General features: G+C 34.9%; 3 protein-coding genes across 3 annotated transcripts; 1 reads left to right on the forward strand and 2 right to left on the reverse strand.

Moving 5' to 3' along the window:
* The first annotated feature begins 18,989 nt into the window (after positions 1–18,989).
* On the forward strand, positions 18,990–27,386 carry LOC145799738 (low affinity sulfate transporter 3-like). The gene is made up of 12 exons (XM_082889369.1): positions 18,990–19,661; positions 19,738–19,786; positions 20,141–20,348; positions 20,607–20,784; positions 20,871–20,936; positions 21,388–21,618; positions 21,933–22,059; positions 22,843–23,129; positions 25,977–26,170; positions 26,267–26,355; positions 26,764–26,840; positions 26,937–27,386. Exons 1-12 carry the CDS (start codon positions 19,212–19,214, stop codon positions 27,066–27,068), a joined length of 2,088 nt encoding a protein of 695 aa, XP_082745495.1. The 5' UTR covers positions 18,990–19,211; the 3' UTR covers positions 27,069–27,386.
* Positions 27,387–27,801: 415 nt separating this feature from the next.
* Positions 27,802–34,352, reverse strand: LOC114264149 (bifunctional aspartate aminotransferase and glutamate/aspartate-prephenate aminotransferase-like). Its single transcript, XM_082889376.1, has 11 exons — positions 34,271–34,352; positions 34,021–34,133; positions 32,205–32,442; positions 32,010–32,103; positions 31,797–31,900; positions 30,545–30,793; positions 30,331–30,444; positions 30,108–30,191; positions 29,500–29,670; positions 29,260–29,373; positions 27,802–28,154 (listed from the first exon to the last, which is right to left on the reverse strand). The coding sequence occupies exons 1-11, from the start codon at positions 34,307–34,309 to the stop codon at positions 28,014–28,016; spliced, it is 1,461 nt and encodes a 486-aa protein (XP_082745502.1). The 5' UTR covers positions 34,310–34,352; the 3' UTR covers positions 27,802–28,013.
* Positions 34,353–55,423: 21,071 nt separating this feature from the next.
* LOC145799748 (Tetratricopeptide repeat (TPR)-like superfamily protein) lies at positions 55,424–57,069 on the reverse strand. The gene has a single exon (XM_082889379.1). It carries the CDS (start codon positions 56,892–56,894, stop codon positions 55,749–55,751), a length of 1,146 nt encoding a protein of 381 aa, XP_082745505.1. The 5' UTR covers positions 56,895–57,069; the 3' UTR covers positions 55,424–55,748.
* Between the last annotated feature and the right edge of the window lie 15,020 nt (positions 57,070–72,089).

Raw genomic sequence — 72,089 nt, forward strand, 5'->3', positions numbered from 1 at the left:
GCAGTTAATCACAGAAGGTGTGATTACTATTAGTTATGTAAAGTCAAGTGAAAGCTTGGCTGACCCCTTCACAAAGGGACTTGCAAGGGATTTAGTGTGGAAAATATCAAAGGGGATGGGTCTCAAGCCCACTTAACATAATCACTCCTGGTGGAAACTCGACTCAACCCTTAAAAAAACATCAAGTCTTGAGTTCAATGAGCCCAAGTACACTATATGCCGTGATTGCAAGCACTTAGTTTATTTCATTTTCATCCCGAGGTTGAAGTGCTTGGTACCTATAATGTGAAAAGAAGAGGATGAGTTAGCAAACTCTTAATAATCTTACAATTGGGTTGTTAGGGTACTGTAAATTACAGGGGTACTCTCAGTAAGCTTACCTATATGAGTGTAGGAGGCGGTGCCGCTTCCTATGAGTCCAAGGGCTTGACTCTAGAGTGCTCATGAAACAGAATATAGACACAAGGCCAATCCACGTGTCGGTTTGTTTGAATACTTGAGGTAACCTGTACTGTGCGTGAGACATATCCGGTTAGTCGTATAAGATCGCTAGTTCAAAGACAAGTCTACTATGCCATCTTGACTAACTTTGAGATGTCTTCACTAAGTGAATGATTCAGATCATAATATCTTCACCTCTGCATAAGGCTGCCAATTGAACCAAGAGTCTTCATCTGTTATTTTGATAATGGTGAGGGAATGTTGGGAAATTTTCAAAATGGTTTTTTAAATTTGTAGTTTAATTTTTGGGTGTTTTCAAAACGTTCCTTGTTTTTCTTTGGAAAGCATTAATTAAGCTTAGGAACTTTGTCCCACATTGGAAAAAGAGCAAAACATGGAGCACTTAATAAAGTGCTACATGGAATATTCTTTTGAATATGAAATTATGGGATGAAAGCTACCACGTGCATGCGCGTGGCGTGAGTAGTGGGTCGTGTGGCGTTTGATGGCGCACTTTGCACTTAGCACGGACGCATCAGCGCAAGGCACCATGAGGGTGCTTTCCTATTTGCATCGGACAGGATGGAGCGATGACATGGATCCGACATGGCATGGGTGACGTGGAATACAGTCAGCTTCACGTGGCAATGACGTGTCATCCATTGGCGATGAGTCAACTAACCAATCAAACGGTTATGTGTCCGATCTTGAGCTAGTTGATCATAGCTGTTGATTAGAGATGCGCGCAATTGTACGGATGAGATGGCACCCGATCGTGATCAGGTGTGATTAGTCAAGGCATCTATTCGGTGTCAGAATGATCTGTGCCATAGATCGTCGATCCAACGGTCAGATCTGATCGGATACGATCAAGGGACATGACCATTCGATCAGATCCATTAAGGCCTATAAATAGGCTACGAAATCAGCCATTTCATTCCATCCAAAATCTTGAAAAGCATTCTTGCAATTCTCTCTCTCTTTCCCTCTCTCTCTTGATTTTGAATTTTTGATCAAAAGTTTCTTAAGCAAATTTCTGTTTTTCTTATTGATAATCAAGTTCTGCAAATTTGATTATCAGTGTCTTGGTTTCTTGATTATATCAAGAATATTCTGATCTATTGTCGTCAGTGCAGACACCGATAGACTAGATCTTTAGATCGGACTTCATTGTATCTTGGAGGCAAATTTGTTGTAACCCCCTGCATACCTTTTGGTGGGTACAAATATTGTCTTTAGGAAAGCGACTTAGTAACGCGACTTGAAGCACTAATTTTCTGTTCTATATAGACAAGGTCATTGCCAAATTTTGAAGAACCGAAAACCACCATTTGATGAATTCAAGACCCTTTGTTCCAACAATAGTTTTTTTTTTTTTTTTTTTGGGGGGGGGGGCGCGGGGGGGGGGAGGGAAATGATATTTACTCATATTTGTGAGAACTTACACTAAGTTGTGATTTATCAAATTTTTATATGTTAACTTACGTAAATTTTTTTTTCAATTACACAATTTTGTGAGGTGGCTTACATATGTTTGCGATAACTTACACTAAGTTATGATTTCTCAAATTTTTATGAGTTAATTTATGTAAATTTGTATTTAAGTTAAGTGATTTTGTAAGATGACTTATGTATATTTATACAAACTTACACCAAGTTACATACCCCAAACACTTCCCAGAGGCTCTGATTATATGTTGAATTATATTCCTAATCTTAATAGTTTAAGTTATTAAAATTGAGTCCACAATCTATATCAAACTAACAAATAAAAAGAAACATACACATATCTGCATTTTACATTTGGAATGAATCAAGTCCTCTTCTACCCTAATAATTAATTTAAGATTTTATTAAAATGCACTCTTAGGACTTGTTTGATTGAGCGGGTTAGCATACGATTGGTATTATTAATTCATGGGACTTGCATTCTATTGTTTAGTTGCAAATTGTATTATTCAAATTAGATTCCAATGATTACTCTATCTAACAAAATTAATTGATTTTTTAATCCTACTATTAATAACACAAAACATACATACAATTGAGATTAAATATTTCCATATCTATTACAAAACAAACGTGAACAAAAGAAAATTATGTATTTCATTAATCCAGCTGGATAGTCAATTCTATACTAATCTTATAGATTGTTAATTGCCTCGCTATTATTCCTACTAATTAGAATATACCCTTAAGACATATGTTAAAAAAGTTTAAACAAATTATATAATCTTTATTATACATATTTTTTTATGTAAAATGTATAATCTTTTCAAACTTTCTTAACATGTGTTCAATCCATTAATTTATGACAAACAGAGTAACCATTTTGAGTATGCACATGCTTGAGTTGTTTCACGGATCACTTTCACCACACTTGCATTAGTGCTTAATTAATTATTACGGTTTCTAACTAAGGCTTCATTAGTACTTAATTAATTTTTCCTTTTTGTAGTTGTTGGACCATTTTAATATCTTTTATTTTTTAATTTTTTTGTTACCTTTTGTCTTGTCCATGAATGAAGATTATTAGAAAATCATGAGCATTGGTGGTGAGTTAGTATTTGGAGATTTTGAGACTCTTTATTTTCTCTAGTTTAATTGTCATCATTTTTTAGTGTAATTTGTAAGGTCCTAGTGACCTATAAATTATTCCTCTCATCTACTCATTTTTAACCCCCCCTCCCTCCCCTCTCCAAAAAAAAAAACTCTTTTTACACTTGAGAAATTATTAGTCAAAGAATGGTGTTTTTCTTGGTAGAACTTTGGGTTCACCACCTTAAGCAGAAGTGGCCTAAACCATAAGATAAGTGGTCGGACTGTATTCTGCATGGGACAAGTCAGAATTTGGTGACTGTTGCATCGGTGTTTAGGTTTTTCCTACCGCAGTGGGTTGGATCTCCTTAAAGGAAACGTAATATATGTGTCTCAGCCTGATCTATTTGTATCTCATTTTCTTTGCATCATTTATCAATAAAATATAATTTTTCTGGTAGTTTCACCAACAGTAACTATGACTCCATTTGTTTTGACGTAAAATATTTTTATCAAAAATATTTTAGTCATTGTTGAACAAAAAGTAAATAAAATATTTTTTGAGGAAAATGTATTTACATCATTTTTCAAAAAATGACTTATCTTCAAAATTTTCATAAATCAATTTTGCAAAGCTGAATCTTCTCACTCATTACCTTTTCAACACATTTAGGGTCCGTTTGGGAAGATGATTTGGGGCTAAAATAGCTACAAAAGACAAAATAGGCTATTTTAGCCACAATAAACAAAATATCACATCCAATCCATAATCATTACCCTATTCTTTCACAAAAAAAGTCAAAAAAACCAAAAAGCTAAAAAACTCTTCCCAAACCAAGTATTTTAGCACAGGCTAAAATAGCCAAAAAAATCAAAAAACCTTAGCCTTTTGAAATAAGTTATTAACTCACTAAAAAGTCATAAATTATATTTTATTAAATAAAAATTTCTCTTTTAAGCAATAAAATATTTTTGTTTCAAATGTCAACTAAATGTTGAAAAATGAAAACAAAAATATATTTTTTTGTGTAAAATTAATTTACAAGAAAAATATTTTTTTTAATAAAATATTTTACATCAAAACAAACGGAACCTAAATTAACCTTTAAGTTTAGGAATAAATGTTTGTTGTAATCCTTTCTAAATTACTTTAGCTGGTGGTTTAAGCACTTGCGGTCATATTATATTGACAATTCATAGTGGGAGATAGTAAATATTATTTTCTGTACATAGACGCAATTGTAAACCTTGTGCACCAGGTCTCTGTACCTAGTCCTATATGATGCATTTAGTATTAATAATTAACAATTAAATCATTAAAATGATTCGAGGGACCAATATTAATACAAGGAGATACAAATTAAGCTTCCTTTTTGTGTTGGGAAAAAGTTGATGTACGCTAGATGTAGAATAGAATTTGAGTGGATGAGCAGTAAAACTCCTCTCAAATGTCTCTTTTCAATAGGCTCTCCTATTCTTAAGGCAATGATGCTTTCAAAATAATGAATGTTTCAACATAAAAACGTGGATTGTGAAGGGTGGAGGGTGGAGGGTGGAGGGTGGAGCGTGAAGTGTGTTACGCTTACCTCAGGGCGCTCCTTGTGTATGATTTTAATACTTTTTATTTATTTTATTTATTATTTTTATTTTTATTTTTTTTTTGGGTAATTCCAATACCTCTTTGGAGATGAATATTGTGTGGCATGCATTTTCTTTCCTAGTTGTAACAAATTTATCCTCTTAAGCAATTTTTCAATTCTATTAGGTCGGTTCCATCTTGTTAGGTAGTTGATACTCCCTTTCTTAATACTCACTTTATCCTTCAATTAAGATTTGACAACGGCGTTGCACATGATTTGGAGTCATGGAATGAGTTTGCACTACTTATCGAGCTAGCCCTATATTGCTCCCAAGCTAATTTTATCCCCCAAAGTGTGTTTTTTTTTTTTTTTTTTAATCCAATTATTGGGTCACAAACTGAGGATTTCCCTCCCTTCTAAATGTGTAAGCAATATAATTGCCTATCTTGAGGAGGACGTTTTGAACAATTTTCAACAGATATACTATTTTAAGATAAGTTGTTCTATCTGAGAACACAACAATTCAGCATATAAGGCATGTTCGATGCAACTTCAATTACAAAATAATTTTATGATAAGATTATGTAGTTATACCTTATTTCTCTTTCTCAGCGGATTAAACATCATCATCATCATTTCCATATGGAAATTGTTACATATAATTTCTTTTCTTGCCTGTTTTTCAAGAGCAATTTTATTGCAAATGAAAGAAGTACAAGAGGAAGTACATGGAGAAAAAACCTAGACCAAAAAATGCATCATTGCTGAAAGAGGTTCTTCCGAACTAGAGCTACCAACTCCTCAGCCTATCATGTGCAAAGGCTGGGCAAGTAGAGAAAAGATGGAACACAAGAAAAGAGAAAACGCAACAATCAGATGCCAATTGAAGGCCAAGGCGTCAAACTCAATCAAGGGGAAGAACTTACCCTATTTTTTCACTCTTGAAATCTCATGTGCATTTAATGTAAATCCCTTTATTGCAAGTCTTAAAAAAAAAAATTAAGATCTTGAGTTCGAGTTATCACGAAGGGTTATCGGAGGTTTGCCTAAGTGTTAAAGGTTAATCCAGACACATGATTATCAAAAAAGTGATAAAAGTAGATAAGAACTAAAATTATTTATACATTGCTCTTTTGTTATACATACCTCCGACTGGTTTATGTTGGACAATCTTCACTGTATTTAAAAGATTTAATTCTATTGTGTACAGAACAACAATTAGAATTTAAAGAAATAAAGAAAATGAGAGAATTTGTTTGATTACAAAAATCAAACTCGAAATAAAAATAAATAAATAAAAACAGATTTTATTTTGTTACAAAAACAAAATTTAAATCTGATTTTAATAAATAAAAACAACACTGAAAATAAATTAAATAACTTACTTGATTTAATTTGTTTGAATTATTTTCTGATCAAGTCCAGTGTTTGACACTGTGTCCTTAAGACAGATTCGTCCTCTCCACGATGCTTTCAGAATTTGGACGTCTATCTCGCAGGATGAAATGATCTTACCACAAACAATAGCAGCACTACAAATAGTTTGCCTTACGAACACACTAAGTGTTTACACTCTTTCTTTTAGAAATAAAATGCAGCAAGATGAAGAATATAATTAGCAGAGGTGAAATACAAAATTTCTGAATCAATAACATCAAATGAGGGTGGTCCTATTTATAGATGTAAAGGTGGCTCTTGGTTTTAAATTGAACAGGTATGATACCTGTTGGTTTTGAATTCAAACAGATTTGAATCTGTTAACAATTCAAACAAATAGCAAAAACGGGAAGGGCCCTGTTTGGGTGTGCACTAATTCCAAACTAGTTTATTTCTGTTTAAAAACGGGAAGGGCCCTGTTTGGATGTACAGAAAATTCAAACCAGTTTAATTTGAATTCTGGATTTTATTTTACCAAAAATAAAATTAAATTCAAATGTTTTTTGCCCAAAAAGATTAGAAGCTACACCACACACCTGCGCCCAAGCCCAGCACGCCCAGACGGCGGCGCGCATGTGGTGATTTTTTGGTCCAATGGGTCTAGTCCATTTTGCCCATAACCTCTCCCTCTAAAACACTTGGGTACCCCTTGGGGCACACCTTAAGTATCTCACCCAAGCCTTATAAACCCTTTCAAAACTTCCCACCAAATCAATGTGGGACAAGCCAATTTACAACCTTAAGGAATTTCCACAAAAACTCCATTTCCATGGAGCACACTTTGGCTTCAATTTCTCATTCACTTGGTAATGGTTTTGAGCAACCAAATATACCACGTGAATCACAACGCGGCATAGAACGCGTTACCACTTTGACCCGAGTAAATCGACACTCGGGGCCTACCTAAAAAATAAACCAAACTTGAGAAAAAATTCTGATTTTACCCAGAATTTTTCTACCATTTCCAACAGTTTATGGCCTTGGGACATAGTGGTATGAAAGTAGCAATTGGGTTACAAAGGAGAGGTTGATGGGTTCAACTTTCTTACAATGCTATTCTAACAACTAATAAACTGACATTCACCTATAAGAAATAAAATAAATAAAAAATTATTGACTTTAGAAACGCCAATCATGATTAATGTGTGGATTTCAAATTACTAACCTGTAAAAGTGTAGTAAAATGGTTGTAATGAGCCACTAAAGCCAGAAAATTCTATTTTAAGGGCATCAAATCCTCAAATAGAGTGGAAAAGTGGCAGGACAAAAAAAATGGCACCCAATTTACACTTCTTTGTTTTTTGGGTGACTCAGTGGTACCACTCTGGGTTCCCTTCATAATGCGCGAAATAAATATGCATATATATATATATATATATATGTTGAAATGTGTGACTGTATCTGGATGCATTTGAGCATCAGCTTCCAAAACACCAATAATGAGAACCATACCTGTCTTGATGAGAAAAATTAGTACATGTCTCTTTCAAACATGTCCAAGCATATTCATTAAAGAAAGGGGATGGGAGGGAAATGGTGGTGGTGGTGGTGTCATGGTGGAGGGAAGTGCTAGGGTAGAGAAAAGTGGTGGTGGAAGGTGGTTTTGTAAGAGAGAATGAGAGGAAAAGGGGAAAGGAAAAATGTAGGTGTTTGAGAAAATCCCTCAAAGAGTGGTACAAATTTAAATCTACATCACACTCTGTTTTTTAAATATTTTGAATGATTTAAACTAATTCCCTGGCTAATTTAATTCTAAGGATGCCCCTTATGATAGCTAACACAATGTAAAATTTAAAAAGCAAATTTATCTCAATTAAAATTACATGGACTAAATTTGACATTTGGGATAAAGCATAAAGAAAATGGGTGGTGACGCAGTTGGCTAGCACGTAGGTCTCATAGCTTCTGAGTTATCCTGAGGTCGAGAGTTTGAGCCCTCTCACCCCAAATTCCTCTTTTTGATTGTAAGGTGATTCCTGGAGAGAGCCCCTAACCTCTCAACATAGGATTTGGTACTAGATTTATATTTTAAAGGGCAATACCAAGCTAGAGAGGATGGTGGGTGTCGTAGGACGAGATGGTGTGACCTAAAAGAGAATAAACTAGAAATATTTAAGAATAGAATGGATAAAGAAGGTGCTTGGGACTTGGAAGATGATGCTAATACTATGTGGAACTCGATGGCCAATTGCATGAGGAGAATCTCAAGGGAAGTGCTTGGAAAGTCGAAAGGAACAGAACCCAGCTCTAGGAAAACTTGGTAGTAGAGAAAAGAGGTTTAAGCAGTAGTTAAGATAAAAAAAGAGTGCTTTAAAAAGTGACAAAATGATAGAATTAAGGAAAACCTTAAGAGCTATAAATTGGCTAATAAGGAGGTCAAGAAAGTAGTGAGAGAGGCTAAGTTGAAAGCTTATGATGACCTATACATTAGACTAGATAGTAAGGAGGGAGAGAAGATGATATACAAACTTGCTAAGATACAGAAGAGGAAAACAAGAGATTTTAATCGAGTTAAGTGCATCAAGAATGAGGATTCTAAGGTATTGGTGAAGGATAAAGAGATTAATGAGAGATAGAAGAACTATTTTGAGAAACTATTAAATGAGGAACATGGAGGTACATTAATAGGGGAAGAAATAGCTAGTAATACGATAAACCATGACTATAGGTTCTATCGCCAGATTCGAAACTTTGAAGTGGAGATTGCACTTAAGAAAATAAAATCAAATAAGGCTTCAGGACCCAATGATATCCTTATTGAAGCTTGGAAGTGTTTAGGTAAAAAGGGGGTTGCTTTGTTGACTAGGTTGTGTAGTAAAATTTTGTTGACTAGGAACATTCCAGATGAGTGGATAAAGAGTATTTTAATGTCAATCTATAAAAATAAAAGAGATGTCCAGAATTACAACAACTATAGAGGAATCAAACTAATGTGTCATATAATGAAAGTGTGGGAGAGGGTGATGGAACGCCGATTGCGAGATATAACAAAAGTGTCAGAGAATCAATTCAAGTTTATGCCTGGCAGGTCAACAATGGAAGCGATCTATCTGTTGAGGAGAGTAATAGAAAAGTATATAGAAAATAATAGAGACATTCATATGGTGTTTATCAACCTTAAGAAAGCATATGATAGAATACCTCAGGATATAATATAGTGGGTGTTAGAAAAGAAAGGGGTGACAAAATGTTACATTGATGTGATTAGGGACATGTATAAAGGGGTGGTAACCACTATTAGATCGCCTGCTGGAGAGACAAATGAATTTCCTATCACAACAGTGGGGGAGATTAATGCGGATGTGATCCATAGGATTAAAGCGGGATGGCTTAAGTAGAAAAGTGTGTCCGAGGTACTGTGCGATAAATGAATACCCACTAGACTAAAAGGTAAGTTCTATAAAATAAAATAAAAAAACTATTAGACCAACGATGTTGTATGGGACGGAGTATTGGGCAACCAAAAAATAACATGTCGATAAGATGAGTGTTACTTTGATAAGGATGCTAAGGTGGATGTGTAGCAAAACTAGACAAGACCAAATTAAGAATGACTGTATTCAAGAATGGGTAGGAGTAGCACCGATAGAAGAAAAGTTGAGAGAGAATCGGTTGAGATGGTTTGGTCATATTCAATGAAGACCAATAGAAGCAGTAGTGAAGCGATGCGATACAATAACGATCGATAGAAGTGTTAGGGGACCGGGTAAGTCTAGATTAACGTTGGCTAGTGTTGTAAATAGAGATATGCATCTACTTAATTTGACTAACAAAATGGCCTTCGATAGAGCCGTATGGAGAAGAAGTATTCATGTCGCCGATCCCATTTGATGAGATTTAAGGTTTGGTTTGATTTGGTTTGGGATAAAGCATAAAGAGTGTTATCTTGAATTTAGTAGAGATTTTGTAAATAAAATAAATAGAAAGAAAAATATAAACCCGTTTTTCTTTTTTTCCTTCTCTTTTTTAACATTTCCCTTTTCTTTTATTTTCTCTTTACAAATTCTTACATAAATTCATGATCCAAATACCACTACATAAGTGTAGTTTGCACTTCATTTTAATTTCTTTGGTTAATTATACGTAAAACCCCTGCACTTACATTAAAATTTCACTTTGATCACTTTTAAGTCAACCCTTCACATTCTCAGTTTGGTGTCAATAACAGTCTTCCGTTCATTTAGCGTTAAATAAGGATGATGGAAATGGACATTTTGATAATTTCATAATTAATTAGCCTCTTTTTTGAAATTTTAACTGAACCATGATATTTAACGTACATATATCATTTATGTAGAGCATCTAATACAAAAAATATTCAAAAATGATATATAAAAACACACACACACACACATATATATATATATATATATATATACATCATGACTTGAGGAGGGAGACCGGCCAAAAAAGGATGAGATAGACCTAAAATTACTAAAACCCCCATTTCCATTAGCCTCATTTAACATTAAATTCATGAAAATGAGAAATTGACAAGTGAGAAATTGACACTTGACTTAAAGTGTAAGAGGTTGATTGTTTCATTTTGAATTTTTTTTTTTTTTTTTTTAGATAGATGAACTGTTACATTTGAAATTAGAGGGCTTCAGTGAAATTTCAATGCAAGTGCAAGGGTATAAGTATAATTATCCTAATGTCTCACCTTTCATGGTCAATTTTATGATAAATTAACACTTGTTGGGTGTATGCATAATATATTATGGCCCTATGACATCTAGAAAAAGTGCCATTAACGCTGGACCTTACATAAGGTCCCCAAAAAAGTTGGTGGACAATCAGTAGAATAAAGGCTGATGTTAATGGGCTGCAGTTAAGAATAAACAATTAAGGTTGATTTACATTTTTATTCTTAAAATGTTTAAATTGTGTCAATTTAATATCTAATATATAAAAATATTTCAATTTCATTCACAATGTTTAAATTGTATCAATTTGATCCCAAATATATAAAAAGTGTTTCAATAAATTGACATAAGGATATACATAAATAATTACCATCTTCAAAAAAAATTGTACTCTTAAGAAATTAATTTTTACCCACGGCCCGCGGTCCATCAGTGGGGCACAATTGAAAAAAAAAATAAAAACTTATAAAATAATAATTTATGAGTGATTTTATGTATATCACTAATTTATCTCTTTACACCCTCTATCTCGTTATACCACTAAAAAAATATAATTCTTATTACACCCATTACACTACCAAAACTAACCATAACTAAAAACTCTTCAAAACTCTTTCAGTTTTATCTCTTTACACCCATATCTTTTGGTAATATAATGTTAAAGAATTTGAATTACTCCAGTACTATGTTACTAGACAAATTAATCTTTCTAGCCATTTGTTACCGTTTAATTAGATGATTTTACTTTATTTTAACAAGAAATTAGTTGGAGACCATTTGTGAAGTGTCTATTTGGTGATATTTTACTATACAAATTAGATTACTCCAGTGTTATATTGTCGAACTAAAATAAACTTGTCCAACCAGATATCGTTGTACATGCGTTGTAGATTGTCTTCATTGTTGTAGCATTAAAGGCATCTCTCTGTTTCAATGTAATTAATATCTCTTTTGGTAGTACCATACTTTTTAGCATGTGTAGACACCCCATTTTTGACCGACCTTGAGAGTCAGACGTCACCAGTTGAGCACTTGGTGTTATTGCATAATGTGCTCGTTCAGAAGTTTCAGAGTCTTGGCTGCGAGCCCCGCCTCCAGATTTCCGAACCCTCTTCGGTGCCTTGCCTCGGTTTGCGAACCAGACTCGGTTTTCTCTGTTTCTTTTCCTGAGGGGAGGGAGAGGTCCCGTAGACCATCTCTCAATGTCCGTAGGCTACATTTGGTGGCCGTAGGCCATTTTGCCCATTTCGGAGTCCGGTTCCCGGTTTTCGAAGCCGTCAGGCTGTGTGCCTCGGTTCGGGACCGCTTAACCATCTCCTATTGCTCTGATTTTGGGCATACTTCCTATTTGCTCCCTGTTGAGGGACACTGGGGGCTGAGAAACCCACTTCGTGGCCGAACGCCACTTTCGGTGTTTAACAGCCCATTTTCGGGATCCCGAACTGCGTGTTTTGGCTCCCGAACATTCGTTTTGCAACGGTTTTCGTTCATTTTTGGCAGGTACCTCTGTTTTGTCACTAGGAAGGTCACTGAAGGGTGGGAGGCCAGCAATTGTTGCAGCAACCAGTTATCTCTCTTCCGGAGCCTCCCGGCGCCCGTTTTTCGCACTTCCGGGCTAATGTTGAACACCTTGGGCCTACTTTCTCGAACTTTGAACCACATATTTGTGATGTACACACATGGGAGGACCCTAAAAAGTGGTGGCCGGCCAGTAATTCAACTTGACCCTTTTGACCCCCTCTTTCCGAGCCAATGTTGAACCCCTTGGACCCACTTTCTTGGAATTTTAACCACATGGTTGTGTTGTACACACATAGGAGTACCTCCCCAGTAGCTGGCCGGCCAGAAAATCACATTGACCCTTTTGACCCCCAGCCGGCCGGCTAGGGGGTGTGGCCGGCCGGCCACCTCCAGCAAAAGTGAGAGGCCGGCCGTGTTCCTCGCACTGTGCACTTTACAGCTGTGGGGCAATGTCCCCCAGATATTTTCTGTATCCGGGGGATATTTTGTGGGGGAGTTTTGCTCTCCTTCTCCCCCACCTTTACACCCCCTTTTGGACCCTTATAACCAGCTGGTGGCCTTCTTTGTTAGAGTTAGAAAAACTCTCCTTCAAGCTTCCATAGCCAACTCCATCTTCTTCCTTCTCAATTCTTGAAAAAACCCTAAGCCCCTAACCATCATTCCTTCTACACCACCAAGCTCTACCACCACCATCTCATTTCCAGCAACAAGTAAGGATTCTTGAAGGCTAAAGAAGCTGCAAATCCATCCAAGAAGCAACAAAAGTTTGAATCTTCAAGGGTAAGTAACACTTTTACCCTTTTGACCCTTTTTCTTGATCTATTTCTAAGCCTCACTTCCTTTTGGTTTCAAGCTCCGGCCCTAACTGAAAAGGGCCATCTTTTGAGCTCATCTTCACTTTTCATTAAGGGCTCAACCCTGTTTGAGCCCTCCATAATATACTTGCTTCATTGATCATCTTGTATGTCATGATTTTGCATGCTATTTTTGGCCCATGACCAATCTGTTTTTGAGCATGTTATAAACTGATATAAGGCTTATTTTGAGCCCCTCTTCAACATTGGAGAAGGGATCAACATTGTTTGGTGCTTCCATGTGTCACTTGTAGTTATATCCCCTATTTGGCCCCATTTTTGCATAAATTGGAAGCCCCCTTTGCTTCTGTTTTTGGCCCTTGGTCCGAACCAAAAGTGGCCTTATTTTGGCCTATACTTCATGTTTAATTCACACTTTTTTTCTGTTTGGTGATTATTTTATATACTTCATGTTATAGCACCTTTTGAGCCTTGTCTTGCATCACATTTTTGGCATATTTGTATACTGATTTGAGGTCTGCCATATACTGTAAATGTTCATATTTTTGGTCCATCTTCAGTGTTGTAGAAGGAAATTTTTCAGTTTGGGTTTTGCTTATACCACTTGCTTCATTACCCCTCTTTTGGCCCCTATTCTTGCATGCTATTTTTCCCTTACCCATGCTTGCTGTTTGGCCATGTTTATAACTGTGAAAGTGCATCTCTTGGGACTGTCTAGCTTCTGTCTTTGCATTGCATGTCCATATTGTGCATGTTTGGCATGGCTATAGGCCATTTCGGGTGCCTAAAATCGCATTTCGGGACATTTCCTTGCATTTCATGTCATCTCGCTTCATTTCGGGACTGTTTTCCCTCATATTTTGTTGCTGAAATTCCATTAGTATGCTTGCATATCATTTTTGCCATGTTGCATTGTATTTTGTCATCGCCTCGGTTTGCGTGCCCGTGTGCACGCATTTCGAGGCACTTTTTTTTTATCCGCTGGCATCCCATGTGAGTGTGGCTGAGGCTCACTCATGTTGGTATAAGCCCATTTGTCATTTCCATGTCATTTCATCATATTCTGCCATCGCCTCGATTTGCGTGCCCGCGTGCACGCATTTCGAGGCACCTCATTTTTATCCACTGGCATCCTGTGTGAGTGTGGCTGAGGCTGTCTCATGTTGGTATAAGCCCATATCACATTTCCGTGTCATTTGCAGTGCGTATGCATCGCCTCGGTTTGCGTGCCCGTGTGCACGCATTTTGAGGCACCTCATTTTCTGCCATCGGCATCTTATGTGAGTGCGGCTGAGGCTCTCTCATGTTAGTATAAGTCCATATTGCATTCTGTATGTCATTTGCATCACATTCCGCTACCGTCTCGATTTGCATGCCCGCGTGCACGCATTTCGAGGCACCTCATTTTTATCCACTGGCATCCCATGTGAGTGTGGCTGAGACTCACTCATGTTGGTATAAGCCCATTTGTCATTTCCATGTCATTTCATCATATTCTGCCATCGCCTCGATTTGCGTGCCCGCGTGCACGCATTTCGAGGCACCTCATTTTTATCCACTGGCATCCTGTGTGAGTGTGGCTGAGGCTCTCTCATGTTGGTATAAGCCCATATCACATTTCCATGTCATTTGCATTGCGTATGCATCGCCTCGGTTTGCGTGCCCGTGTGCACGCATTTCGAGGCACCTCATTTTCTGCCATCGGCATCTTATGTGAGTGCGGCTGAGGCTCTCTCATGTTAGTATAAGTCCATATTGCATTCTGTATGTCATTTGCATCACATTCCGCTACCGCCTCGATTTGCATGCCCGCGTGCACGCATTTCGAGGCACCTCATTTTTATCCACTGGCATCCTGTGTGAGTGTGGCTGAGGCTCTCTCATGTTGGTATAAGCCCATATCACATTTCCATGTCGTTTGCATTGCGTATACCATTGTCTCGGTTTGCGTGCCCGTGTGCACGCATTTCGAGGCACCTCATTTTCATAGCATTTTACCATTGCCTCGGTTTGCGTGCCCGTGTGCACGCATTTCGAGACACCTCATTTTCATTGCATATACCATTGCCTCGGTTTGCGTGCCCATGTGTACGCACTTCGAGGTATTTCATTTTCATAGCATTGTGCATACTAGGTTGTATCTTAGATTGCATTCTGTCTTTTTTCTCAGTTTGCGTGCCCGTGTGCACGCATTTCAAGGCGTCTCATTTTCATTGTATTTATGCATTTTCTCAGTTTGCGTGCCCGTGTGCACGCATTTCGAGGCATCTCACTTCCATAGCATTGTGTATGTTAGGATTGTATATTAGTTGCAGTTCACGCATATCATGCATATTGCATCGTGTCCGAAATAGGAGTTAGCCCGAACACGGGAAACGAGGTACATTTCGTACTTCGAGTGACGGAATGTGTCTCAATTCCCCAGTCACCGACACTCCGGATTATCCATGATGGAGTTAGGTTTTAGCTATGTTTTCATGTGCATGCATCCTATATTGAATTGTGCATTTCGACTCCTCGGCCATCATGCCTCGGTATGCGTGATTGGTGGCACGAGGATCGAGGCATGCATATATCTGTGCAAATACATTGCTATGCCCCTTTCCTGCTCTCTGTTGCAGCAAATGAAGAATCAGTAACTTTTTGGGACTTGGCGCGCTTTCCAAGAATAACTGCTAAACAGAGGCTAATCGGGGCATCCCGGTGGATTTCCGCGCGAGACGACCCGGACATGCATCATCCATCCGAAGCAAGGCAGTCCCTGGCTTGCATGCCAGTTTTTACAGTTTTCTTAATTAATCTGTTAATTAATTAGGAATTTGTATATTATTTGGACTGTAATATTTGGGACTGTAATATTCTTTTATTTGGGGATTGTATTATTTATTCTGACCCTCTACGCGAGGACACAACTGTAATAAGTGTGCGTGAGTGTGATGTATGTCTTCCAACCCCACGTCTTTCTCCCTTTTATTTATCCGCTTATGATGGTTAGACTAGGGCATATTTCAATTATCATAGAGTATGATAGCATGTTTGCATTCATTCATCTGTTTTGCATGCACCGGGCTCGGCGCATCATACTAACTGCATTGTACTTTCAATTCCAAATTGAATACATGTTAGTTGTAGCATTTCATATGACATGTTTAGAATAGCCGAGCCTGCTATAGTTTGCATTTTTGCATGTGTTGCATTAGGCATTACTGTATACTTAGGATCATACATGATTTCTAATGTAGTTTCTGTTTTGGCTTGGAGTACTCGGTAAGTTTTATGCTTTAGCATCTTCACATGTGTGTGAATGATTGCCATGATAGCATGCTTGCCATGAGGCTAATTGCTTATGTGAAATATCTGCCTGAATGCCTGTGGGTGAAGGTTGGGTTATTTGAATTGGGACAATTCATCAAATGTTTGTTTTAAGCCCACTAGATAGTGGCAAAACCATCCTTTCTAAAAGCCCACCTGAGGGTGGCAAATCCGCGTCTTAGCCTACCTGCGGGTAGCACCATCAAACCATTTTCAAATAAACAAGCATGAAATGTTTTGTTCCAATTCGGACGACCCAGTCTATACTTATATGCTGTGAGCATCACATAGTAACCTAGGCTAATAACCGGAATAAGAACTCACAATGTTTTTCAAAAATTGATATCATGGTTAGTAGAGGCCGGTCTATGACCGGGCGAGCGGGGGTGCTCACGAAGTGACCTTCCCCAATCGTACCCAAGTTCCCGAGCCGAGGCAACTTTGGTGATGACGGACACGTGGCCTTTTGGCACCGAGTCAGGGTTTCCTAAATTTCCCAAAATAAAATATTTAGGTGGCGACTCTATATCTGGCAAAGCAGTCCATGTTTGGCACTACTTTTTCAAAAATCAATTTCTCAAAATGATTTGCCGGATTTGGACTCTTTGGTTCAGATTAGGAACCGTGACATTTCAAGAGTCCGAACTGTAGTAACCCCAAATGAACAGAACGGGAGCTAACCCTCCCGGGGCGTTCGGGGGACATCTACAGCATGTCAACTAATAAGGATGTTTCCTCCTTAGATAATCTACCAGCAAATGAGTGCCCTTTAAGATATTCAACAGCAAGATGATTGTACTTGCATTGCTGCAATGAATAGAAGCATAATCCTTCCAAGCAAAAAGAATATAAAACATAAAAAAAATAATAATAATAATTATAAAACTGGAAATATTCGGTCTTGGGTTACCAAAAATGTATCTTTTATTCGGCAGTGGATTACTGGATATATATTTTTTGTTCGACAATGTGATTCTGAACTATTTTATTTTGTTCGATTTTGACACACAAAACAAAAGTAGAACTCTCTTAAAAAATGAAACGAAAACCTACCAAACAAATAATATTAAAAAAAACTCACAATTTTACTTTTTTAAAGGTTTTTTACTATTGTTTTTTCATTCATTACTTTCACTACAAGAAAAAGCACCTTCGCCAAAAGTCGACTTTTCACTTTTCCCGACTAAATATTTTAGTCGCCGGTTTTGTTCCGAATACATGGTCGTGGAGGTATTGGCGACTAAAAAACTTTTAGTCGCCAAAAACCAAGTCTGTATCGACTAAAATTTTTGTCGCCAAAGCTCATTTATATTTTTTAAATTATACATTTGGCGACTAAATTTTTTGTCGCCAATAGTGAATTATTTTTTTTAATTTATACATTTGCCGACTATTTTTTTTGTCGCCAATACTAAAGTTTTTGGCAACCACCCATTTTAGTCGCCAAAAGCTTATTTCAGAAAAAATAAAAAAAATAAAAAAATAAAAATAAAAATTACCCTTTGCTCTTCCCAAGTTTTAAACCACCAACCTCCCACATTCTAAATCTTTACCAACACACTCTCTCCACTATGCCACAATAATACCACATGAATATATATGCAAAATATATTATTTATATAGTATATTGACCCGTATTAATATATATATATATATAAACATAATTATTTTTATTCCATATAATTTATGTAAAAAATAAATTATTTATTAAAAAAAAAGGAAGCCACTTTTGGCGAGTGAATTTTTTTTTAGTCGCCAAAAACCTTAGTCTTGGCTACTACCAATAATTTAGTCGCTAAAAAAATTAATTTTCGCCTAAAAATAACCACTTTTGGAGACAAAAACTTATTTTTAGTCGCCAAAACCTCCACTTTTGCCAACTAAACTGAATTATAGTCGTCAATTGTCCACTTTTAGCTACTAAATTTTTTTTAGTAGTCAAAAACCTTTACTTTTGGCTACAAAAAAAAAATTTTGTCTGTAAAACACCTACAATCGGCAACCAAACTATTTTTTAGTCGCCAAAACCTATACTTTTGGCTACTAAAATTTTTTAGTCGCCAAAAACCTTCACTTTTGGCTACTAAAATTGTTTTAGTCACTAAAACTCATATAATCGGCAACTAAATTGATTTTTAGTCGCCAATAACTACACATTTGGCTACTAAACTGTTTTAGTCGCCAAAAGTCTTCACTTTTGGCTACTAATTCAATTTTAGTCGCCAATTGTCCTACTTTCAACGACGAAATTTATATTTTTAGTCGCTAAAACTGTTTTTTCTTGTAGTGTTTCTTCTATGATTAAAACGCTATGATTCTCACTTTCTGAAAAGAGATATGTAGCATAAAAAAAAACCGATAAGGAAAGAAGAGCAATACGAATTGAAGAGTAATGGGTATAAAGAGATAATAAAATATATTTAATTTTAATAATTTGTCTTTAAAAGTAAGTTCACACATGGATAAAATTGAAAAAAAATAAATAAATAAATAAATAAAATAAAATAAAATCTCATATAAAATGTGTAAAGAGGTAAACTAATGTAAGTAGAATCACTCAAATTTATTCTTCTTACCAAACAATTTCATTCAACATATTCTTATAATTTCCCACAAAAAAAAAAAAAACAAACAAACAAACAAACAAACAAATGGAATATTGGAGTAAATAACATTTGGTCCACGGGTGAGAACTTTTCGCCAATTATTTTTAAAATTTTTCTATTTCCTTCATGAAACTGAAGTGGGTAACTAAATAGTGAGCCTCACAGACTAAATTGGACTTTCCAGTCATCTAAAGTGGATTGGAGAGAATCTTGTTCCTATATACAATACTCTACAAAATTGAGAAAATTCTCATACATTGATACTCTAACCTTTTTCCCCCTTATGAGAGTTTGAAATTGTCCCTGAATTTTGTCATGGCACCTTCCACTGACTCTGGTGCTTATCACTCTGCTAAACAATCTCAAGTAGAGCTCTCTGCTGAAGATCCTGAGCCTCAGAGAGAGCTCTCTATGTTCCACCAAACACTTCAAACACCTTTCCCTTCTCTGGCCAATGAGACACCGCGCATAGTCAAGGAAGAAATGCCTGACCTGGAGAAAAATGGGCAGGCGGAGAGGGCTCATTGGGTGATGAATGCACCCAACCCACCCAGTCTGTGGCACGAGCTTGTGGATTCCATTAAAAAATCTCTCATCTCTCATAGAACCAAGTTTCAGTCTCTTAAGAAGCAACCATTTTCTGGAGCATTTTCATTGTTGGAGGCTGTTTTCCCAATCCTTGTTTGGGGTAGAAACTACACTGCAACAAAATTCAAGAATGATTTGTTGGCTGGTTTAACTCTTGCAAGCCTATGCATCCCTCAGGTAAACCTATATTTATTTGTATTTGATACTTGTAGAATGATAATTTTGGGTATATTAATGTTAATGTATCATGCAGAGTATTGGGTATGCTACTCTGGCCAAGCTTGATCCTCAGTATGGTCTCTGTAAGTTTTCTCAATTTGATTTGTGCTTTTTTTTCTTCTTTTTCTTGTTGCAACATGATTAAATGAATCAGTTTGAAATTATGATTTTTTTTTTTTTTTTTGGTTTTTAGCGAACCTGATTCTCATACACCTTGATATGTATGTGGGAATGACAATGACATGCACATCACTCATTTCGTGATACACATTGATTATTTTTTTCAGCACAATGATTTTAAAAAATTCACTACCAGGTCACTTGATAATCATACTTTCAATACTGATACAACGTGATTGATACCAATTCGTCTTATGGGTATTTAAAACTTTGGCATGAATTGATAATTAGTATGTTTAATTATGGTATTGATTCAGATACAAGCGTTGTGCCGCCACTTATTTATGCTGTGATGGGGACATCAAGAGAGATAGCAATTGGACCAGTGGCAGTAGTATCATTGTTGTTGTCCTCTATGATTCAGAAATTACAAGATCCAGAGGCAAACCCTATTGCTTATACGAGGCTTGTCTTTACTGTAACCTTCTTCGCCGGTATCTTTCAAGCTGCCTTTGGACTCCTAAGGTAGCTCCTCCTATTTCTTCTTTTTTCAATTATTGATTAGTATTGTTCATAGTTTAAATATCAGTCGATACCTATCTGATTTTTTTTTTTATCTCCTGTGATATGTTAGTATTTATTTAAAACCTTTGTGTCATCCCATTTTAGTACCAAAACTTTCTTTTCTTTTCTTCTTCTTCAAAAATTGACTGGTGTCATCCCATTTAGTACTAAAACTTTCTTTTCTTTTTTCTTTTGGTGTGTTTGTGATTATTTTTACAGGTTGGGTTTTCTGGTGGATTTTCTATCACATGCTGCCATAGTAGGATTTGTGGCCGGTGCAGCCATAGTTATTGGTCTTCAACAGCTGAAAGGATTACTTGGACTCGCAAATTTCACAAACAAAACTGATATTATCTCTGTCTTCAGAGTTATTTGGACATCACTTCATTTCCACCAAGCAAGTTCCTTTTTTTTTTTCATTGTTATTTCTTTTATTAAATTTACTTTTCATAATTCATTGTGATTGTGCTTGTTGGTTTACAGTGGAATCCTTATAACTTCATCCTGGGTAGCTCATTTCTCTGTTTCATATTAATTACCAGATTCCTGGTAAGTACAAACATAATTGGAAGTCCTTTTTTCCTTTTTTGTCATTGTAGTTTTAATTATTCCCTTTGATTTTTCGCATTGTATCAATTTAGTTCAAATTAAAAATATCCGTTTAGAAATCAAACAAAATAAAAAATAAAATTATTCATTCAAAAAGGAATGAATCATTTCAAATTGAAAAGAGTGAATACACTATTTTGCTTCTTGATTTCAATTCATTTTTTAAAGGACGTCATTACTTAGACTAAATTGACGCAAAGTAAAAAATTGAAAGATAAAAATTAATTCAGTTAGAATTATAAGTATTAAATTCACACACACACACACACAAAAAAAAAAAACTACAGAAACTTCCAGGTGTAATTTCTCTAGCTCTTTTTTTTTAAATCAAATATGTCATGGTTTACAAATTCTTTCTCTACAATTTTATTTCATTTTATTTTGACCACAGGGTAAAAGGAACAGGAAACTCTTCTGGTTACCCGCGGTTGCACCATTAATATCTGTGATTTTATCAACTCTTATTGTTTTCCTGACAAGAGCTGATAAACATGGAGTTAGGATAGTGAAACACATCAAAGGAGGACTCAATCCAAGCTCAGTTCACCAGTTACAGTTTGACAGCCCGAACGGCTCAGAAATTGTTAAAACCGGTCTGATTGTTGCTGTTGTTGCCCTAACGGTTCATGCCTGGCCATTTAGTCACGCTCTCGTGGTTTTAAATAACAGTATGAGGAGACATATCAATATCAGTACTCATGACTTAATGGTACTAGAAATGTTGAGCGATATGTATTGGCAGTCATGAAATTTTAAAAATCTCTAGCCACATTAAATGGCTTTACTGCAGTCAAAACGCCATGTCGAGCTATGAACCAATACATATCAGATTCCAGTCATCGAAAACTGATATTTAAAATCATGCTTAATTCTTCAACCTACTAATTTATGAGCATTTGAATTTTAATCTTAAATATGTTGTTATGTCAAGTTCAGGAAGCGATTGCGGTTGGTCGATCTTTCGCATCCATGAAGGGATACCATCTTGATGGAAACAAGGAAATGGTGGCCATGGGATTCGTGAACATTGCAGGGTCTTTGACTTCATGTTATGCTGCCACTGGTAAGCTTTTTGTCTCTATAGTATCTAAAATCACTATTAAAATTAAATTCAAAATATGAAAAGATAAATAAAATGGTGCAAGAATTAATGCAAAAATGAAACTTGCTATATGAGAGTTTCTTGGCTAAACTTGTTCATTATTATTGCAGTCACTAATTAAATGTGTTACACACTACAAGGTATAAAAGTTTTAGGAACTAGATATTTTCGTTCCCAAAAATAAAAATTTTGCTGCAAAAAACATTAAGAGACCAATTCAGTTGTCATTTGAGTCAATACCAAAAGTCTATTCCCAAAAAGTAAAAGAAGAAATGCTATTAAATACATTATTAGGGACAAAAGAATTTCACACAAAAAAGTTATTTTTTGAGACAAAAATTTTGGTCTAAAAGATAATAAATCATTATTAAATGTCCAATTTTGTCGCTAAAAATAAAATAATGTCACTTTTGTCAACTAAAATATTTTGTTCCTAAAAGATGATTTCATTCCTAAATTTTCGTCTCTAAAATTTTGATTTGTTGTGGTGAAGATTTATCTCATATTACTTTCTTAAGTCGGATTGGGATTCTTTGTTTCAAAATTAAACAAGAGATTCTATAGTTGGTATTTCTTCGCAATGAAGAATTAATTCTTTATTACTCGGAAAATTAAGATGACACAGTACTAAAATTGGCATAGTTAAAGAGTTCATGTTTCCTAATTAATAGAATTATATCAACAGCACAATTGAAATTCATATTATTGTTTAATAATATATGTAGTGTGGTGTGTGTTTTGTAGGTTCATTCTCAAGGACTGCAGTGAATTATAGTGCAGGTTGTGAAACAGTGATATCAAATGTAGTGATGGCACTCACAGTTTTACTGTCACTGCAAGTGTTCACAAGGCTCTTGTATTTCACCCCTATTGCAATCCTTGCTTCCATTATTCTTTCAGCTTTGCCAGGGCTCATTGACCTCCATGAAGCTTACAATATATGGAAGCTTGATAAGTTTGACTTCCTTGCTTGCATTGGAGCTTTTATTGGGGTGATATTTGGGTCTGTGGAGATCGGTCTTCTTGTTGCAGTAACTCTCTCTCTCTCTCTCTCTCTCTCTCTCTCTCTCTCTCTCTCTCTCATATAATTGGTTTCTATTTTACAATGGATAGAAAGGAATAATAGAATGAAAAACTGCATCACGTCCCACAATGAGTGAGACTCGAATTCAAATTACATTTGGTAAGAAAACATATGATATCTATCTGTATACTATATATGCATATATGTCATCATACTTAGTAGAAGTAAGTTAATTCGCTTGGTAATCGTGATCTATTTAGTTTTGCCTATTTAAGTCCGAAAAAAAGTTTAACAGTTTATTTTTAGCTTATTTAGGGGTTGTTTAGGGTGTCCTAAATAAATGTATTTTTTGTCTTTTGGACTAAAAAGTTGAGAAAGAAAATATAGTTGATTGGGTTAACTTTTTGACTTTTTATAGAAAAATGTGTATTAAAAAATTGTATAAATTAGTGTGTAGGAGAAAATTAGGATTGAGAGTTGTGCAGCCGTAATTTTTTACTTTTAGTGAATAGTGATAACTTTTTAACTTTTTGAATAACTTTTTGATTTTTTGACTTTTTTTCCACTTCCCAAACTTGACCTTAGTCTACAATTAAGAAAAAATTAACTTTTTAAACAAGATTCATTTTTGTTTGACATTTGCTAATAAAGTCACTCTTTTTTTTCTAAACATTTTTGTTTTAGTTAAATTTTTAATAATTTGTACTAATTTATAAGTCTTTTTCTTTCTTTCTTTCTAATAAGAAAGATTTGAAAGTCAATATATAAAATAAAATAAAAAATCGACAAGCCCCTCCTATGCAAAATGCACTACTAACTATTTTTTTCGGAAAAAGGAAATTCTCAGAATTGGCGGGTCTTACCTTTTATATATATATATATATATTGGAAAGAGGCATTATAGTTCCTGATCATTTTTCAACCATACTAGTAATGAAGATTCGGTTTCAGTGGGTTTTGCAATGAAGATTTTCTTCTCAATTAAAAAAAAAAAAAAATAATAATACTACTAACCAGAAAAAAATATTTAGAATAATATATTTATAAACCAAAATTATTCTAAGTGTAACTTGCATTTCATCGATTTTAAATCTCCTTCATTCATTTTATTTTCAAAATAAAATATGAAACATGGTTTGATGGTATTCTATATATTTGTTGAAATGAGTGGACAAAAGTAGAAAGGAACTAGTGGTGGGGGTTGGGTCAACTTCTTGTTATAATGGGAATATATATATATCATCCAACAAAGTTCCAATGTATATGTCCAGGAATCAGGTCTCCTTCCTCTCTCCCCATTACTGTACTGGTTGGCTCTTTGCTCGGTTGAATGGATCATTTAAAGAAGCAAATCTAATTTTAAAATAATGTTTTTGATTCCCCTCCACTAACCAACCCCCCCTACTACCTACCCTTCATCTCTCCGCACTAGTGCATTGTTTGATGATGTGATTCGGTGTTGATATCATCAGCTTGCCTACTACTACTACATTTGTAACATATGCTACAAAGTTTAATGGTTCTATCCATAGACCACATCAACTGTGATTTAGATAGAAAATAAGTTCAAGATTAAGGTTTAAATTGATAAAAATAAAATTTTAGTATTTATTTTATTACAATGGTCAAATCTTGAGATTTTTTGTAAATTTTTAAATATAAATTATCCATTTTTCTCACTTTTTTTTTTTTTTTTTTTTTTTTTTTGGTTCCTTTTCAAATCTTCGATTTCATGATCTAAACACGAGTGATCCATTAACATGAGATTTCTTTCATATTTGCTATTACAATAAGGATTCAATCAATTAGTAATGAATGAAGAAACTTCAGGAGTACATGGGAACATGTGTTTGGCTGATTGGATAGTGGGATTGAACTACTAGTGAGGTAAGACTTCACAGATCACATGTTTGGTTGGTTAATTATCAACTGAATTGCTACTTTAGGTGGACTACTAATCACCTATACCAGCAGGATTAGCTTTCCCTGGGAAGACTTGGGATTGAAAATTCATTCACATGGTATTAATGTGTTAAATACAAATTTGCCCCTTTAACTTATGCCCTATGTCTCAATCCCATGGCAATTATTGCCAAGGTATATTATTAATCTGGTCATGCACAAACATTCTTTGTATACCATCATATTAACAATCGCATAACTAACTAGGCTTAACCTAATTGGCCACTATCCCTTCCGGACTTAATCCCAAGGAGGTTATGACTCTCAATTTCTCTTAGGGGGTTGAATTAAGGGAATGCAGGCACTTAGGACCCGTTTGTTTTGGGTTAAGTAGATGGGAGGGGATTAGGATGGTGGAGGTGTTATTTAATGTTGTGTTTGTTTGTAGAGTTGGTGAGGGGATTAGGATGGTGGAGGTGATAGAGATGGAGGTTGGGGAGATGATATTAGAAAAATAGTGAGGAGATTAGAAATTTTTTTATTTTTTTTATTTGTTATATATTGGGAATTTTTTTATAAATATTAATGTTTAATTTTTTATACTTTTTTATTTGTTTTATTAATTTATATAAAAATAATTTAACAATTCCTACGCTAACAATTATCATCAAAACAAACACAATTTTACTTAATCCCCTCACTAACAATCCCCTTACTATTAATCCTCTCATTATGAATCCCCTCCATTCTACCTCTGAAAACAAACGGGGCCTTAAGTACTTTGTCAAGGGTAGGGAGATTTTCTTCCATAGGTGCCAATCTAACAATTAACATTTGCCACCAAAAGAAAAAAAAAAAAAAACCTCCTGTATTCATAATTTTATCTAACCCAATCCGTCAATCCAACATGACATGAACTAGGGAACAAAGCCTCTAACAAGTGGGTTGACAGGTGCTGATATCATTTGCAAAGATTATAGTGAATTCGATTCAACCTGGCATTGAAATTCTAGGAAAGCTCCCTGGAACAGATGCTTTCTGCGAAGTGAATCAATATCCAATGGCCATTAAAACTCCTGGAATCCTCACAATCCGCATCAAATCTTCCTTGCTTTGTTTTGCTAATGCCAATTTCATCAACGACAGGTACATGATATACCATACATCCATGTCCTCTAGAGGCTCACAACAAATGTGATTTTCTTTCATGTTAACTGCCACATTTTCTTGTTTGTTTTCAAGGATTTTCAAGTGGGTGAGTGAGAAAGAAGTGGAAAGTGAAGGAAATAATGCCCAAGGAAGAATCCAACTAGTAATTCTTGATGTGTCCAGTTAAGTAACTTTCTCCCCATAAAAATGAACATGATGGTGTCCACAACTGAGGTTTACAATGAATGAACAAGTATAATAGGACTAAATTTTCTTTTCCAATGAAATTATATATGAAACATAGTTTGACTTGGAAAATTATTTAGTAGGTCTGGTGCCCCCCAAACCAATGAGGTGGCGCAAAAGAAATGGTTGGGGAGCCGATCTTGTCTCCTACCCATCTAACTAAAGTGGGCCAAATCGGCTCCACCCATCTCAATGACTTATGTTCTTTATATCTGTATTTCACACAATGTATTCTAGCTACGGAAGAGCTAGTAATAATCGATATTTGATTTCATTTTGCTGAAATATTTTCTCTTTTACAATAATATATATATATATATATATATATATACACATGATTGTAGATTTGATGAACATCGACACATCTGGAATTGTTTCTATAGAGGAACTGCAAAAGGAGCTGGCGTCGCATGGCACCCGGGTAATTAAAGGCAGTAGTATATACTTCAAGCTTATGTTTTGAAAGCCTATTAAATTATCTCTCTCTCTCTCTCTCTCTCTCTCTCTCTGCTCACAGTTAGCAATAGCCAACCCTCGGTGGCATGTGATACACAAGTTAAGGCAAGCCAACTTTGTGGAGAAAACTGGTGGAATGATCTTCTTGACTGTCGGAGAAGCTATGGAAGCTTATGTTGGTCCTGATAAATGACTGAGTACTACTCAAAGTGTGTTTACTCATGTGCTTACTTGCCTTCTTCGTGTGGTTTGGTCTCATACTTATTATGTACATATATAAAAATGGGACAATAAATAAGAGGCGATGATAGCTCTTATCTGCTCTATTCAACTAAGAAGAAAAAAGGATGGCAGAATGAGAATACTAGTATGTGCTTTTGAGTAATATTATGTGGATTGTGTCTTCCATGTATCAAAATTATGCTGTGTAAATTAATTGAATCTAGCTCAGTTGGTTAGAACTTTTGTATTTTACTAAGAAGTCAAGTATTTGAGTTTTCCCTCTCCAAAATTATGACCTCTGATGTATCCAATTTTTTTAAAAAAAATTATGTAATGTAAAATGGTATTGGGAACAAATATCCGAGTTCTGTTAAGGTTGTCACTATAATCTTCACGGGTGACTGATAATTAAAGTCGAACCTATGTTGCGCTCACAGACCTGAACTGGTAGTGTCCAATCCAATCCCATCTACAATAACTTGTACAGAAAAGTACAACAAAAAAAGTGTAAAGAAAAATCAATGTGGTCCACATCATAATGAAACTGGATCAAACATTGATTTTTTGTGCCTTTTTGTGTGTGTGTGTGTGTGTGTGTGAATGTTTTTTAAACGAAAAAAGCTTCAGCCACCAAGCCCCCCCCCCCCACCCAAAACCCATAGTTGTTAAAGGGACAATATTCAAGAGTACAAACAAGGGCATAGTTGTAGTTCAAAAAAATAAATAAATAAAAAAAGGGGCATACTTGTTTCTTCAACCTATTTTACAGTCTTTCAATATCTGCACTTGATTACAATGAATACAAAAAGCAATGCATGAAGTCCTGGACTTTTTATTCACGGATAATTAGCAGAAAATACACATTTTTTATCTCAAAGAAAGTACAAGAACAATGACTTGAAAGATACCAGCAAAATTAAACAGAGACAGCAAATCTGAGAGGCGTTAATGCTTTCTTAATTCTCACCACTGCAGCCTGCAGGGTCAAAAGAGATGCCGCGTAGGAGATTCGTATGCAGGTGTCATCCCCAAATGCATCACCCGGGACGAGAGCGACCTGAGCACCATAAGATCCAGAAACAAAAGTAAAAAATCTGTGATATAAAGGAAAAATAGAAATTTCACTTCTTTAATATAAAAAAAACCATGGAAAATGGCTTTAATAAAACAAAAAACAAAAACAAAAACCAGGAAAATCAAACCATAATTACCAAAACTATGCATCTCGACGTCCGTATGGATGCTCTAACGTCATCGAATGGATGCTCTGACATCATTGTACAGATGATGACGTCAGTGCACGGAATCGATGATTTCTAAAGGCTAATGAGACCTTCTACAGTAGGATTGGTGTGCTCTAATACCAAGTTAAATTGCAGAATACAAGAAATTAGGGTTAGGGTTAGGGTTAGGGTTCGGGGAGAATAAGAGAGAGAAAGGAAGAGAGAATTAAATGAGGCCTCGTTTGGGAACAGGCTAATTTAGTAATTTTTTGACTATTTGGTTAAATTATGAGTTAAAAAAAATTAGTATGTTTGGAATGACTTTTTGGCTTTTTTACGAAGAGATGTGCAAAAACTAGAGAGAAAATAGAATAATTGACTTTTTGATATGAATTGTTGGCTTTTTGGCTAATTTAGTAACTTTTTAACTTTTTGACTAAAATAGAGGGTTCCCAAACGAGGCCTGAATAGGTATCACGGTATGTAATAACAAACACTCCACCTTAGCTGTGTATTTATATCAGAACAATAATATGACAATATGGAAATACTACCCACAATGTAAAATAACATGAACATACAACTATTTCAAACAAAATTGATGAAGAATGTCTCATGTTATTCTCTTTTTCTATTTTTTTCTTTTTTATACCTCAGGACACTTGTTAGCAAGACCCAAGAATATTTTAACTTCTCGTAGTCAACCTGAAAAGAGTGCCACCCTTTGAACTACACCGTGAGTAGATCTATAGGTGTGCACTGAGAGAGCATTCAGCACTAAAAGAACTATTTCTTTTGTCCAGGACTTAGCGATCTATTGAATGGACTCATGTGAGGTCTTCCTGATCTACTTATTCCATTCATTAATTCTCATTCAATTTACATGTCTTTCTACTTCCTTTTCATTTCATCCAGAAATGGCACCGCTTAGAAGCTTACCTGAGCCTTTTCCAGCAAATAGCGGCATAAGGACTCTGAATCTTCGATCATACCAAAGCCTTCAGCCTCTGATCCATAGTATGAGCTGAAATCGAGAAAGAGATAGAAAGCGCCCTGCAAATGAGAAGTACAAGAAAGAACCAACAAATCAAGCTTGAAACAGCACCAGAACAGAGAAGAGAGAAGAAAAAGATCTGGGTTTTAAACACTAAATGTGTACATAAAAAATAAAACCCATACCTGGGGCTCCGATATTTTAACACCTTTCAATTCCCCAAAACTCTTAACCAAATAATCTCGTCGCTCCTGAAATGCTTTAACCATAGTAGAAACTGCTTCCCCACCAGCATAGCCCAATTCTAAAGCAGCAACACCTGCTTTTTGAGATATACTACTGGCACCTGAAGTGGACTGGAATAATGCATGAAAGGATTATATAGAGCATGTTGATTATAGTACAAGAACATAGTTCAAGAAATTCACCCAAAATTTAAAATAGCCTTTTTAAAATAACCAAATGCAATGAAGCTCAATTGAAGACCAAAACAATGCAGTCTGCAATAGCTTTCATGCAGTTTCTTTTTACTGACATACACCAATATATTAGCAAGGGTTGGTCTCAACCATGTTAACAATATCTTCCATATCTTTAGAAGGTTAAAACCTCCACAAGGGATGAGAAACAATCTAATGTATCATCAAATTTTGAAGCATATTCAAGAATCTGGATTCTCCACGCATTAGATGTCATGTTAACTGACATTGATGAACGTTACAGAATACAAATTGATAAGAGTTACTAGTCTACTAAAGATGATGAAAGAAAAGAGGCAAGGAAGTGTGCATACTTGGCTTTGAATCTTTCCACATGCTGCAACAAAGTGTTTAGGACCAGCAAGATATCCAAGTCTCCAACCAGTCATTGCAAAGGCCTATAAATATCAACATTTTCTAAGGTTCATGACTTGATATGTATGACCATATCAAAATTATGTGCAAGGAAAGCACTTCAGTAAAAATAAATAAATAAATAAATAAATAAACAATTTGAAAGGAATTAAGTTGAAGCACCTTAGAAAACCCGTTGACAGTCAGTGTCCTCTCCCACATCCCTGGCAAAGACGCAAAGCTTGTGTGCGTTGCTGGTGCATAAATAATGTGTTCATATATTTCATCAGACAGCACCTGAATAGAACAACCAAAGGCAATCCAAAACTTGATGTTAGGTAACTTGAATATGCTCCAAATAAGGATACCAAAAGTTGCATGATAAGTGATATTTTACCAGAAGCCGGGGATGCCTTGCCACAATCTGAGCGATCTCTTCAAGCAACTTCCTTGGGTAAACAGATCCTGTTGGGTTAGATGGGGAACAAAGAATCAACAGTCTCGACTTCTCACTGAGTTTGGATTCAAGATGCTTTGGATCTAAGAGAAAATTTTCGGAGATGTGGGTAGGAAGAATCACAGGGGTCGCATCAGCCAACCTTGCCATTTCTGGGTAACTCACCCAAAATGGAGCTGGAATTATAACCTGAAGAATAAATGCTATCCTGTAAGTGTCTATCAACTGCAAAGGTAGAGCATTAAATATAAACATTTAAAATGTCAGCAGCCTCATCCAAGTAACCAACAAAGATTACTTCCATTGTGCGACATTTCCATACTTCATAACACACACATTTGAAATGGAGGATAAAATATCCCAAAAAACATGCCTATTAATAACTAATAAGGTGTAGTTTACTTTTTTTTTCTTCCAGCTGAATGGTTGTGCCAAGGAGGTAAATTAGTGAACAGTTTTATCCACAACATAACATCTCTGAACTAAAACTCTTCAATGTAATTGGCTGTGTGTGTAGCCTTCCTGACTGCAATGTATATGCAGAAATACCATTCCATTTATTCTGTCATAATTCCTCGGTCAGTTATTATCTATCTAAAATCCACAAGACTCCTTATATTCTTTTTGTAATTACTGTGGTCCTGAGAACCACATAAAGGTCAAATCTAAAAGATTTGAAGCATGAAGAAACCACGTTAGGCAATGAGAGACTGCAGGCTCTTTTTTGTACTGATCAAGATTTGCTTGGGATGATACTTTCATACAACACCAATGGTCTCACTGAATGTTATTTTAGAAGGAAACAAGAAAGCCAAAGGGGGTTTGGGCAAATATCAACATCTTATTTCATTGTAGACACATGATCAACACCTCAAATGATTCGCACCAACCATAATAAGTTTATTGTCTTGGTTGCAGTTCAGCAAGAACTCAATTTCCTTCCCAGGACTCCCAGAAGTTAAAATTTGATGTCATTACGGCTGAAATGATACAGCTGACTGAGAAGTCATTGTTTGAAATCTTAACATGATTCATTTGTGGTGAGAGGTGAATACAGAGAAAAAAGGTCTTCATTGCACAGCAGCCAATTGGGTGCACTAGATTTCATCTATTCATTTCAGCACAAGGAAATCAAAAAGAAGATTCATAGAATTTATAGATCTAGTGATGAGTGTAAAAGTGTGGACTAAACCTCATCTCCAGGAGAACAAACAGCTAGCACTGCTTGAAGGATGCTCTGCTTTGCTCCATTGCTCACCAAAATCTGATCAGGTGTATAAGTGATTCCATTCTCCTCTGCCATAAAAGAATAAATAAATAAATGAAATGTCAGAATCCCTCTTTTAGCAAGAATAACAACTAGTTTAGTAGGAGAAAGCATTTCACAATTTGCAAAACAACTAACCCTTCAACTTGTGACAAATTGCTGAGCGGAGTTCTAGGGTTCCTGCATTTGGCGTGTACCTCGTGTAACCTTCACGAATTGCATTAATCCCAGCCTAAATTCACAAGATGATGACAAAATAATTAGTGTTGCAAGAAATAGGAAATTTGACATTTTTAAACATAATGAATTATGCAGAAAACAGTTAAAAATCACCTCTGCTATTACAGGTGGGGTATCAAAGTCGGGTTCTCCAGCTGCTAACCGGATCACAGGCACACCAGCTTGTACAAGAGCTGTTGCCTGGTCAGTTATAGCCACTGTCTTTGAGGGCTTCACCGAATTTACTCTAGGACTTAGTGAGATATCAACATCCATGTGCTCAGAGCTGTTCACTGCACTCACAACAGTTCTTAACCTGTGTGTCTGTAGCGGTTTTATATTCTCCAAAGATCTGACCAAAAATAGAATCAGAGAAGGAGGTTAATATCTCACAACTGTTCTTATCAATGTTTGTATCAAATGACTTCATGAAATATGAAACAAAAATCTCCTTAATTATAAGGATTAATAAAGTTCGAGTAAAGAAGGTCAAGTAAATGTTCTACCCAAGTATCCTCTTTAAATTTTGGGGGACTTACGTATAGGTCCTAATAGATGGACTTATCATCCAATAGGTCCTATAAGAATTAATGGTTTTTTTCATCAAACACTATTAAAAAAAAGTCACCAATTGTTAATTTTCAACGACAGTTTGAAAATTTTGTCACAAAAAAAGTTATTAATTATAAGTTTAGCAGCAGTTCAAAAAAACCGTCACAAAAAAAGTCATTAATTTTCAACTTTCAAGGACAATTTAAAAAATTCATAACAAAAAAATGTCACTAATTGTAAGTTTTAGCAACAATTTATAAAAACCGTGACAAAAAAAAAGTCACTAATTGTCAAATTTAGCGACATGCAAAAAATCGTCACAAAAAATTATTTTTAGCAACAAAATTTACAAATACTTGATTTCAATAGGACTCACGGAAATTAAGTCCAACTATTAGGATTTATTGGTAGTTTACTCTTAAATTTTAGAAAACAATTAATCTAATTATAGGTTGTAATAAGGTTGTGGTTTGCTAATGCATTTTCGCATCAAGAAAAGGTTACACATGAGCTTAGTTCTACAGATTAAACATAACTATATTAAAATCATACTTGATTTTTTTATGCAGTTTGACCATAAAAACGTAAATGGAAGACTTTCTTTTATTGTTTCTCTTTGAACATAAACACATTTTTTGTTAAACATTTCTCTTTTATTTAGTTTTTGTTGAATATTATTTGCTTCTTGAGCATCCAATTTTTTTTCATCAAATTTGAGTGAAATTTTAGTTAAAACCTTGATCCGGTTAGAACACTCCAATCTGTACTCTACTTTTATCATGAAACCTTTTTTTTAAATTTCAAACTGTGCTGAAAACCTATTTTAACCATTTTTGATGAAAGAAAATCACCCCCAATCCTAACTTCTAAAAAATTTTATAAAAATATGAGTAAAATTTGGTGAAGGATTTAGTTCAACCTAGATTTGGTGAAAATTTTATCTCTCCCATGATTTGATACAAGTTCGATGAAATGATTGGAGCTCACTTTTAGCTCTTTATTCATCAAATTTGAATTTAATGAAAGAACTGGTGAAGGATTTGAGATGCCAACAACACGATGAGGTAATTCCAAAAAACCCAGAAAACAGATAGTACTGATTAAATCAAAGATTGGTTTTTTGGGAGTCTGGTTCAAATCCAAGGCGAATCAAATTTATTGATCAAATAAGAGCGAATGACATAAAAACATGGAGACTTTCTAGAAACATTCAATTTGAAGCAAAATAGGAATAGAATTGATTTAAATCCATGAATCAAACAAATATATATACTGTTTTCTGACAGTTAAAAGGGGGGGGGGGGAGCTCAGTACAATTTGAAGCAAAAACATAAAGCAAACGAGAGAAAGAGAGAGAGAAAGGTATAAAGGTGCTTACTTTAGGGAGAGAGTGGGGAGATGAGAGGAGAAAGAGACCGATCTGAAGCTATTTGAATCTGAAGAACAATGAAATCCCAGAAATTGATTCCTCAAAGCAATGCTTGAAGAGCCCTGTAAGGAAGAACCCGCCATTAGGAGAGAGAGAGAGAATTGGGTTGGTGGGAGAGGCTGGGATTGTTGGATTGTTCTGGCGAGAGAGAGGGAATGACTAGTGCTAGTATTTTGAGGAAGTAGGTGAAAGACCCAACCTTGTCCTGTGAAAGAAACCCCTCCACCTTCATTGACATGACAAAAGGGAAGGGAGGGTGAGGCTTGAGATTTTTACCAAACCCCTCGAGCTCTAAAAATAAAATTTTGACAATAATAATAATAATAATAATAATAAATTATTCAATATGTTTGATTTTAATTTTTAAAATTTAGTTTTCTAAATATTGAATTTTTTATTTTTCGTATTTTTTTTTAGTGAATATTTTTAAAATTTTATGTAATTTTTTTATTTTTTTAGATGCAACTTACTTAAATGTATCCAAATAATAAAATATTTGTGAAAAAATATTTTAAAAAATTAATAAATACATAAAAATACGAAATATATACTGAATTTTTGTATTTTTTCATATGTTTTGGTATTTAGTGTATTTTTTTAAAAAAAATTCACAAATATTATACTTTTTAAGTGTATTTATGTCAGGTATGTCTAAAAATTAAAAAAAATTGCTTAAAATATTTTAAAAAATCATTGAAAGCATTAAAATACGAAAAATCAAAACATAAAATTTTCTCAAATTTATTTTCTAAAAACCAGAACTAAACAAGATTTTATAATAAAATAAATTTTTGATTGGTCACTCGGTTTATAAATCTAATTTTAAATTTTCTTTGGTCAAAGATCAACACTTTAAAATGTTTTATCCATAAGGACAAGTTTCTACAAAAAGACCAAACTACCTCCTCACCCGTTTTATCTCTAAAATTATAGCTATTAATCTTACATGTCTCTCTCTTTCACTCTGATCTCTTACCTGTCTTTCTCTCCCTTTTTCTCTTCCGCATCTCTCCTTAGTTCTCACCATCGGTTTACCACCAAACTCATCGTTGCCTTCACTCCTCCGTAGCCTCCACTCCTCCGTAGCCTCCATTCCGCCATCCTTAGATCTCTCTCTCTCTCTCTCTCTCTCTCTCAGATCTATCATCCGAAGCCATAACCGATGACCGAAGACAATAGTACTCTACCATCCTCGTCATTCTCCACTTCAAGCTGCTGTCTTCCACTTTCTCGCCCACAATCATTGTCTCGACGTCAATAGAGGTCAAATCAAAGTTGTCATGACCCAAACCCGGCCCAATAGGTTTGGCATCGTAACCGGCCAGTAATCCATGAATATCAAAGGCTTATTTACAGTAACACAATAAAAGGGGCTGGCAGAAGCCAATAATAATTAAAATATATTGCCCAATGAGCTGTGAAACTTACGTGGAACAAAACGAACTTTGATATACCTATCTACATACACAATCATACAAATCCATGCCAAGCTTTTGTACAAAAACATATATATAACTTAGGGAATAAAATCTCATTAACAAAAACAAACAAAAGTCTTAAGACAAAACTTTGTATTATTGGACCACAATTATAAAATGGTGAATTTGGAACCACCCAAAAGCCTACACATATGACGCGTTGGGACCTCGCCATGAGGCACAACAGTTGGCATCGCAAAATAGGATACAAGTCGACGCTGCTAAGTCTGTTCTTGAGCTAGATCACCTACATACATATACTAAACAATGAGCTAAAGCCCAGTGAATAATCTTAATGTAAAAAGGTTAAATAAACAAGATCCATGACTTATAAAATCAAACAATGTTTCCGGATACTTGTAATAATAAATAAAGTTCCTCAAACCTTCCACAAACCTTTCATTATTTCAGTGTTTAACACATAGCGCGGCACAATTCAACAACATTATTAAACCTTGACAAAATACCATACAAAACGTACACGACGAAACGAAGCATTTATCAAATATGGTCTTCAAACCGTTCAAAGTTCCTTACATTTCATTGCATAACCAATAATACCGAACATAATATAAGCAAAACGACCACAATGGATCGAGGACATAGGCATAACGACCACTATGGATCGACATATACAGAACAATCGCAACGGATCGACATATACATAACGATCGCAACAAATTGACAAAGACATAACGACCACAATTGATTGACATAATCATAATGGGGATTTCCAAACAATCAAGCATGTGTTCATGGATATCACATTTGGTAATCAAAAAGGGAATCTCATTCATTCTTATCAAAATCTAATTTCCAAGAACGTATTGTATTGTTCACAATTCAGAATTTCAAAGCATAACTTATCGATTCTAACATTCTTAATCAAACACTTATCGTATCAAGCATGACATAACATAACATAGGTTTCACAAATTAACGAACCATTTCAGAGTAATTCATATTAAAATATCTTTACAAAAAGATTATTCATCGTATTCGGCCGAATGATACTCCTCGTGCAACCGACCTACACAATACATTCACCCACAAAATTTCATAATGTATTTATGTCATTCAGTCAGTTTTTATACTTATTCGATTCATAACTTATCCGTACCTTATTCAGTAACTTGATCCTATTCATTCTTTAATTTTTTTATGCTCATAAAATGCACATCCATATGAAAAACACTTGAAAACCATGCAAACAGAGGCTCAAAAGTAAAAAAAAAAATGAAAAGAAAATGAAACCGAAAAAAAATTGCCCTGCAGATTGCACGTGCGATGGCCTGGTCGCTCATGCGATGGCCTTGGCCGCACTAGCGGCAAGAAAGTATAATGCAACTTTAAGGAAAAGAGGGTTGACCACTTGAGCAGTCTAGGTGCTTTCCAGTCCGAAAATCTGCTGTAGCGTGGAACTTCCCCCTTTACAAAACCAATTTCAATTTCATGAAAATCAAGGCCCAAAACTCTTAACAACATTTTTAAATTTCACGTCTCTAACTTCAAACAAAACCATGATTTCAAATCAAACTTCAACTTTCAAAGTAAAAGATCAAATAAAGTGTAAAAACATAAAACATGCTCTTTTGAGTTCCAAGCTCAAAATCCATAGAGAACTCTTCAAATCTCAAAGCTCATGCCCAAAAGCAAGTGATTGATCATGAATAATGCTATGTACGACAATATCTTAAGCTATCTTTTAAATTCTTACCTTGGATGGTCATATAGGTTCATTATATTTTCAAACATTACAAAACTTCTCCATTATGGATGGTTTCAACTTAATTCAACTTAAATTCCAAGAACTTATGAGTGAAACAACTCTATTTCAAGAAATTTGGAGGGAATTACTACCTTGGATAGTTGATTGATGAAGATTTGGCCCTAGATCTCCTTTTTTATTCTTCCTTTTGCTTTACTCTAGAACTCTCTCTCTCTCCCGCAGATATTTTGTTATGTCTTAGACTCAACTAAGATATACATATATATAAAAATAATCCAATTAATTCATTATGAATCAGATTTTTACAAAACTTCATATTAGGTTCTAAAAATCATGTTGATCACAAATATTTAATCAATTTTGATTTTTGGTGTCTCTAAGGCCTTCAATTTTCAGTTAAAAGTTGTAATTTTAACAGGTCTTTCTATGAGCAACATATATAAAGTCAAATCCTTATAATTTACACCATTAGACATGCAATTTCACATCAAACATGTAATCAGTTAACCTATAACGATGTAATTAAATGACTATTTAACCAAATGCATGTCCAGATCATTACAGAAGCCCTGACCACCGATCTCACTCCCTTATCACTGATCTCAATGGAAATCTCCCAGCCAAAATCGACGGTGATGGTGACAACCATGCTCGTCAGATCTATGACTACCATCTTTGACACCTGCAATCCTCTTTTTCAACTAGGGTTTTGGTTTCAGACCTAAAGATTGGGGAGCGAGCTACTTTAATGGCGTCCTCTATCATCAAACACTCTCTCTACTCCACTACCACCGTCATCTTCGCCACTGACAACGACCAAACCTTAGTATCCACCGTCGTCTCAATACGGAGAGAGAAAGAGAGAGAGAGAGAGAAAGAGAGAGAGAGAGAGAGAGAGAGAGAAAGTGTGTGTGTGTGTGTGTTCTAAGTGAGGATCTGAGGGTTTTTTTTTTTTTAATGTATTTGCTTGGAACATTTTTTTTCTATGTATGTTGAACAGATAAAAAAAAATGTCTGTGCTTTGAACAAACCCATGCTTCTTCTTCTTCTTCTTCTCTCTCTACTTTATCTCTCTTGTTACTATTTTGTTCTTTGTTCTTGATTATTGTTGTTATTGTTGTTTATGATGATTTTTTTGTTATTGTTGATGATAATAATGAAACGGATTGTAACAAATATGAAAAGAAAAAGAGATAGAGAAAGAGAAGAGAGATTTGAACAAATAGGAAAAAAATTGAATAGATAGGCGTTGATTTGGTTTGGTATTGCAACAAATAGGGGTTGGTTTGGCTCAATTGATATGATTTGGTTTGACTTTGTATTTTAACAGATAGAAAAAATATTTGAATAGATTGAATTCGACAAATAGAATTCAATGAAAAAAATTGAGCAGATAATAAAATTTGGATAGATATTTGCACAGACAAGGGAAAAAATTAAACAAATAATCAAAAAAATTGAACAAATAGTCAAAAAATTTGAACAGATAGATATAAATTTGAATTGATAGTCAAAAAAAAATATTTTGATGAAATATTGATAAAATAGTTGGACTAATTCATATCAAATCAAATTTTTTACTCAAATTTAGAATCAAATTAGATGAAAAAAAAAATTTTGATAAAGGGTTGGAGATGTTCTAAGTAATTTCAAATTTAAATTTAAAATTACTTAGATTTAAATTTTTTTATTTTAAGATAACTTGGATTTGGTAAAAATATCGTCAAGCCCTAATAAGTGGTTATTTATTTATTTATATTTTTTTTTGTTGAGAAAATTTATTAATTACAATTATTTTCTATTTTACTTAAAAATCTTCTCATAATCACCCCACGTTCAAATACATGCATAACTCATTATGTTACCTAATTGCACATATATTGTGTGTGCCCAGTCGCTCGTGTTCTATAAAGTAAATGTTTGAATTAGTATCTTGAAACCTTTATTCTTTTGTATGCCAAGTGAATTTTTATTTTCGTAAATTACTGTTTTTCATTTCATAAAAACTCACCTATAATCTCATAACCACTTTATAGTTATTTTATAAAATAATAATTGTTAATAACTACTCCTTGAAATTTAAATTTCTTTTTTACCTGTAAATTATAAATAAATAAAAATTTAAGAATTCTTTTTTATTTATAAACTACACAAATATTTTCATCATTAATTCCAGAGAATTTGTTGCACTGTGTTCGATTGTCTTGTTGCGAAACGGGTATGGGAATTAAGTCCACTGCGATTTGAGGTTCAATCTTGGAATTGTACAGATTTTTCTCAATGGGTTTCGGTGATTGAAAATAGAGTTGATGAATATGGACTTGGCCTATTTTTTTTGCTTTGTTGGGGTTTGTGGAGTGCTCACAATCAAGCTGTTTTCAATGAAGTCTTTCGTTCAGCGAAGGATATAGTGCAATGGGTGTGTAAACTTTTATATGACTTCTCTCTTGCGAATCATCGACCCATTAGTGCACCAGTCTTTGGGGAGCCTGTCCGTTGGGTCGCTCCAATTGATGGGTTTTGCAAAGTTAATTTTGATGGTGCTGTGTTCAATCACCTCAAGGCAGTTGGAGTTGGTGTTATTATTCGGGACCACGCTGGTGCGGTTATTGCGGCTTTGTCAGAGAGGATTGATTGTTGGGGTGATGCAAATTGTGCTGAAGCCTTTGCAGCTCAACGAGCGGTGCATTTTGCTATAGACCTGGGCATTCTTGATGTTCATTTAGAAGGGGATTTGCTCAACATCATTCGAGCTCTTCAAGCTGCAGACCCATTGTTATGCTCTTACGGTCACGTTCTTCAGGAAGCTATTGCAAGGGCCCGTTGTTTTCGAAATTGGAATATTTCTCATACTCCTCGGCTAGGCTATCGAATTACTCATGGCCTAGCTCAGATGGCAGCTACGAGTTCTGGACCATCCATCTGGATGAAAGAGGTCCCTCTCGAATTATTTTCTTTAGTTTTTTCTGAAGCTGTGTAGTTCTCTTTGGGTTTTCCCCTCTAAAAAAAAAAGAAAAAAAAAGAAAAAACTAACTTCTAAAACCGTTACAACTACTTATTTTTGTCATTATATATTATTTATTTATTTATTAATTTGGCACTTAGTATGTATTAAAATGTAGGGAGATTTAAAAAAAAAAATAATTGAACTACAAATCCAAAAAAAAAAATGTAGGGAGATAACTTGCATAGGCAATTTGTCAACAAAAGGATTAGACCTTTAGACGAACTGCAAATCCAGACATCTTGTGTTCAACTCATGGTAGTGGTTCAAAAATAAGTTATACTTGAGCATCATTTATCTTTTTGAGGAACATATAATGAAATCCATACATAAAATATATTAGAGGTTTGATTCTTTTGACGTCCTTCTTTACAAGTTAATTTTTAAAAATGAATTATATCCAACATAAATATATAATTAGCATGAGAGTATAGGTTGTATGTATTTTTCAAATTTGGTTATCCGTTTGAAAATTGATTATTTTAATTAATTTTTTAGATTTTTTTTTATAAAAAAGTGTATAAAAAATGATATGGTAATTTATAATTACTTTTTATTTTTTTGACTATTTTTTCTGCTTTCCAAACTCAAACTCAAACTCAAACTCAAACTCAAATCAACTTGAAGTTATTATTATTATTATTATTTAACTAATATGGAGGTAGGAATCCAAAATATTCTTGGTAACATAGGCCTATTTTGGGAAGATGGTAAAGAGTGATTTTTTGACTTTTAACCAAACTTTTAACTTTTTTAGGCAAATGATTTGGGAAGTTGATAAAAAGTTACTTTTGACTTTTTTGATTAATAGTTGTTTATGATGTCAAATCACAATAAAATGACCAAACTACCCCCATTTAATTTAAAATATTTACAATTTCACTCATATAACATATTTTGATCCATGAAAGGTGGAATTGTAATTTTACCATGAACTAAAAACCAACTTTCTAAATGAAAAAAAATATAAAAAAAACTAACTTTTGACTTTTATTACAAATCAAAAAAAGTGACTAAAAACTATGTTCCAAAAGGGGCCAAAGGAAAAATTTCTAAAGTAGTACTACTGAAAGTGCTAAAATTCCTACCACTGATAGCACTATCATTACCTACTTTCCCCCAACATCTTGGGCAGTAATCGGAACATTAAAGAGTTGTTTGGGGTGTCCTAAATAAGTATATTTTTTTGTCTTTTTATATTAAAAAGTAAAGAAAAAAATATAGATATTTGAGTTAACTTTTTAACTTTTTATCAAAAAATATGTATTAAAATATTGTATAAAATTATAAAATTACGAAATTGCCATCGCTGACACTGCACATCAGTACTGTACATAGGAATGGCAACAGGGCGGAGCGAGGCCGAGGATCACCCTCCCTGTCCCCGATCCCTGATGGTGGAAACTCCCCCCGTCTCCGGTCCCGACCCCGACGGGGAGCTCATCACTACCCCCGTCCCCGCCCCTTAACGGGGAACAGGTTTCCCTGACCCCAAAAAGTCCCCTACCAAAAGAAAAAAAAAAAAAAATCAGTTCCATAATTTCTTCAAACTACAACAACAACAATTAAACAAATCTAACAGGGAGAATGTCATCATCAACAACAACAATTATTAAATCAGCTCCATATTGTTACAACGTATAGAGAGAGAGAGAGAGATCAGATGCTCAAATGTAAATAAAAAAAAAAAATTCAGATCTAACAGATCTGTTCATCATCATTAACAATCTGATGAGCTCAAAAAAAAAAAAAAAAGATCTAACATATATATATATATATAACAAATCGATGGAGAGAGAGAGAGAGAGAGAGAGAAAAAGTGCTCAAACAGTGGTGATGGTGTCATTGCCGGACTGCCGCAAACAGTGGTGGAGTTGTGGTGGCTCAATCAGCGGAGGAGTGAGAGGAGGGCGATCGGCGAAGGAGGGAGAGGAGGGCGAATCGCCGTCGGTGACTACAAGAGAGAGAGTTGACAGAGAGAAGAACAAGAGAGTGAGAGAGAGTTGAAATGAGAGTGAGAGAGAGAGAGAGATATATCTGAGTTAGAGAGAGTGTGAGAGCAACACAGTACTGGTTTGGTTTATTATAAATGTAATATACGGTTTGGTTTATTATTATTATTATTATTATTATATATAAAGGGTATAAACGTAATTTCACTTCGGGAAAATTCGGGGATGGGGCCGGGCCGGGGCTTAAACACTGATCACCATCCCCGGCCCGAAATAGATCAGGGATTGATTTTTAAATACCGTCTTCTCCCTGTCAGGGGTATTTTTCGGGAAAAAACTGCATAAAACGGGGTCGGGATTAGGGATCCCCATCGGGTCGGTTTCAAATTGCCATCCCTAACTGCGCAGTGCCTAATCTGTCACCTTTCAAATTTTTTTTTTTTTATATGACATGTGTGACTACAAGTGTACCACCTGAATTAATTTGTTGGAATGTGTGGCTGCGTACTTTAAATGTAACGCTGTTTTGTTTTTTTTTCTGTTTTTTTGTTTTTTAATTGACTGATTTCCCGTCAAAAGAGGTAAAAGTGCACAAGCTTTGTCAATACTGGTTCAATGAGTTTTTTATTTTTATTTTTAATTATTCTAAAAAAAAATTTAGAGAATTGACCAACTTTTTAAATTATTTGAAAAACTAACCTATTTTTTAAAATTGCATTTTGAAAAAATAATTTTAAATTGAAATTACATTTTCAATATGTAAGTTTACCTTGAAATCGCATGTTAAAAATGTAATTTATGATGATATAGACTTTACTTTTTGAAATTGCATTTTTAACATGTGATTTCAAGTGAAATTACATGTTGAAAATGCAATTTCAAAAAGTAAGTTAATTTTTCAAATAGATTGAAAAGTAGGTCAATTTTCTAAATTATTTTTTCTTTTTTTTGGAATATTAAAAAAAAAAACTCCTGGTCAATTGGTCCGAAATTTCTTATTACGTTTTTCATGCATTGAAACACTAGTACTCTGTATATATAAAATAAGAAGAAAAAAAAATTGTGTATATAAGTGCAATGAAATATTAAAGTGGTGTAATTAAAAAGTCCTAAATCTAATATGCAATGGTAACCAGTTTTTCTGCATTCATCTGTCGTATGAAACAAAAAAATTACTGATTAAAGAGTTAATTTGGTTGTTTTATTAACACTATCCACAAAATAAAATTATATATATATATATAAAGAAAAAGAAAAAACAAGGTGCTTTAAATCTAATCACAGTCAAAATTGGAAGTTTTGGAAACAGTGCAATTGATTTCCCCCGAAAAATTTTAAATCTAATCACAGTCAAAATAGGTGGCCAAGGCTAGAAACAAACAAAAAAAGAAATAGTTTGCCTCCGGTCCGAGATCGCACTAGATGTTGTTGTTCGGCTCATGAGAGTTCATCACATATTCCGTTTTGACAATGTGAATATTCACATTGACATGTTAACATTCACATTGATGAGAGTGTAAAATTGGTCCGCAGCCCGTGGGCTGCCCGAAGCCCCACCGCAGCCCGAGGCGGGCTTGGCCCGACCCGTGACAATGTGAATATTCACATTGACATGTTAACATGCACATTGATAGGAGTGTAAAATTAGCCCGTGTCCCGTGGCTGCCCGAAACCCGCTCACGGCCCGTGGGCAGCCCAGGGCGAGCCCGGCCCGGCCTTTGACAATGTGAATATTCACATTGACATGTTAACATTCACATTGATAAGAGTGTACAATTGGCCCGTGACCCGTGGACAGCCCGAAGCCCGACCTCTGGGCGGGGCGGGCCCGGCCCGTTGGCAATGTGAATATTCACATTGACATGTTAACATTCACATTGATAGGAGTGTAAAATTGGCCCGCAGTCCGTGGGCGGCCTGAAACCCGACCGCAGCCCGAGGTGGGCTTGGCCCGACCCGTGACAATGTGAATGTTCACATTGACATGTTAACATTAACATTGATAGGAGTGTAAAATTTGTCTGCTGCCCGAAGCTCGGCCGCGGCCCGGGATAGACCTGAACCCAAATCCAAACCCAGGCCGCCCCGGGCCGCCCATAGGACGCGAGTCAATTTTACACTCTTATCAATGTGAATGTTAATATGTCAATATGAATATTCACATTGTCAACAGGCCAGCCCGGGCCCACCTCGAGCCGCCCACGGGCTGTGGGCGTATTTCGGGCAGCCACGGGGCACGGGCTAATGTTACACTCTTATCAATGTGAATGTTAACATGTTAATGTGAATATTCACGTTGTCAACGGGCCGGGCCCGCTCTGGCCCGGGGCCGCGCTTCGGGCTGCCCACGGGGCACGGGCCAATTTTACACTCTTATCAATGTTAATGTTAATATGTCAATGTGAATATTCACATTGTCAACGAGCCGGGCCGAGCCCGCCCTAGGCAGCGGGCGGGCTTTGGGTCGCCACGGGCCACAGGCCAATTTTACACTCCTACCAATGTGAATGTTAATATGTCAATGTGAATATTCACATTGTCAACGGGCTGAACCGGGCTCGCCCTGAGCCGCCCACGGGCTTTGGGCCGCCCATGGGACGCGAGTCAATTTTACACTCTTATCAATGTGAATGTTAACATGTCAATGTGAATATTCCCGTGGGCTAGTTTCGGGCAGCCACGGGGCGCAGGCTAATTTTATACTCTTATCAATGTGAATGTTAAAATGTCAATGTGAATATTCACATTATCAACGGGTCGGGCTGGGCCCGTCCAATACAGCCCACGAGTCGCGGGCGGGTTTCGGGCCAGCCACAGGCCGCAAGCTAATTTGACACTCCTAACAATGTGAATGTTAACATGTTAATGTGAATATTCAAATTGTCAACGGGCCGGGCCGGGCCTGCCCCGACCCAGGCCCGGGCCCAGGTTTCGGGCTGCCTACAGGTCACGGGCCAATTTTACACTCTTGTCAATGTTAATGTTAATGTTAATGTTAATGTTAATATGTCAATGTGAATATTCACATTGTGAACGGACCGGCCCGGGCCCGCCTCGGGCGGCGGGCTGGTTTCGAGCCGCCCACGGGCCGCAGGCCAATTTTACACTCCTATCAATGTGAATGTTAACTTGTCAATGTAAATATTCATATTATCAACGGGCTGGGCCGGGCCTATTTTTTTGGCCTGTGGGCCGGCCCGGCCCGACTCGAATTTTTCCGAGCACCCACGAGGATCGACATGGGCTGGGCCTCTACACATTGACGATATGAACGTTTACATTGACGGTGTGAACATTCACATTAAGGGTATTTTGGTAATTATGTCACCCATAGGACTTATTGAAACATAAGAAAATAATGTGAACTAAATGAAACATAAGTAGATGAAAAGGGTATTTTGCTCTTCTTATCTCAAATTGGACCTAATGGAATAGTCAAAAAGAATATGGATTGGATGGAATAAAGCTCTTAGAAAATGGATTTATCAAAAAAGCTCCCTTCTATATTTGACATAGAATAACTATATGTAAAATTATCTAGCGAAAGATTACGAGTGGCTGCGATTAAAGATATAAACCACAATTTGACGGTTGAAACCAAAGCAATTCAAGAAAGGGAATGGTTTCTGTCCAGTCCTTAATTGGATTGGACCGTACTGTTGGACCTGTGGAGGTTCTACTACGGGTCCCGTTTTGATAATCTGAATCACTAATGTGTAGAATTCGTCGAGTACTATATTCCTGTAAAAAATCACGTTGATCGGATATCGATAGCTATGTGATCAAAATAGATTTTTGTCAACGGTTAATTTATTCACCGTCCATTTTTTTTATACAAAACTGATTTGATCACATAACTATCGATATCCGATTAACGTGATTTTTTACAGGCATATAGTACTCGACGAGTTCTACACATTGAACGGTTTAGATTATCAAAACGGGAACCGTGATGGACCTCCACAGGCCTAATAGTACAATCCAATCTGATTAAAGACCGGACATAAGCCATGCCCTTCAAGAAACTACAAAAAAAAAAAAAAAAAGTCACTATTTTAGAGCAACATTATTAGATTATAACAATAACAGGTAAACCATATAAATGCTCGTATGCAAATTTTTTTATTTATTTTTTATGTGACCTTATATTTTGTTGAAACTAATGAATTGAAACGGTAGATGAGGCTCATCAAGTAATTATTAATTGCTCCTACAGCCTGGCCAAATGATACTCTAATGGCATGTTTGATTGGAAGGATTAAAGCATAGGATTGGGATTATTAATCCGTGGGCTCAATCATCCTATGTTTGTTTTGACATTTTAGTTTAGGATTATTAATCCAATGGATAATTAATCCAACAAATTTGTAGGATTATTAGTAATGGGGTAGGGGTGGGATAACTAATACCACACTAATTTAATAGGATTATTAATACCTCACTATTAGTGTTGTGAATCAAACATGGCCAGGTCATATTTGTCTGGGCGGACTGGATTAGTATTCCCATAACTAATAGTCTTGACTACGAATTCGTTAGATTATGTATCCTATCTTAACTAATAGTCAAGTTTAAAATAATTAATCCGTACTTCAATTGTTTAACCAAACATCGGATTAATAATTTTATTGAACTATTAGTCCAATCCCAAACTCATATCCACCCAAACAAACATGACCTATGAGTGTTGTGATTAAAAAAAAAAAAGTGAAATTTATAATTTTATATTATATGATTAGAAAATATAAAAAGACACAGGATTGGTTTGACAAGTTTAGAAAAAGTTAAAAAGTTAAAAAATTATTAAAAAAATTAAAAAATTATTATTATTCACAAAAAAAAAAAATATATATAAAAATTAATATGCAAATATACATATACAAATCAATTTTTTACCCATCAACTGTACTAACGTCAAACCCATTGCAGTGAAAGAAAAAAAAAAATTGTTTACATTCATAAGTTGGATGGTAAAGTTGGGCCTGTGAGAGTCCACCATGAGTCCCGTTTTGATAATCCGAACTATTCAATATGTACAACTCGTCTAGTACTATATGTTTGTAAAAAATCACGTCTATCGGATATCGCTAACTATATGAACAAATCAGTTTTGTATAAAAAATAGATGGTGTTATAGTTAACAGTTAAAAAAAACTAACACGATTAGATAGCTATCGATATCTAATCAACGTGATTTTTTACAAGTATATAATACTCGACAAGTTCTACATATTGAACTGTTTCAATTAGAAAAACGGGAACCGTTGTGGGACTCCACGGGCCGAACAACACCTTTCAAACAAAACCCGAAAAGGAGGCAATATTTTCCCATGTATTCACCCAGCCGACTGCACTGCCATTCCGTACGCCTACTACACTATCTTATCCTATACACTTATTTATACAATTTTTTAATACACATTTTTTCATAAAAAGTCAAAAAATTAACCTAAACATCTATATTTTTTTTGTCAACTTTTTAGTCTGAAAAGATAAAAAATACACTTATTTAAGACACTTCAAATAACCCCATATAATGTATAATAATTAATAAAGAGCATGAAAATGTAACACTCCAAGAGCACCTAATAATTTTTGGAGACTGATTATACCCAAATTTGATTCTCGTGCCAGGCGATGCAGCCTCCCTGCTTATCCCCTTTATACAATATTTTAAATGAATAATAATAAATAAATAAAAACTTAATTCATGTGTTTTCCTGACCTAAACAAGGATGAATTCAGTTCTCATTTTTGTTTCCTGAATTTTATTTTCATTTTTTGATCAACTTTGTTCAAAAACTGTTTTTGAAAAACTTTTCTAAAACACAGTTATTTTCAATTTTTTTAAAACTATTTTCTCACAAAAATGAGAAGTGTAAGCTTTTCATTGTTTTTGTTTTCAAAAAAAAAAGCGCGCACACACACACACAAACACATAAAAAAATAGAAAAAAAAAAAAAGAAAAGAAAAAGAAGAGGAGGAAAACACAACCATGCTTCTTATGCTATAAAAAAAAAAAAAAAAATTGCTCATGCTTTTGGACTGTCCAACATTTGGTAGCGTTGAGCATTACTGGCTGCATGAGCCACTATTAGAGCTATAATATATCAAAACAATGACACCAGTTGAACTACTACATTACAAGCAACATTACCAATCTGATCAACTTACAAGCAAGTCATAATACATCAGTTCACTCATTGATGGTGATAAATGAATCAAAACAGAAGAAAATAGAAAGGGCAAATTATAGATGTGGTCAAAAGGCTAACCACCCAATACTAGTGAGAAATAGGCATTTTCCTTGGTAATAACAATACAAGGCTAGTCACCATAATTATTGAATTTATTGAACTGAAAAGCACTTCACCAAAAAACAGAAGAGAATAGAAAGGGAAAATTAGAGATGTCAAAAGGCTAACCACCCAATACAAGTGAGAAATAGGCATTCTCCTTGGTAATAACAATACTAGGCTAGTCACCATAATTATTGAATTTATTGAACTGAAAAGCACTTCACCAAAAAACAGAAGAGAATAGAAAGGGAAAATTAGAGACGTCAAAAGGCTAACCACCCAATACTAGTGAGAAATAGGTATTTCTCCTTGGTAATAACAATACAAGGTAGTCACCATAATTATAGAATTTATTGAACTGAAAACCACTTATTTTCAACAAATTCATTGTCAAATTTCAGGGGAGAGAGAGAGAGAGAGAGAGAGAGAGCAAAATACACCAAGGGCAATTTGGTTCCAAATGCAAACAGGTTCTGGACCAGAATGAAATCCAGCAAACAGAAAGCTTCAACTAACATGAAAATACCGTGTCATTTTCCTCATTCCGTACGGAATTTACTGCCACAGCTTCGCCTGTTTAGCCCCTTGAGCTCTGTCACTACACCTCATTTATGTTTCTGTTTTTGCTACGATTGTGTTTGGATCTTAGATATGTACAGAGATTCATGACGGGAAAAGAAAAAGGAAGGGAAACAATAGGAGAAGAAAATGAAGTAGAAGCAAAAAAAAAGAAAAGAAAAGAAAAAAAAGTCTCATTTCTTGTTGTATAGGAAATGAGAAGTAAAGGAATATATATTTGTCAGAAAATCCTTTTATTTTTTGTTTGTTTAACTATAAAAGATAAGTAGAAATAGATCTATTTGACATATTATTGACAATACTCTAATTCCTTGCCTAGACCTGAACATAGTGATTCTGTGAGTAGGAGCTCTGTTGCTAATGGTTGCTTTTACTGTTAGATCTGCCTGGAATGCAATTAGAAAGCCCAAAAGCAGAGTCCCTTGGCATTCTGTGGTCTGGTTTAGCCAGAATGTTCCTAAATGGGCACTCAGTGTGTGGCTTTGTTGTTTGGGAAGCACGAACTAGGGATAGATTGCAGAAGTGGGAGATGGATGTTACTTCAAAATGTTCCCCCCCCCCCCCCCCCCCCTTTTTTTTTTTTTTTTTTTTTTTTTAAATGCACCTATTCCAGCTGTATTTGGGAGAGTTTTGAGGATATTTCACGTGTCAAGGAGCCCCCTTGCATTGGTCTGAAGAATTAAGCTGGTGTGTGTTGAATCTACATGGGAAAAGTTTCAAGGTTGAAGTGTTCAAACTAGCATTTGCAGATGGTATATATCATATTTGGATTGAGACAAATGCAATGATCTTCAGCAACCAAAAATTCCGATGCTTTGACTGTTTTTAGAGCCATGGAGAAGGATACGAGGAATAGAGTTTGTTCGTGGGTGAGGTGGTTAACTCCCAACCTAATTGGGACATTTGTCAAGCTTCAAAAATTTTGAATAGCTTTTCTGGGATTAGTAGATGCTAGGTTGCTTTTATGGCAGTGTTGAAGTTAATTTGGCTTTTGCTCATAGGGAGCTGTCCTTGTGATTACTTTGCCCCTCTTGTTTCTTGTATAAGAATTTAAACTCACACACACACACACACACACACACACACACAAAAAAAAAAAATAAGCGAAGAAGAAGAAGAAGAAGATAAATCTGTAATGCTGTGTTTGGTTGGGGTTTTTGGGGTGAGATTTGGAAAAGGAATGAGAAATGTAATCCTATTTATGTTTGGTTATAATAAAAAATATATGGGAAAAGAAATGGGGTGAGAAATAAATAAAGAAATAGGAGACCTTTTAGGATATCAATTCTATTTTATAACCAACACAACCAAACATAGTTGAGATTTGGAATTCTATTAATTCTTTCTCCTTTTCCTTTCATTTCCATTTCCCTTTCCATTTCCTTTCCCAAATCCTCCAACCAAACACAGCGTAAGTAATTCTATTTCCCTTTCATTATCCTTTCCCTTGACAAATGCAAGATGCATTGCCAGAGATTCTGGACAGGAAGAATCATAAATTGACAATTGACAAATTCCACAAAGTAATAAATCTAGCTCCAAATGATGACTCAGCAGTCAGTAATATAAGGATGGACGCTGATCAAAAAGTAATATAAGGATGGACACTCAAACAAGTGCAAATTTAGTTAAGCAAGATAACTGTGTGCATATATAAATAAATATTCACAAGTTCTGAAAACTATTTAGATGATGTGGAGATCCTCCAAAATTAAGGATGTTTCCGACTGGAAAATGATATTCTAAACAAACAGTTTCTTAATTACAGTGTAGATTTTAGAACTCAAGGGTACTTCAGTAATCACATGCAAAGTAGTCACGTCATCTCATCTCTTCTAGATTCAATTTAAAGCATTTCAAAAATTCACAAAAAACAAAAGTTTCACAAAATTGAACTTCAGGATCCATCACCTGTGCACATCAGTTTTCATGAAACCACCAGCCAGAAACCACAATGGATTAAATCTAAATATAACACATATAAAAATGAAACTCAAACACTTCAATCTTGAATGTCAAGAATATTAGTGTTAACACAATCATTCATTCATAGGAAAATTGAGATTAGCATCCCACAGAGAGGTGGGAGTGGTGAAAAAGCTTACACCATGGAAAGGAATCGTTCTTTCCTTGAGACTAAACATCTAATCCAAAACCCTCCCTTTCCCTTCCCCCTTTTAATTGCTCTGAAGAGTTTACCATGAAGAACAGGACATACGATAAACAGAAAGTCATGAAAAGACTAGATACAGAAAATAATTGATGGCAAAACTCAGGGCAGATAAAGAAATCAAGAACCCATGGTAAAATAGGAGCAGCAGCTTTGATATTTGGATTGGATAGAAGGTTAGTGATTGCTGGTTAGTACCTAGTAGTTAGCATACAAAGATTTGAAAACAGGTCTGAGGTCCAGCACCAACTTTCCTCTAGAACTAATGGCATTTCAAGTTGCGAAATAATGAATTTTATAGCTTGCTTTCCTTTAACTGTACAAGCGAAGACCATGGTTGATAAATCTATATACCACGACTAATGGGGGAGGAGACAAATCCATTCCCAATCAAATAGAAGTTAAAAAGTATGAGCAATGGTGTGTGAGGTGGTCGGTTGTGGACCTTCTAGGAGGATGATAGACACTAAGATAGTGCGAGACTACCAGAGTTGGATAGGGAGAGAGCTAAGGCAGCCATAGTGGCAGTGGAGGAGAGCCTTTCAAGTATGGGGGAGCTCTCTGTGTAGAATAGCTTGCTTGTTGTGTATGGAGGAGACGCCCTTTTACAGGAGAGCTAGGCCATGGACTCCAACTCTTATGGATTGTGCTGAGTAGGTGTGATACACCTTACAAGATAGCAGTGAACAGTTGACTAGGAAGCATAGATACAGATATGGGATACGGATGCGACACGATACGGATACGGCGATACGGATAAGGCGACACGACAAAACCTAAAAAAATAAGATACCGGTACGGTTAGGATATGTTTGTGAAAAATATATTTTTTAAAATTATTAATAGTGAGTTACACATAAGCTAAAGAACGTTGAGAAACCACAATGTAATTTTATAATGCAAAATATTAACCTTTAAGAATTTTGTATTAATTTAAACTAGTAGCTTGTTTACTTTTTAAATTTTTAATAGGTCTTGCCAATATTTCATTTCAATATCAAGTTGAATATATTTATATTACAATAATAGAATAATTCACAACTTGTCCCGATGCTTTTTCTTTTGACATTAGTGAAAAATATTGTATTCAAGTTTACTTGCTTATTTATTTAATGATATTTAATTTTACCATTGTTATATTCTCTTATTAATTCTTTCTTTTTATGTAGTTATAGGGGACATGCATAAAATAATTAGGATATATCAATTTGATAAATTCTATTATTTAACCCGCAATGCTCTTCTTATCGAACAACTTAACAAAGTATTAGAAAAATATTCTTATATTTATACTTGCAATTATATTATATTATATTATATTACTTTGCAAGAAATGTTACAATTCTAATTTCATAAAACAAGTAAACATGACTTGGAATATCCGATATTTCAAAATTAAGTTTCCGATATCCCAAAATTAATGAAAAAATAATTAAGAAGTATCTGATACTTTTAATAAGTATCCGATATGTATCCGCGAGTATCCAAGGAGTATCGGTATCCGATACGGATATGATACGGATACGTCACCCTATTTGAAGTATCCGTGCTTAATAGATAGTTGAGAATTGGGATACATTGTCCAATGTATCACATGACTTGGTTAATCTTGGTCATTATGTAGAGATCACTCTAACAACCAATCCACAAGTCTAAGTCTCTATCTACTGATCCTAAGTGTAATCATGTATTGCTAGGACATTCCATGATTGAGGCAATGATCACAAGGGGGTCTCTATCTAGGCCCTACTCGTAGGCTAGGCAAGTATACAATGTCACGGTGTTATTTTAGAGTTGGAGCCTTGGCAAGGTGAGGTGACTGTCAATTTGGTGAGGCAAGGCAAGGTGAGGTGAATGGCACTGAGCAGTGGTGGTGAGCACTGAGCAAGGTGTTGAGGTAAGCAAGTAGAGGTGAGGTGAGGAGAGGTAGTGTGCCTAGGCGAGGCACCCCACCTCGCGCACCCTCTAGGCAAGTATATAGCTGAGACAATAGAAAGTTTATGCCTTGTAGTTACGGGGCCCTCGCCCTTAATGATTGTACAACTAGTCATATGTAATCACCTGTGTTTTAAAAGGCGCGAGCCTAAGTGCGAGGCATAGCCTTGCACTTCAAACAGGTCGAGGCAAGACGCAATACGCAATACGCAAGGCGCAACTTAGGCGCCAAGGTGAGAGCTTTTTTTGAGGCACGAAGAATAGGCTTCATGGGCCTTACCTATTTTTCTATTCCAAATGTTGATCGAGTACTCTTTTTTTTTTTTTTTGTGGGCATACCCATAAGAATCAAAACTCTTCAATATAAAATGACCAAACGTGTCAAAAGAGAGAAAAAACTGATTTAAAAAAAAAAAAAAACTAGGTGGAGAAGATTAAAAAAAGCAATTAGAAAGTGAGAAGACGACATGACTTTGACTTCTTCAGGTTTTTCTCTTCTTCTTCACTAAGGTTCTTTTGGTTGGATTATCTCCCTGCCTCCATTTTTTCTTCCTTTATTTTTTTTCTCTTCTTCGATGGGTTCTCTCCGTGGGTCTGCTTCTGTTTTTTCTTTTTTTATTTTTTCTTCTCTTGATTTTTCGCGGGGTTATCTTTTTGTTTTTTTCTTCTCTATTATGCTTGTGAAACTTACTTTATGATTTTTAGAATTCTATATGTATATATATATTTTTTATGTTGAAAAGTTTACCTATTTTATAATTTTTCTTTTCTACTCTTATTTGCACCTCACTTTGGTAAGGCGTGCGCCTGGCGCTTAGGCTATGGGAGACCTTATCGCTTCGGTGCACCTACAGCCTTTTAAAACACTGGTAATCACATAACTACAAAATGTATCTATACATGCCAATCAAGATCACCTTAACGCTAATCTTTCTTAAAAAAATTTCCGCTTTTCTTGATATTTGGTATGATGGAAACAAAAGTCAGCAAACAATGTTTTTCGTGGTCAACGAAAAACAAACTTATTTCGATAAAAATCGTTTTCCAGTCCCCCACCTCCACCGACACCACCACTAATACAACCACTAGCACAATAGTTTCAAAGTTGCAACCAAAATAGGAAAATACTATTTACAAAAAATATTTTACGGAAAATGTTTCCTAAAAAAATATTTTCCGTTGACACAAACAAAGAACAAATTAATTTCAGCTTTCCACTCACAAAAGTGTGAGCTACCCTAGTCAGTAATCCTTCCATAGAGGCTCCAACTTGGTTCCAGAGATTCATTACCATTGATTCAGGTGTCCTAGTCCACTATATACATAATTAAAGCCTGATTCTTTGATCAATCTTCCTCTCATAAACATTTTTGACATATCTTTCTACACACCAATTTGAAAACCAAAAAAAGATAAACATGAGTCCATGAGTCCTTTCTTTTCATTTTTAGTTTCTGATGGGTAAAAGTTCACAAATCCAAAGTTTAATCCAGCAGACGAGGTATCCAACCACCCACTATATGCTCAACTTACATTCCAGACCCAATTAAATTACTCAAAATAAGGCCATTTGGAGCGCAAAGAGAAGTATGGCATCCAAGGACAAGGTCTAAGAAAATTACAAAAGAACTTGGGTAAGCTCCACCACCTCCTTTTTATTCCTTTCCCTCCACTTCCCCTTTGTAAATGAACCAATGAAAATGGTATTGTGTTCTCTTGACACTTCTGTGGAACAAATTTAGGCTGAATTGACTGGATGAGGAGAGAATGACGATGCATCATCTCATTTTTAAACCATTCCAAACATAATACTTGTGACGAGCCACATCATGCCTCAAAAAAATTTAATTTCATGTCGGTCCACCAAAAAATATGAATGCACACCCCACTACTTCGATAACTAGGATTGCATGACGTTGAGATTAAGCATTTTTTTATTTATTTATGAATAAGTAGAGATTAAGCGTATTATCTGTTCCAAAGTCTAGGTTGGATGTCCTTGACAACCTAGGTTGATATCATGCCTAGCTGTTGGACGACTAGCTATGTAATCCCTGAAACTGGAATACCTGAAATGTTCTCAAGAACAAAATGGTTTTACCATAAGCAAGAATGGATCTGTAAAATGAAGTAAACTCACCAAACCTGAGAGACAAATCATAATTAAACAATTGCATGTTGCAGCTATGGGTTAATGGACAAGAAATTATAAAATATTATCTGCATTACAGTTGCTAAATCAGTCTAAATAGATTTCAAGTGCACGGCATACAATGGATCCGTAATTATGAATTTGTGGTTTACAATCAAATTCATCCCATACAAAACAAATGAAATATCCATCCATTTATGTTAAAGAAAGCATGATACACCAAAGAAATGAGTGAAAACTTCAACAGCTAAAAATGCTGATCGCTGTCACTGCCCAGCCCAATGAAAACAAAATTCAAATTCAGGAACAACTACATTCAATTCAGCTATCAATGACAACTATTCAACAACGAGAAGGGCACTTTAACATAGAATATACCTCATATCCGAGTGCAAGATGAATCAAAATCATCAGGAGCAACACGAGCAATCCAGTTACTCAGTGTCCGCTTAGTATCTGAGTGATTAACATAAGCCAATTCATACATGCTACACAAATTCACCACAAGGGTTTCATTCAAAGCCACGGTCGGTACCCTTTCCAACGCACCCTCTAAAACAGTGATTGAACCCGACAACTCCCTCAAATACATCAAGCAAAGTGCCTTGTTATTGATTGCCACTACGTCCGAACCATCCCTCTCGATACACTCTCCGTACTCCCTCACCGCTGACACATAATCCTTCCCAACCAAATAAACCAATGCCTTGTTCCTACTCACAAGGTTCTTCAATTCAACATCATCATCCATCTTCTCCTTCACCAATCCCTCAATCTTATCAAATGTGACCTTCCCACCTTCCAAATCCCCAAATTGCAACTGAATATAACCTAGTTTCGACAACAAGACCGGGCTTTGATTATCCCCATCACCGCAACGACTAATCAAATCCTCAATCAAATTCAAACAAACCCCAAACTCTTTATGACTCAAATGATGACTAATTATCGAATTCATCACGAAAGCCTCACGTTTCCTCCACAATTCAGCAGAAACACTGGAACAATTCGATGCCAATTTGGTGCGGACGAAATTGAGAAGAGTGTAGAAGCGATCTAGGGTTTCGGAGCGCTTACCGAGCCTGGAAGGGAGGTCGGCGTGGAGCCAGCGGAGAGCGAAGGGGACCATGGAGCCGGATCGATTAGGGTAGTGATGAGGGTAGGATTGGTAATGATAGGCGGGGCTGTCGAGGTCGTTTTCGAGGGAGTCGAGCTCGGCGGCGGCGTCGGAGTAGCGGCGGAGCTTGATGAGGGCGAGGAGGTTGAAGGAGAGGTAGGTGAGGTGTTCGTGGGGTTTAGGGAGGAGAGAGAGCTTGCGGGCTCGAGCGACCTTGTCGAGGATGGATCGCCATGAGCCACGGGAAGCGAGGTCTTGGAGGGAGGAGAGCTCGTAGCAGAGGTCGTTGAGGGTGGCGAACTGGCTCGTCAGTGGGTCGTCGGTGGTGGTGGAGGAGGAGAGAGAGAGGGTTTGGAGATCGGTGGTGAGTTGGGTTTGTTGGTTTTCCGGTGAGTCGATGGTGTCCATTTTGGGTGGTGACTCGGTGGCGAGGAGGTTGTTGTGGTGGTGGCTCCGCCGGGATTGTAGAGTGGTTCACTTGGAACTGCTTTGTAAGGACTCTTAATGGAATGGGCTTTGTTAAAATTGTAACATCTGTAACTGGGCCAATCAATGAGCCTGTAATTTTTATATTTGGGCCTCTTTGTTGGATATGAAGAGAGATCAGGGACCAAGAAAGAAAGAGAGTAACAATTTCCAACCCATGTTGTCTTGTGTTTGGTTCACATATTGAAAGCTTCACATATTAGATTTTGTGTATGATTTTCTTTTGTGCAACTTATGTGATTGTTTATATTTTTTATTTTATTTTAAGGTTTAATTACATTTTTTCTCTATGGTTTAGCTCAAAAACACATTCAGCTTTTTTGATTTTGGTTTCTAAAAAACACTTTTCAAAAATTTACTTTTTTATTTTCCATATTATTTTGTTTTCAATGATTTTTTTTAATATTTTAAGTAATTTTTTTAATTTTTAAACTCACCTAATATAAATATACTTAAAAAGTATAATATTTGTGAAAAAATCTTTAAAAAATTCACTAAATACCAAAAATACAAAAAAAAAAAAATTGAAAATTCAGGAATTTTTTTAAAAAATATTTTGTGTATTTATTAATTTTTTAAAATAATTTTTCACAAATATTTTAGTATTTAGATACATTTAAGTAAGGTGCATTTAAAAAAATAAAAAAATTGCTTAAAATTTTAAAAATATTTACTAAAAACAAAAAACTCAATTTTCAGAAAATTGATTCAAAAAACTGAAATCAAACATATTGATTATTTCTCTTCTCTGATAATGATGATGAATGGTGGGTGATCCTCCATGGAGTGGGGAAGAAAGGATAGACAAAGAAGAAGAGAAGGGGAAAAAAGAGAGAAAGTTTGAGAAAGATGGAGAGAGGGATTTGGTTTGTAATGGCATTGAAAAGAAAATTAGACAAAAATATAAGACTAACATATATTTTTTGTAGAAAATATTAATGGGGTTGGACTTTACAGTTTCCTCCATACTATAAGAGAGTTAATTATGTGTGTATTTCTTAATCATAGGAAGATAAGTGTTTTTTTAATTAAACCACAAGGGGGATAAAATGAAATTATAATTTTTTTTTAATTTTTTTTTTGTATAAGACTATTTGATGAAATTTCTACTTACAGTTTATCCGACATAAATACTTTAAATAAATTATAAAAAATTACAATATAAAAAAATTAATTATTGAGAAGTATGAAAAGATGTGCTCTTTACTTATGATTTTCGATTATAAATGTGAGAAATTTACTTGAAAATCTCACTTCAGAAATTTATATACCAAGAAGTCTCCCCCCTCCCCCTCTTTTTATAGACCAGTAAATCCTGTTCATTTGGAAACATTTTCTATAAGATCTTATTTAATATATTATTGTGTCACGTTAAAGCGTTTTTGCTCTTATTGATTGTTCGGCTCTTTTTTTTTTTTTGGAATATGTTTTTTGAAATGTAGCATAAGGGTTGATTTTCATAATAGGCATGTTACATTTTGAGTGGATTGAATGTGGAATGCGATGTTTAAAATGCCACATAAGGGTTGATTTTCATAATGTATAACTACAAAAACTCTTTAGTGTGTTTTTTTGAAATGTGACATGTGGAATGTGGTTTGATTTTCAAAATGAGCACGCTACATTGTGGATAGATTGAATGTGAAATGTGATTTGTTCAAACCAGCAATGTGACTACAAAAATCTTTCAGTATACTTTATTGAAATTTAACATGTGGAATGTGATAAACAACTAAAATTTAGGAGGAAAATTTCAAATTAACCATATCATAAAAATAGTGGTAAATGTGTCAATTTACATAAACAAGTACTTGTATAGTCATTAAAATAATTATGGAACTATAGTTGGTCTATAGATTGTGATTTTAGGATTTATGGGTCAATGCCCTATAAACTTTTCACTTAAAAAAAATTGCATCACACAAATCTTATATATGCTTCTTTCAGTTGCTTTCACACGTTTGCAGTTCACTTTAGACCAGTTCTTGTTAGACTAATTAACTCATTTTTTTAATTTGTTTATAAATAGACCGATTCAAACCAATATGTTGTAACCCCCCCTCTAAAAAAAAAAAAAAAAAACCCAATCATGTCAACCTCTAAATCTATTTTTGGCCTCAATTTTGGTTGTTGTAGTCTCTAGATTTAATTTTTCTAGACATTTATAATATGGAGTTATTTGATATATCTCAATCAATTCACACCACTTTGGAAGGTCTCAGACAATATCATCTTTCTACATAGTTTAGTATCAACGACATTACATCTTTACTCCAACAAATTCTCTCTAATTCTGGTACCGTAGGTACCACTCTTCCGCTGCTTCACTAATCACATCAAGTACCTTGGTTTTTTATTTGTATTGAGATGATTTATTATCCTACTATTTTCTTTTCAAAATTGTTTACTTCTCATACACACGCTATTTAAACTGTTGATGGTCCTCATGTACATGTTAGTCACATCCGCCGCTTTGAATCTTACCTCTAGGAGTGTAAAAATGGTCCGTAGTCTGTGGGTGGTCCTAACTGCGGTCTGGGTTGGGCCCGACTCGGTTAGGCCCTGTCTCGAGCCCAACTTAGGATTCTCAGTTTGGACTTAAACCATCATTTTGAAGCCAAGTCCGCCCCGGCCCATGAACCCACTCCAAGCTCGCCCTGAAGCCTAGCCCACCCAATCTACCCAAAACTCAATGTCATTTGTAGTGGAAAAGAATTAAATTTTGATAGAAAAAATAGAAAAAAAAACTTTAAAAAATGTTCTAACTTGCCCAGGTCCGGCCCAGGCCCGCTAACCTAGCCTAAGGCTCGAATACCCCCTAGGCCTAGGCTTGGGCCCAATTTTCTGACTCGTGGGCCTGCTCAAATTTTAGCAGGAGCCCGCGTGGCCCGACATAAGTCCGTTCGAGCCCGGGCCTTGGTAGGCCGAGCTAGGCCAAGCCAAATTTACACCCTCTTTTGAACAATTATATGAATTTTATTCTATAGTTGAGATTTGTTTTTGGGCATGATTTATAAGTTGACTTTTTTATTTATTACAAAAAAATATATAGAAAAGTAAAGAAATAGTATGATTTAAGTAAATCAATAAATTAATAAACTGATTTTTTTAAATATTATCAAAAAAGGTCTTAGTCTATCTTCATTGAGCCACGAGTTTATTCACATGGATCACTTTGAATCTCCTCTCTATCTGACAATTATGTGAACTTGAGATTACAATTTCTCAATCTTCACATTCCTTGCAACGTTTATTCTACAGTTCAACCTACCGCCTCAACACACTGCACCACTCTTGAGTTCTTCTCAATATTCTTCTGTCTCTAATTACTCTACTCGTGAGGCTTTGAAATTCTATTGGGTTGTACATCTTTTGGTTGATTACACACTTTAGTTTCTAATGGTTAGTTAGGATTTCTTGGAGATGAGCCTATTGATTGTATTTTCTATCAAATCATAAAATAAACAACGTTATCTTTTTAGTCAAACTTATTATGTAGTTTTTAATTTAATTAAGGACTGGTTTGACATCATTAAAAAAAATTTAAAAAGTCAAAAAATCACAAAAAAATAAAAAAGTTCATACTATTTACTTCTTTTTTGACAGGAAATCTGTCAATTGAAAAAAAAAAAAGAAGGGAAAAACAGCGCTGCACAAAACTGTGCAGCCACACATCCAAGTCAATGGAAAACGTGGCACACTTGTAGCCACACATGCCATTAAAAAAAAAAAAATTGAAAAGAGACAGAAAGTGCACTGCCAGTACTGCTGCTTGTATCAGAGAGGGTAATTTCGTAATTTTCCAATTTTATACAATATTTTAATACACATTTTTTCATAAAAAGTCAAAAAATTAATCCAAACATTCATATTTTTTTTTCTCTTATTTTTTAGTTTAAAAAGATAAAAAAATACACTTATTTAAGACATCCCAAATAACTTCTAATTATGATTTTTTTGAACCTTTCCCAAATACTATAATGGGGCGTGTAAATGGTTTGTGACATTTGATTCACTTGACAATATATGTCATACATAATCGATCTTAGTTCTCCAAAATTTATTGTGACTTTGTTGCTTCGATTAAAACTCAGATCTCTAGTTCTTATAGGTATGTTGGAATATTTTGGATAACTAAGATACCAATGATGACTCGCTAATTTCTTTTTTTATTTTTATTTTATATATATATATATATATATATTAGAAGATTCCCCTGAATATTTTGGCCTCATATTGGTAATTAGTTTCAATATTTTTATTTTAAAATATGACCAAAGAAAAGATGATACACTCGTTATATTACGAAAAGATATATGAGAAGTTACCATAAATATGAATCGAAAGATTCATGTTCGGTTTGAGGGAATCATAAAAGTTTTGAAATGGATGGTGAAAAATCTAGAAATCCTCTAGATGTTGATTTGTGATTATGTGCCAATTTTAAGCAGTATATAATAATCACAATCAAGACAAATTGACACAACGATTTTACGTGGAAAAACTACAATTGAACACCTCCAATTGTGATAAAAAAAGGTACAAAAACCATAACAATCCACTAAAAAGACATAAAGGAATTACACAGGTAGGGAAGGCAATTTGAACCCGGCCCGACGGGGACCCGACCCCCCGACCCCGATTAGAACGGGTTTTCCCCGAATATTATCCCCATAGGGCCGGGGATGGTATTAAAAATTAAATCCCCGATAATTTTCGGGCCGGGGACGGTGATAGGTTCCCAACCCCGGCCCCGGCCCGGCCCCGCCCCGACCGTCCCCGACAATCTCGTATGTATATATATATGTTTGAGCTTTATTATATATGTTTAGACTATTATATATATATTTTGACTAGAAGCCTATAGCAGAAGGCTATATATCTAATATCTAATATATCTATTCTATCTAATATCTAGCATCAGTTCTCAACTCTCACTCTCTCTCTACTCTCAAGTTCTAAACACACTCTCTCCCTCTCTCTCATCTCAGAGAGATGAATGAACAGCTTGAGATGAATGACCACCTTCAGATCGAAGCCGCGACAGAGAAATCTAGAGAGAGATCGGCGACAGAAGGCTCCTTCCAGATCTGAATCGCGATGAACATTTCTGCTTCGTCTCCAGATCTATAGCCACGGTTCTGAGATAATATATATATATACACACACACACACACATATATATATGTTTATACACACTGGTTCTCAAGATCGTGATATAGATATAGATATAGATATATATTTTGTTGTTGTTGATGTTGATGATGATGAATTTGTAGAATGTGTTGATGTTGATGATGATGATAGCTGCTGTGTTTGCTCTCTCTCTCTTTTTTTTTTTTTTTTTTTTTGGCCGGGGAATTTACGGGGTCGGGGAAACCCGATCCCCGTTAGGGGCGGGGGCGGTGACGGAGATAAGTTCCCCGTCGGGGATCGGGACCGGGGCCGGGGGTATTTTCACCATCGGGGATCGGGGACGGGGAGTGTGATCCCCGGCCCCGCCCCGCCCCGTTGCCATTCCTATACACAGGTATACTCTTAATTGTCTAGCGAATCCACGCCCGAATTGAACCAACCCCTATGTGCCTCTTCCAACCCCGTCTTCACCTCAGAATTGTCTTGACGATGAGCCACTCCAGAATCCACCAAAGCTTCAGGCTCGAATTCTTCAGAATTCACCGAAGAACAACTCTCACTTTTGTGTAGAACAAACAAATAATCCTTTGATGTACACTCTTTAAACCATGAGTTGAATACTTAATCAAAACATCAAAGAAAACTAGCAAAAAATCCCAGATATAAACCCTAGAACCCAAGAAGAAGATTTGGAGAAGTAATCTTATATTTGGACTGAAACACGTATTTATAAAAAACTGTCTCGCGATCTCCGCTCGAGCGGACCTACACTCAAGCACGGAAAGTTCCGCTCGAGCGGGAAAAAACATCCAGTATTTTTACAGGCAAATAAACTTCTGGGACTCAACATTATCCGCTGGAGCGGGGGAATGTCCGCTCGAGCGGACAAGCAACTTTGAATGCATTTTTGCATTTTGCTTCGGGGGCGCTGCCCTTCGACCCTGCCCGGGGGCTGCCCTAGACCCGCCAAGGGGCGCTGTCCCCTGGACCCCCGCGAGTTGACCGGGTAGCTCGATCCCCATCATAATCAGCGAAGTGCCAATCTTGAAAGAATTAAATACCACAAACTTCTCTACAAAGCACGATTCGGGTTGGATTTGCATCTAACAACTCATAGCCTCACTGAAATAAAATGCAAATAAAATAACAACTCAAAAGAATTTTGTCAAATGAGATTGTCAAGAATAAAACCTAACAGATGAAAAGATGATCCACTTTCATTAAAATGATTTAATAGATATAAAAATAGAGGATCTTGAACAACTAGAAAAAGTCCTGACTCGCTTATAGAAAGTTAAAATGAAAGCAAATCAATTTTCAAGTGAATGAGTATCCTAAGATAAAGTGCGAAAATATGAATTTGATTAATTCAACTTATAAGACGTTGCAACAATTAAAAAAAATTACAAAATGAAATCATGTAGGAATAACTCAGGTGTAAGTGAAATTGTGTCCTATTGAAGTGAAAGATATGATATGGGATACAACTCTTACTTGCTCCAACTTACACTTTTTCCTTTTATGTTTAGCCATTTGCTTACAAGTGATTCTACTTATATCACTAGTTTATCTTTTTACACTTTTTATATGAGATTTTTTTTTTCAATTTTATCTATATGTAAATTATTTTTAAGGATAAAAGATTAAAATTAAATATATTTTATTATCTCCTTACACTTATTACTCTTCAATCCCTGCTACTTTTATTTCCTTCTCATTTTTTTCCTCGGCTATATATCTCTTTTCAAAAAGTAAGAATCACAGTATTTTAATCATAGAAAAAAACAATGGATAAAAAGAAGAACCATAAAAAAATAGTGATGAAGAACCATAAAAAAAGTAAAATTGTGAGTTTTTTTTTTTATTTGTTTGGTAGGTTTTCAATTCGTTTTTTGAAAAAGTTCTTTGACTTTTATTCGGTGTGCCAAAATCAAATAAAATAAAATAGTCCGGAATCACATTGTAGAACAAAAAAAAATGTCCGGTAACCCATTGTCGAATAAAATATACATTTCTGGTAACCCAAGGTCGAATGTTTTTTAAAAATTTTACTAATAAATTTTTTTTTCAATTAATTTTTTTTCCAAATAATTTTTTTTCCAATTAATTTTTTTTTCAATGAATTTTTTTTCCAACTAATACTAACCGATGAGGCAATTGGTAATGCTAGGTTAAACCTTAGGGAGAGGATTGTAATTTCTAAAATGTGAGGGGTGTCAATGTAATTTACCTAGTGAGGGCAAAATTGGTATTTAAAAAAATTATATTGTTGAAGCGGGAATCTGTAATGAAACTTTAAACCTCAGGGGGGAGATGTAATTTTCAAAAGGTAAGGGGGGAACTGCAATGAACATAAACCTCACGGGGTATATAGGGTAAATTACACTGACACCCCCTGAGATTTATATTTATTACAGTTCTCCGCCCATCTTTTGAAAATTACATCGCCCATGAGGTTCAAAGTTTCATTACAGATTCCCCCTTTAGCAATTTAATTTTTTTAAATACCAATTTTGCCCTCGCTAGGTAAATTACATTGACACCCCTCACATTTTAGAAATTACAATCCCCTCCCTAAGGTTTAAAGTAGCATTACCTACTTATTGCCCCCTCGATTAGTATTAGTTGGAAAAAAAAATCCATTGAAAAGAAAATTATTTGGAAAAAAAATTAATTGAAAAAAAAATTTGTTAGTAAATTTTTAAATTTCTGTTTAAAAACCAATGTAAGCTCATTTTGTGAATTTATGTTTTTCCTCAAATTTACAAACTGAGACAACCATTTATAAATCAAAAAAATTATCAAATAAGTTTTTATGGCAGTTTTTAAAATTTTTTTAAATATAAATTGAAAACTGAAAACGAAATGTGTCAAATAGGTTTCATATGGTAAAAATGTCGTAAAATTAACAAATAATTAAATAAATTATCAACGTAAGAAATGACTTATCAAAAAATTCTTAGCCTATGTATGGTTTGATTTTTAGAATTTTTTTTTTAAAAAAATCAAGAATTAATTTGGTTAAGAAATAAAAAATTAAAAAATAATTATCATTTTTATATAATTTTTATCTTTGAAGTGGTTAAAAATATTTTTTTGTAAATTAAATTGAAACAGCATACATATGTATATAACTTACCCAAAAATTAAAATGATAATTATTTTTCACTCTTAAATCATAATTATTTTTTATTTTTTATTTCCTAACCAAATTAATTTTTAATTTTTTTAAAAAATTTCTAAAAATCAACCATACATAGCCTAAAAATCTTTTGATAAGTCATTTCTTACATCGGTAACTTATTTAATTATTTGTTAATTTTACGACATTTTTACCATCTGGGACCTGTTTGGTAACCATTTCATTTTCAGTTTTCAATTTATATTTAGAAAAATTTAAAAAACATTCATAAAAACTTGTTTGATAATTTTTTTGATTTATAAATAGTCGTCTTAGTATGTAAATTTGAGGAAAAAAATGTAAATTCAGAAAATGAGTTTGCGTTGGTTTTTAAGCAAAAATTTAAAAATTTTACTAACAAATTTTTTTTTCAATTAATTTTTTTTCCAACTAATACTAAACGAAGGGGCAATTGGTAATGCTACTTCAAATCTTAGGGAGGGGATTGCAATTTCTAAAATGTGAGGGGTGTCAATGTAATTTACCCAACGAGGGAAAAATTGGTATTTAGAAAAATTAAATTGCTGAAGGGAGGAATCTGTAATGAAACTTTAAACCTCAGGGGGGAGATGTAATTTTCAAAAGGTGAAGAGGGAACTATAATAAACATAAATCTCAGGGAGTGTCAGTGTAATTTATCCATTTTTATATCATGTGGTAACCAACCTGACATTTTCTATCTAAATTTGAACAAAAGTTAACTTTACAAATAAATTTAAAATAAAAAAATTAAAACATAAATGGATAAAATGAGAAAATGGGCAAATATAAAGAGGGCAACATATAATTTATCCAAATAAAAATACTTTCAGGGAACCCTCCCACCTAAATACAATCTATATATTATATAAGTGAAATGAGATTTTTAGTGAGAAGTCTTCTAAAAATTCTAAATTCTTATTGTAAAATTATTGAATTTTTAATTTATAAAATAAATTAAAAAATAAATTATTAATTGATATATTTAATTAATTATTAATTATTTTGGAAAAAATAATGATCCTTTAATTTATGGATTTCAAATGGAAAGATAACAAAATATTCTATAATCTCCCCTATCATAATCTCTTTCACTAATTTTCAAAAAATTAAAATCTTTCTTCCTTCTCTCTATTCCTCCCCTAAACTATCTCTCTGAGAAAAAAATCCTACCTACCTTACACAGTTTTAATATTTTTTTAAAATGTCATATACAACTTGTTTATCCTTAAAGTGGTTATGTCATGCTAGAGAACATCACACTATTTTTTTTTATTATTTTTTTTTAAAGTTGTTAAAGGTTAGTCAATATTTAATTTTTTTTCCCTACTCATTACATTTTTATTTTTCAACAGTACCATTTCTCCATTCTTTTTCAACACATCACTTTCAATCTCTTTTTTGGCTTGAAGATAATTATATACACATGTATGCATCATATTTAACATACTATAACGATCTATTTAGGAACATTTAATAAAAAAGTTTATTAGAGAATACTCGTGTCTAAAAAAATTATTCAATGTTAAAGTGAGCTAGCCTAAGACTTATCCTAAAAAAATGATTGGCCAAATAGTAAAAATATTTGGTAACTATTATTTTAATCCTTATATTTAAATTACATTATATTCTGTTTGACAAAAGAAATAAACATTAGTTGTTTGAGTAGGTTAGAATTAGATTAGACACTAAAAGTCACAGAAAAATAGGGTCAAGTTGATCTCTATAATAATATGAATAATTGCCTCATTATGTGTTTAATCCTAAGTCACTTGCTCCAAAAAAAAAAAAAATTATTTGTAAAAAATTAAAATATATATATATATATATATATTTAATTGGCTTGCCCATAAGCAAATAAAAATTTAAAATAATGAACACTATCATATAATTTATGAATTTCAAAAAAGAGCATAACTCATATATGGAGTAAGAAAACCTAAAAGCAAGTCTTTTCTCAGTTTTCATTTTTAACTCTTTAGAATTCTAACCGTAGCTTTATATGTCTCAAACATTTGTGAGTGTTTGGGAAGTGGCTATTTTAGAGGCTTTTTGACTATTTTAGTAGGCTATTTTAATTTTTGTATTTGGGAAGATAGAATGGATTTTTATTTAAGTGTTGATTGAAAAATGTGTTTAAAACAATGTTTGAGGTTGAAATGACAAATAGGGGCAAAAGTGTCATTTTAGCCTGTGGGACTAGACTGGCCCTATCATCTGCCCACTGCCGGCTACTTTGGTTTTTGTTTTTGTTTTTGTTTTTGTTTTTTTTTTTTTATAAATATAAATTATTAGTTTAGGGTACTATTTGAGGCTATTTGACTTTTTTTTTTTTATATTTGAGGCTATTTTAGCCTCAACTTTGGGTTCCCAAGCACCCCTCGTCTTTTTATGTTTGCAAATATCAACATCCAGAATAGAGTTGCATAGTATTTAGTAGAGGTGGTAAGCATGGTGGTAACAAGGATGATGATGAGTTCAGCCAGAGTATTGTTTGAGTGAGTTTTAAAAAAGCGAGTATTACTTAAAAGAATAACAAATAGTTTGGGGAATAATTAAAAAAGTAATATATGGTTGAGATTTATTCCAAGTGCGGATTTTACTATATAAAAATTGAATATAGACATTTATTTTATAACTATCTAATCACATGTATTTATCCCATGTTACTTACTATCAATTTTTTGTTTTTAAGCTACTTTTTAGTGTTTAATTCAATATTAAAACTCCTAAACTAGCTCATATCGGTCACGATCTGATAAACTATTATACGGGGAGTAAACATTCTTCACTTCCGTATTTCTTGCCTTTGTATTTATCTCACTCCAAATGATGTCATTTCTCCTACAAACACAATAGATGTAAGATACTCAACGGATGTCTCGCTGAAAACTCCTCTAACGGTTTAGTTAGCACCCTCGGAAAATATAGAAGAATGAGAGAGTTTTCTGGCTCAAGATTGCTTACCCTCAAGAATGAACTCGCAGGTCTTATATAGACAACTTGTCCCACTTCTCCATGTGGTGCGCATTATTCTTATTGTCTTGGGGCGAGGACATTTTGCCCATTGATTCCCTTACAAACGTGCACTTGTCAGAAGTAGACAACCTGACAAACAACAATAACTTGGGTAGCACGCAGTTTGTCCTCCGCGTGGTACTGGACCAAGAGAGGCACTCAACCGAGCTATCTTTAGTTGTGACCGAACCCGCACAGCTCAGCCTAACCCAGATTGGTTCTTTTAGTCCGAGCTAAACTTGGCCGGTCAGCCCTCGCAGGGTCTTCACAACTCAGCCAAGCACGTTTAGCTTGATCAGGCTACTTCCATATGTAGTCAAGTCACATTCCATGCGGCCATACAGCTCGGTCTAATCTTACAGCTTGGCAAGGACTCGCGCACGTCTCCTTTAGTTCGGCCAATCTTTATTGGCTTTGCTCGACCAATCATGAAATGATAGTCTTAGCTTGGTTCTTCAAAGTTGCAACTTGGCCCTCACATTAATCCACATAGCTCGGTAAAGAACACAAAGACACCATCTTTAGTTCGACTACACTAAGAGGTAGCCCGGGCCATTCTATTTAGTGGAAATTCCCCTCTCAATTGTCCCTTAATCCCATCTGTTGTAACATGATTAGGATTACTTTGGTCTTGCACAACTTAGCTTCATCTTGGTTAGGATAGCTCGGTTTAGGCATCCAATTGCCGTTTTTCATCTTGCCCCTTCGTTTGCCCCCTGACTTGTACTTAAATTTATTGAGTAGGGGCCATTGTTGATCTCGGCTCAATTTATTTAAAGTGTACTTCGGTTTTCATGTTTTTTTTTGGATATCTCGGCCCATCCACATACTGTATAACTCAGCCCTCAATCTCGGCATGGTGCTCAATTGACGCAATTGGTCCAGCTTTGCATTTGGTGGTGTGAGACCCTTAACCTTTGTAAACCTTATTAAGTCCCTAAATTTTGAGTTATTATAACAAAGCTCTTAGTTCTTCGTTTATTCACAAATTTAACCCCAGAATCGAAGACGCATCACAAATAAACTCATACAAAAACAAATCGACCCCGATAGCTTAGTAATCATTTTTACAGGCTAATATTAAATATTTAACTATGAGGCCCCTGACCTTTGTAACTTTATTTAGACCCTTACTTTGAACTATTTCAATATAGACCCTAGATCCCTTATTTATTTTCAATTTTAGCTGTAGAGCCGAAAACGCGTGCCAATCGAAAACTCGCAAATCTTGATTGAACTCGGGAACTCAGGATCATTTCCAAAGAAAATTAATTCCCTAACTATATTTTCCGATCAAACGCCCTAGGCTTTCGGTTCTCATTATCACTCGCCGTTTAATTCGAAATAAAGAAACTTTAACCGAATTGAAGTTCCAAATCCTAATTAAATTAAATACTATACTTAAATAAATGTTCCAATACATGAATTAAACCCAAAGCCCTCACATTTTTCTTAAATCGCTAATTGACCCAAACTAGTACCATTATACACACACACACACACACACACACACATATATATATATATATATATATATATATTTGTACCTTTCTTAAATAAACAAATTTGTACACAAAATATATTCAAATTATACAACAAAAAAAATAAAATAATCCCCTCAAATCATCATCATGTGGCCAGCCACTCTAGAGGAACCCTTTGTTGTGTACTTTTTGGGACAAGAATGCTTGATTTCATGAAGACTTTTGACTAAATCCCCAAATCATGGAGATATGCTTGTACTAATTTTCAATCTAGTTCTATCTTGACCAAACTGGGACTAAATCATGTTCCAAGTTATAACCTCCATTTCATTTCATTCCAACCAATTACAAATTCTTCCATCCAATTCCGACCAAGGGCTTTTTAGACTTTCCACCACAAATTTTTTTTTTCTATAAATAGGACCTCTCCCCTAGCATTTTTGCACATCAAACACATTCACACACTACACATTTCAGTTGAGAAAGAGAGGAGAGGGAGATAAACAGAGAGCAAGAGAGCTTTGGTGTTAGAGGAAAGGAAAAAAGAGAAGAAATTGTACAAACACTTCACTAGGCAATCAAGTAAGCCACAACACAACTCTCTCTCATTTTTCCTTTCTAATACATGCTCTTAGAAGTTTTAAACATTCATTTCAGATGTTTTTTGATGGTATTCTTGTGTTAAAAATGAAAGGAGTTGAGCCTTGATTTTATCCTTCTTATATTTCTCTTAATCAGTATAAGACTACCTTTTTCCATATCAATCTCTCAAAATTTTCAAAGGCACACCTTCACCTTAAATTTATGAGTTTAATACATATTATTTAGCATGTTTTCATCAAAATAGAAGTATAAAATTTCCCCTAGTTTACCTCTTGTCTCACCAACTTTCTTATTTCAAGAACTGCGCCAAAAAAATCTGTTTTACAGTCAACTTTCAAAAATTCTAGAAAAATTTATAAAACTCTTCTGGACATCAATTTTATGTGAAAATATTCCTTAAGGAGTTATCTTTCAAGGAAAATTGGTTTTATTGAAAAAGAGTAAGCGGTTTGTGAGAAAACCCAATTTTCGTTATGGTCGACGAATCTGGACAGAGTTTGAGTATTTATGAAATAACTAAAAATTAGGAAAAGATATTCCATTTCCGAAAAATGTTTTGAAAACTAGATAAAATTCTCTACGAACCATAGGAAGGCCAGATTTGGAATAAAAAAATCTGAAATAGTCCTTTTGATCTTGATCTTTAAGTGACTCTGAATCCAGAAATTCTGTTACATTGATGTTTTATACTCTTGACTTTATGAATATGGTTACTTATATATAATCATGTCTTGGTATGATATTATACATGCCATGGTTATATATTTTTTTCTCCTTGAAAATTTATATATGAAAATTTATTTCAATTGCTTCTGCTAACTAACTTAAGACATGTAACTCAATGGAAAACTTAATCGGGATGGTATTGGGTTTTCAATCACTTAAGTAATGAAGAGATGATAATGTGTTGTGGATTAATGGGGATGTGTTCCCTAATTGAAGGAAAGTCTTGTGCAAGCGGTTGTATCAGAACCCTTGAATGGATCGATTGTATTCGGACCCTAGGTGCTTATGATGGATAAGGTTGGAGGAGGTTATGGGCAAGGCCCTTATTTTACCGTCTCTTTTGAGGTCCTCGATTGGCATGACGTGGTATATAACCGTTGGTAGGCATCTGGAGTAAGGTCTGCAAAGCAGCAAAAGAGGAGGCATACCGAATAATCCAAGTTCAATTCTTGTGGTTCGGAGGATGAAATCTTTTTGCGGGATTTCTAGATTACTAACATCTAATCTTGTAATTCTTTATTATTGAATGATTATTATGCTTGATTACTTGCTTGTTAGAAATGTGATGGTGTATTGGATTGGGAAAAAGAAGCGGGGTGTGTGTGCATTTACTGGGCATTCAAAGCTCATAGCGTTTCATGCCAGGTATTGAAGACTATTAGACCGGTCGAAGGCAACGCTAAAGTATTTGAAAACGTATGGCTATCCTATGAGAGTTTGGAACTAGTTATGTAAATACGTTTTGAGTTTGTAAGCAATTAATCCTTGTTGTAATTAAGACATGCTTTGTGATTATTATATATATCATTTGTAACCTATCCATATACTCCGTCAACTCATGTAGGCCCTGTGTTAATAATTTGTCAAGATCTGTAAAAAAGGTAGCTTTGCTATCTAAGGTGGTTGGACTTAGAAGGGAGGCTTTATTGACTCCTCTGACCTTCTTGGGATCTTGCTTGGTTATTAACCAAAGGATTCATTAGTGACATT

This window comes from Camellia sinensis, chromosome 1, assembly GCF_055761805.1.
Source record: "Camellia sinensis isolate YWXY chromosome 1, ASM5576180v1, whole genome shotgun sequence".
NCBI lineage: Eukaryota > Viridiplantae > Streptophyta > Magnoliopsida > Ericales > Theaceae > Camellia > Camellia sinensis.

What these genes read in the sequence shown, in the direction of transcription:
- LOC145799738 (XM_082889369.1), top strand. Translation starts at nt 19,212, where the DNA reads ATGGCACCTTCCACTGACTCTGGTGCTTATCACTCTGCTAAACAATCT. An exon ending in TATTAATTACCAGATTCCTG is followed by an intron (nt 20,937 to 21,387) that starts GTAAGTACAAAC and finishes TTTTGACCACAG; the next exon opens with GGTAAAAGGAACAGGAAACT. An exon ending in TTCATGTTATGCTGCCACTG is followed by an intron (nt 22,060 to 22,842) that starts GTAAGCTTTTTG and finishes TGTGTTTTGTAG; the next exon opens with GTTCATTCTCAAGGACTGCA.
- LOC114264149 (XM_082889376.1), bottom strand. Translation starts at nt 34,309, where the DNA reads ATGTCAATGAAGGTGGAGGGGTTTCTTTCACAGGACAAG. An exon ending in AATTTGTCACAAGTTGAAGG is followed by an intron (nt 31,901 to 32,009) that starts GTTAGTTGTTTT and finishes CTTTTATGGCAG; the next exon opens with AGGAGAATGGAATCACTTAT. An exon ending in TTAAAATATCGGAGCCCCAG is followed by an intron (nt 29,374 to 29,499) that starts GTATGGGTTTTA and finishes TCTCATTTGCAG; the next exon opens with GGCGCTTTCTATCTCTTTCT.
- LOC145799748 (XM_082889379.1), bottom strand. Translation starts at nt 56,894, where the DNA reads ATGGACACCATCGACTCACCGGAAAACCAACAAACCCAACTCACCACC.